The sequence below is a fragment of the Mchenga conophoros genome, linkage group LG14, assembly GCF_057382185.1.
Source record: "Mchenga conophoros isolate Kocher_MC1m ecotype Shallow Benthic linkage group LG14, M_conophoros_male_GT1.1, whole genome shotgun sequence".
Taxonomy (NCBI): Eukaryota; Metazoa; Chordata; class Actinopteri; order Cichliformes; family Cichlidae; genus Mchenga; species Mchenga conophoros.
In genome coordinates, this window is record NC_140539.1 from 23,960,974 (window position 1) to 24,033,062 (window position 72,089).

At 39.5% G+C, this 72,089-nt stretch overlaps 2 protein-coding genes across 2 annotated transcripts; both read right to left on the bottom strand.

Annotated features, from left to right (window-relative positions):
• Window positions 1–3,968: 3,968 nt before the first annotated feature.
• Window positions 3,969–50,166, bottom strand: ppp1r37 (protein phosphatase 1, regulatory subunit 37). Its single transcript, XM_085243487.1, has 13 exons — window positions 48,376–50,166; window positions 29,433–29,530; window positions 23,798–23,843; window positions 23,517–23,617; window positions 18,185–18,304; window positions 14,596–14,746; window positions 14,257–14,412; window positions 12,647–12,759; window positions 9,798–9,939; window positions 9,527–9,693; window positions 7,230–8,868; window positions 7,030–7,107; window positions 3,969–5,908 (listed from the first exon to the last, which is right to left on the bottom strand). The coding sequence occupies exons 1-12, from the start codon at window positions 49,109–49,111 to the stop codon at window positions 7,031–7,033; spliced, it is 3,546 nt and encodes a 1,181-aa protein (XP_085099613.1). The 5' UTR covers window positions 49,112–50,166; the 3' UTR covers window positions 3,969–5,908; window position 7,030.
• Window positions 50,167–51,303: 1,137 nt separating this feature from the next.
• LOC146559765 (histone H2A-like) lies at window positions 51,304–52,041 on the bottom strand. The gene is made up of 2 exons (XM_085243498.1): window positions 52,028–52,041; window positions 51,304–51,811 (listed from the first exon to the last, which is right to left on the bottom strand). Exon 2 carries the CDS (start codon window positions 51,779–51,781, stop codon window positions 51,365–51,367), a length of 417 nt encoding a protein of 138 aa, XP_085099624.1. The 5' UTR covers window positions 51,782–51,811; window positions 52,028–52,041; the 3' UTR covers window positions 51,304–51,364.
• Window positions 52,042–72,089: the final 20,048 nt, after the last annotated feature.

A 72,089-nucleotide genomic window follows, 5' to 3' on the forward strand; every position in this document is an offset into this window, starting at 1 on the left:
TATATAATTGCTTAAACATCAAAGAGTCATCAAGCAACCCCAAAGGACATGCCGTTCTTTAAAACACCTGTGCCTGTCTGGGTCTAAATGATTAATTATTCATTTCTGGTTGAGTTCATGTTAGTGGTGGGGAAACATGGTTAGGTTGTATTTTTTCTTCTTCACAGAGGGTTGGCATCCTACTTAAGAAAGGATAAGGCACCCTTGTTAACTATCTCACATTAACAGTTAATCGAGATCACATTAGTCATTTTAAATATGCTCAATAGCATTTCTGCACTCTGTGACTTTCTTTTGGCCCTCCTTCTCGGGCCTGTTGCCTGAGAAAATCCAAGGCTGTCCCATAAGTCTTTTGATTTTTCGAGATAGTTGTACATGACTAAATGTGATGGCTAAAAAGACAACAACAAAAAAAGCCACCTTTAGCCTATGTGCAGCAATTACATGCTCACTAAATAAAATAGTCTGGATGGCAACTAAAATGCTTCAGTTGGGAATGTTAAAGGAAATGTTTTAGTATTAGATCCAGTTCAGCTAGTTTTGGTTTAGCTTTAGCTCAAAGCTCACAACAAACTCCATAGATGCCAGCTAAAACAATAAGCTTGTTCAAACATACAGATTCAAGAATTAATACATTTCAGTGGTGAACTTGGTATAATTATCAGATCAAACTGCATCTTATTTATTGATGAAAAATAAATATTTAGGTATCATTGGTATCATAGCCAGTACAATATGTTGTTTTTAGAGGTGTTTAGGTGATATCTGAGAGTTCATTGGATATAATACAAATACTGTGCTAGTATAAACATATATCCATGAAAACTACATCCAGCTTTTTCTGAGGTGGTCTTGACCAAAGAAATTCCTCTCATCTGCCAACTTAGACTAAATAAACAAATCAAATCCTGGATGGATGCCAACAGGAGGAAACCAAAAACGGAGATGCACTCTTGAAATCACACTTCATTTTAATATTGATTAAGAGAACACTGAAAGAAAGGGGAAGCTCACTGATCTGGCCCACTTAATATTAAAGTGAGCCATATGAGGCCCTCGATGTAAACAGAATTTGACAACAAGACTAAGCACAGTAAGAATCCAAATAACACAGATGAGCTCTGTGTGATAGACAAATTTTGATCAAAGAATTACATAAAGAATTTTAACATCACGACCCTACGATATATAGCTGACACTCAGAAAATTATTCATGCTTTTATTTCCTCTTAGTTCGATTTCGGTAAAGGCCTTGTATGTCAGAAAAAAAGTCATAGCTTCCAAGTGAGCAGCTGCTGTCTCAAGAATTTAGCTCTGTTTAATCCAGCGTCCCTGTGTGCACATGAAAAGCAATTTCCTTTGAATCGTTCTTCACTAGAAGAAAATCTGTGTCCAGTTAATATTTATTAAACCACATACCTGGTCCTGCTCCTTGCTGTGGGCAGTTATCAGCTTTTTCTACTTGAGGAAATTAAACGTCGGTGGAGAGATTCAAGAAAACTTCACACTGATGAACTTTTCAGCCATCTGCCCCGAGGTCCACAATCACATGCCTCGTACCAGCGTGGAGATAAACAAGCCTCAGGTGCTTTTCGAGCCATATGATAAGTCACAAAAGAAGAAAGCGCAGGAGGCCAACAGAACATTAGGAATGTTTTATTTCAACGAGAATTTCCCCACGGATGCAACAAAACCAAAACTCTGTGCAGCAACAGTGTCATATAGTTTGTGTCCCGAGATGTAAGAGTCCAGACTGAGAAGAAAATCCTCCAAATCTACACCGAACGTGATTACACTACACTGACTGCAGGGCAGGTTTGGGTGGGTGATTACAGGCACTGATGACAGGAAGGACGTTTTGTGGCATCACAGATAACTGTTGCAATCGGTGAACACAGAAGAAAACTGAAGATTGAATGAATGTAGGCCTGTGGTTCCAAACTTGAGGGCTAACATTAAAATATATTTCTTTTCTTCTTAAATAATCGAGTAGTTTGGTGTCTGGCCTCTGGAAAATGACATAATTAAAAATGAATTAATAATAACAAACCAGCTGAGTGGTCAGAGCATCGCCCCTTACAGCAGTTGAAGTAAAGGAAAGATCACAGTTTCTGTTTACAACTGTAAAAGTTTACAAACATGAAAAACAAAAAAATAGTGATTCAAAATGCAAAGATGAGCCATTTCTGGTACTTTCTTCAGCATTTCAGGATTCATAATGTAACTTTGAAAACAAAAAACAAAGAAACTCTGTGACATTTACTTGAAACTTGCACCACTTTGGGGCCTCTTCTCAATTTTCTCTCATTCTTATATAATTGGGCGGGGTGGATTTGTGTGGTCAAGAATTTGTATAGTAAAACATACAGAGCAGAGCTCCCATCGTTCTCCACACCTTCACTCCAGGACAGCCTACTACACCCTAGAGGGATGAGTCGGTTCACACTGGGGAATAGTTTCAGGAGAGGGAAGTGTTTCTCCTGGAATCTCTGTGGTGTTCTAATAATAACGCCATGACTTCTTTTTGTTTTATACTTAATTTCAAAGGCATGAAATAGAAATGACCATAGGACAGGAGGGAGAGAGAAACAAGGATCTTAAGGAACAAAAGGAGGTAGCTAAAACATGCTTTTCTCCTTTTTCTGAAGCCAACTTTAAATTTAAAGGCTGTGAAACCCTGGTGCAGAGAAATGGGACACTTGTTTATTTTCCATCAGCCTGCTATGAAATTTGACTGACGATAAATCCAAACGAGTCCCCTGGTGCCAGTTGGTAAATGCTAGGAAACAGCCTCATTATTCACAAAATGAAACATGCAAATATTTAGCAAAGAATAAAAATAAATGAATAAATGTTGAACAGGTGGACAGAGTATAAAGATTTTCACACTTATTGATGTCTTCATGGAGTTTTTGTAATGCTACTTTTAGCAACTTCCTTATTGACAATCGTTCACCACAGCAGGCAGCACGTTTGATTTGATAGATTTATTTATGTAGGTGCCAGGTGCACTTCTTGACATCACCACAGAGGGATTTGTATCTCCTCCCCAGGATCCTTCTCCATTGTGAAGCGAATGAATAAACCACTGCAGTATTGAGCCACCAGAAATACAACGATAAAGTCAGCTTTCAAAAAACACCTTAATTTCAAATCTTTTCTTACGATTGAGATAATATGTGAAGACCTGAAACTAACAGTATACTCTCATTACATCAGCCAAACATGTCCTATAAAGAGTAAAATGCATGGATGTGTCAGTGCGTTTGGTCACACAGTATTTTAGTCCTGGTCAAGTTCTTAACATGGGGATCTTTGCTCAATAAGTTGCTATGGTCTACTGTAAAATTGTCTTATCTGAAAACAAATAAATTAAGCATCCAAAGCAAAAAGCAGAGGACTGTCTTAAGATCTTTCATTTTTGGAGCGTCTTCAGGTTGGGTATCACTGGTCTAAAGTGACTCAAATGTAGAGATGTCTCATGTATAAGTCCGATTTCTGTTAGTTGGAGCAAAAGATGTGTGTGTGTGTGTGTTGGTGGTTGTTAATCAGAATTTGAGAACAGCCTGACAAGCTTGAAAAGTGTGCATGCAACTTGAAACTATGTGTAAAAAACAAAAACCACATTAATGACACAGCATCCGACGTTCAAGTAACATCGTTATCAGTGACAGGCTTTGGTTTAACGTGCCTGCGAGGAGCCGCTCAGCAGTGCAGAAAACAAGCCAAAAAGAACAAAAGAGCAACAGCACATTTCTTTCCTTTCAGAGGAGCCGTAATCATGTCAGTGCTGCTTGCTGCACTTCTTAACACCATTTTAAATTGCCGTTACTGCAACATATTGAGCCTGGTCTGTTATTACATTATTTGTAACCCAAAACTTCATCCAAATCATTCTTGCTGTCATTCATGCATTCGTGTGCAGCTCCAAGTGGAGTATTTTCCATTGAAACATACATTCAGTCATATTATTAGTTATTACATGCATTTATTTGAGGAACAAATTTTGCCATACATAACTTTGTGATTACCAGCACAGTTTAATTAAGTTAACAAATTATTCTTTAAAAAAAAGAAAAATCTAAAATTAAAGCATTACAAACAGTGGGAGCAAACTATCGTTTGGGTGTAGAAGAGCAGGAAGGTTGAATGCTGCTCCGTCGGCAGGAAAAGAAATCCAACCTGCCGGTATCTGCTTCAGGGAGGAATTATCAAAGTAGAGATACCGTCTAACTGCCCTGCTCTGAAAAACTATGGTCAGGAGTTGGATTTTTACAGACATCAGCACGTGATTCTGCTCAGACTGTGATCTCCTTTGGGCCTGTGGGGAAACAGCCATCACTGCCCCCTTGTGGCCACAGATTCACACAGCAGCGCAGCTTTAAAATATGTTGCCTCTTATGCCCACCGCTTCTTTGTTTTGCTGTTACCGTTTCTAATCATTCAATCTTATTTACCCTTCCTCTCATTTTTATTAGAGCCCCTCCCCCCTCAAAAAACAAAAGAAAAACTAAATATTTCCCCTAGTGTGATATGATATATACATCAAAAACTTTAAAGCAAACCCCTAATCAGAAGAAAGGAAAGGAAAATGGGGGGGTGGGGGTCAAATAAATCAGAGGGCTCATAAAATAAATATAAAGTAATTGATTTCTCAAAACAGCCAAACAAAAAACCTGGACACCTGCCCCCTTAGGAAAAAAATCAAAACAACACTGAATCTGAAGTGGTGAGACTGAAGGCAACATGATGAGGAGCGAGAACATAGGGGAGAGATGGCACGAAGTGCCAGTGGAAGACTGAGGGATCGGAGGAAAAGAGCGGGGAGATGACGACTGAGACCGGGCTGTTTTTCCTTACACTTTCACACAACAAAGATCAATCGAATAAAGCAATCACTGAGCTGCAGAGAATCAAAGGAAAAACTGATTTTTGCCCCGTATCGCCCAGAAATAAATCAACCAAAATCAGACGTATACATTTCTGATATTCACTAAAGTTTTCTTTTCTTTTCAGCGGGGAACAAATCACCGACTCGGTGAACTCTAAAAAGCATTTTTATTGTAGCAGAAGCGAGCGGGAGACGGTTGCAGCTCCTCCGCGTCAGATCTGAAAGGTCTGAGCGGTGGTGGGAACGCCGATTCCTGAGGGGCCAAAGTGAGTACAGGAGGAGAAAACAAACAGGAGAGGTCACTTTGGCAGAAGTCCCTTAGAGTTTAAAGGAGGGAGTGGGAGACGCGCACACAGAAAATGTTGACACTTAAACAGACACGTTAACAACTTCAGCTTCTGTGGATATAAAAGCCTTAAAGAGCGACCTACTCCAACCTCAAGTGTTTAAGCCAGCAGGTCTGATGGGCAGGGTCTACCACTGTTCTTTTGTCTTCTGTCACTTCACATCATCTGTTATTGTCTTTGTGTATGTATGTTACAAAAAATCCTTTTAATTACTATTTTTTTTTTTTAAATCATTGTGGAGACCTACAGAAGAGCGCAAGGAGCTGTGAGGAAGGTCCGTCTTTGGTTAGTGTTTCATCCTCTCTCTTTTGTCCCCACACTTCTCTTCATGTAAAGATTGCGGCTGACAAAATGTAGTGACAACAGGTTGAACTTTATTTCTCTCCCCCTCATTTCGCATATTCAATGTGCATGTGTGTTTCAGTGGTTGGGTGTAGTGTGGATGTGGAGGGTCTCCTTATGTCACAACTGAGCTCCACAGGCAAATCTTGCCCTTCAAGTCTTTTCCATTATTTGTTTGTATCTTCCTGTACAGAGCTGCGAGTTTAACACTGGGTCTTCTGTCCTTTATGAGAATGCTGTGTTGGAGGTTATGACAAAAACTTGAAGGGCAACCAGTCACGTAGCAAAGCCAGACAACTTATGCTGTTTTCACCTGTCCCGACAGTCCCTGTGGAAGCAGGAGAGAGGAGATAAACGTTTTAGAAACTGAACTTTGATCCGAACCACGTTTAAATATTTCATTAACCACACCATGAAGCTGTATTCATGTACACACCAGAAAATGGTCCATTTCACAATCATTTGCACTACAGAATATACTCTTTGTGGTTCAGTGGAGGAAATGTGAGCAAGATATACTTGTATATAAATCCACTTGGCCTTCACATATCAGCACAATCCAGCACCCCACACACACACACACACACACACACACACTCTTACTACCAGTGAGCTGGCAGGCTAATGTCCGACTACAGAGCTGCCCCTCTGTTACACAAGTGTTTGAAAAGCTGCAGAGCATGTATGAAAACATCTTAACACTTCTCTTTGATACAAGCATTGCAACTAGTATGTATCATTTGTTTCTAGGCTACATGGATGATGACATTTAACACCTATTGTTTGCCCTATATAAGATCTGATTTATGACTGGATGTTATTGGTCATATGAGATTTAAGATTGTGCTGTTTCATTGTCTGATGAAGAGCAGACACTTGTGTTTTGCATCATTAATGTCATTATCTGCACATTTGATCATTTTATTGGGTTTTAAGTTGTGAGAAATAAACTGTAAACTGAAATATTAAAAGAGCAGAAGCAGAAAACACAAAGTGCCTTTTCTGTCATTTTCGTGCTGTTTTTCTACCAGAAGGAGAATGTGCATAGAACGTGCTACATATTAGCACCAGCTTAACACTTTCCAGAAGCAGGTTCTGTAGCATTTTCTGCAAAGGGTTCTCACGTTATGGTTGGTCTTCATCAGTTGCATACTTTAGAGAATAAGGCTCGAACAAGTACACAAATATTTGTTTTCTAGCCACTAGAGCCGGATGAAGTCTCATGAAGGGCAGCTTTGAAATCCGGCCAATCAGAACTGACTGGGCTCTTTAGGTTTAAAGTAACTGAGGCTGACATGAGGGGCTGTTAGAGGGCAGGCAGAGACTCGTGTTTATTTGCTGATTAGCACAAACAGGAATTATGTTTTTTTTATAAGTTATAATGCAACAAAGTAGTATTGCTTCAAGCACACTCTGCAGCAGATTAATAGTGTGATAAATGCTCTATACCTCACGGTGCATCTCTCCCAGTCTCCAAACTGGCTTCCAGCAGCAGTTCCTCCAGGTCCTGTCCACAGCTGACACTCACTACACGAGTGACACACAAGAGACTTTAAAACAACCTTTCCACAACAACAACAACAAAAAAAAAAATCTACTGAATGCGACCTGATTTAAAAAACATGACATCAGTGTTCACACATTCTCACCGTGCTCCATCACACAGCTGCCAGGCTTGGGGCTTTCAGTGTCGAGAAGATGGAGGGAGAACTCAGGTTTCAGGCCATTGGGCAGAGCAGCACCGAGCACCTCCCCTTCTAGAGCCTCAGCAAAACTCTCTCCCTCGTCTGCAGAGCTCTCGTCAGCCGATTCCTCCCTTTCAACCGGTGGATTTATTTGAGTGATGGCTTCAGGCCAAGATGAGGTGGGGTTAGGACTTTGTGTTGCATCTCCTGTTTGAGGATTTGACTCCTGTGCTCCACCCTGAGTGACAGCTGGTGCCTGCAGATCAGTGTGGACAGAGGGGAAAGACTCTGCTTCCTGTTCATGTGCCTCTGGTTGTTGCTTTGGCCTTGGCTCCTCTTGGTTTGGCTGTTCTGTCTCTGCTAAACTGAGTTTTTCATTTTCTGGTAAGCTGACTAATATTTCCTGCTTCTCTTTCTGTAGAAGCGTCTCCTGTGTTTGGTGTGGTAAGCAGGCCTCCTCTGCCGCAGTTACTACATCATTTGGTAGCTGTTGCAGTCCAGATGTTAACAGTTCCTGCTGTGTAGGTAAACTAGTCTGGGGTGGATTCAGTTCCTCTGACTGTTCACGCTCTCGGGGTATCACCTGCCAATCATTTCCTACAGGACCTTTCGCCTCCTCTTCCTTTTTGTTTCCTTCTACACAAAGAGGCTCAGGTTGGGGGCTTTTAGGGCTCTCTGTTACCTGGTCTGATGAGGAATTTAAAGGCGGAGCTGGTGACTGTAGACTTGGATCTGTGTTTTCAGTTGTAGACTGTGGCTCTAGTTTGCAGGTCTGTGGAGTATTTAGTGCTAAAGGACTCTGCTCTGTCATTTTAGAGTCTGTCAAAAGAGCAGGTGAGTTCTCCTTCATTTCCTCCTGTGTCAGTTGGGTTTGTGTAGGTGTCTGAATTGTACACAGGGGTTGTGTCTGCTGTGTTGTGTCTGCAGGAGTCTTTGAGGGCTCTTTAGACTGGCTGGGAACAGCAGGCACACTTAACTGGAGCTGATGCTGTTCAGGGGGGCTCTCCACCCGGGTCACCATGAAAATCTTATGACCCCTCCCAGGGCTTGAGACGGATATGCAACGTCCAGGAGATGGAGGTGTGCCCGGAGGAGCTGTAGATTCTGTGACGGTGACAGAAATTACGCTTGACCCTTTGGACGGTGAGGCTGAGGATGTATGTGAGGCACTGAGTTGAGACTGTGCAACCCCTGGATGGGTATGAGTAGCAGTCTGGTTTGAGAGAGTGGAGGAGTTTGAAGTGGAAGATTTTGTTACCACCTCGCTTTCCTCCTCGTCCTCAGTGTCAGAGTCAGACTCCAGATGAGTCTGGGGAACATCTGAGTCAGAGCTCGCTCCTGACTGCCTGCTTGTCTGCGTTTCATTTCCTGCCATTTCATCGTCTTTATCCTCTACGTCACCTCTCTCCTCTGATGCTGATTCATGCTCCTCCTCTTCCTCCTCCTCTTCTTGCTCTTGCTCTGTGGCAATTTCAGCCATAGAGGCAGACTGCTTCATCTTCTGCTCATTATCCTCTTTTTCTTTAGCAAGGATGAAATTCCTCTTACAACCATTCTGGATCTCAGCCAGCAGGGCACGCTGTGTCTCAATAAAGCTCTTTACCTAAGAGACAAAAAAATCAAAAAATACAAAAAACACATTTCTAATATGCAAAACAGTCACTGTAACAGGGCCTTACTTCTTTCATTTGTTTTAGCAAGAAGTATGTTCTTTCACAACACAATCTTTTTTTTTTTTTAAAGGATGGCATCGTGCTGGCATAACAGATGGAGAAGATCATAAGTACCTCTCCCCAGAAAAAAGACGATTGTACTTTTGTTGGGGATTAACTAACAACTGAGATCTGTTGCCTATTGGGTATTTATCAGAGCAGTGCACATATCATATCATAATATCAGCATGGCTCATCAATTTCTTTTACAGTTTTTGGACAGGAGAAGTATTTGGCACCGTCCAACAAGCCACACTAAGCTATACCTAAACTGTAAATACCTGTATTAGGTTTTGGTCTTCTCACTGGAATTGCTGAAAATGAGTCATTTTATATACACTGAAAACATCACCTCCTCTCCTTATGAAGTTAAGGGGGCTTCGAAATCCAGGGAAAATATTGGCAAAGTACAAAGGCACCTAATTTCAACCCAACAAACACATTTGTACACAGCTGAAATGGGATAATGCTGCAGAAATATTTGGACTATGTTCAACCATCTCCTTCCTGTCCTCTCTACCCTTTACCATTTCTTATTCACATACTCACAGTTTCTTTCTTGGGCTCCCGGTCAAGGTCGAGACGCAGCAGAGAGGTGTTAACCTTCAGGGCAAGAGACAGGGCCATGAGGCCACCTGTTTTAATCTCATTCTCTCGAAGGTCCAGGCGCAGCAGTCTGGGGCTCTCAGCAATGAATTCGGCCACAGCCACAGCTCCTAGAGCACACAACAACAGGAGGCCAGTCAAAAATGCCAAAATCCAACACACACGCACACACCAGAAAAAACTACAGCTGAGGAACAAATACATCATTTCCTACCTTCACAGGACAGCTTGGTGGAAGCAAGGCCCAGCCTGAGCACAGAGCGGTTGGCGATCAGCCCGTCTTTCAGCTTGTGGACTCCTTCGTTACCCACCGAATTATGGCCGAGGTTCAGAGTCTCCAGACTCTGTGTGCATGGCTGAGAGGAACAATATTTAAATTACAAGTGGAAATAATAATGAATAACATAATCACAGTGTTTTGCTGTGTTTTTTAACAGTACAGGAATAAGTACAGAAGTACAGTACAGAATGTCTATTCTTATTTAATACACTTAATGTACAGAATTCACCTGCTTGCTGCATACATGCTACATACATGCACATTAACATAATGTACATAATATATAATGTTCTTCCTCTCTCCCCCCTTTTGCACAAGTTTAGGAGCGTGTCAGGTTACATTTCACAGTGTGTTATACTTGTATAACTACGCATGTGATGAATAAAGAACCTTGAACTTGAATAAGCTTTGTACATCTAGTGTAATTTTAGAAATGTCAAAAAATAAGCAACGTTGTACTTTATGCAGGATTCAATGCCTACATGAAGTGTTTACAGAAAGTCATTCTCTTTAAGTATCATTGAGATTTGTTTTAAAGGTCTCATCCCCAAGTAGGCAGTTTTGATATTACTTACTATTTACTCATCCATTAAGAGTATTTATTAAGATCATTCCTGTTAGCTAGTGCTAAAACGTCAAATGCCCATTTAAATGAGTGAGCACCAAGCCGTGCTGCTTTTACATTTTTGGGCAACATTATCATTTCATAACATTTTAGCAGCCAAGTAAACTGTGGTCAAATCCAGGGCTGTGAATGATTAGCCAAAACAATCAAAGGTTCTTTTTTATCTGTGAGAATTGAAATTTTAGGACATTTTGTTTGAACAAAACAAACAAACAAAAACAAAAACCAACAGACACATTTATTGGAAAAATCTCAGAAATACTGGTTTAAGTAATCGAAAGGCAAAGACCACCACAGGTTATAAAAATAAGTGAATCCCTCTTATAATTATTAACATGTGTGGTTTAAGCATAGTTATCTGCCACATTAGGTTTGATGATAAATTTTTAACCCATTTTACATTATTGCATTTCCTTTTCATGTAGCTTAAAGTAAATCCTGTTTTTATCTAAAAAAGTTTGCTTACAATAACAATTTGTTGAAAAGTTGTCTCACAATGCAATCACACTGAACCTAAGAATCAAATAAAACCGATGGCTTTATGTACAAGATACAGGTATGGGTCTATGTAACAAATACAGTAACTGTGATATATACAAATCAGGGCCATTGCACCTCCTGTGGGCCCAAGTTCCAAAATTCCAGGCTTCAGAAAATGTAGCCAGTTGGCCAATGACACCACTGGTGCAAGAAGCTTTAAACAGAGCTGCACACTCTACTGTATGCAATGGAAAACAGCACTTGTCTCCAATAAGATATCCTTATTTTGGACTTATCAAACAGTGTCATGTAATGCAAGTTGCCTTTTTGTCCACATAACAAACACGTCCACTTTAAAGACCATTAACATTGAACCTCAGTTTGATAAAGCATGAAACCTGGATGTTGTCATTCTGATGCTGCCAGTTACGTGGGTCCAGAAGGAAGCGTCTCTATGGCTACGGTAGCTTTTATGTATCACATGATGGGAGCTGGCTATTAAAATGAAATTCAAAAACTACATCATAGGTTAAAAATGACAAACAGTGAAGCGTAACTGCAGCCCTGCCCATAATGAACATAACTACACCAAGTCAACAAAATTAACCAAATCTCATTAATCACCATCAATAAACTGGAAGTAATGAGATCAACAAATGTACTGCAGTGGATTCATGCAGTCATTTATGTTATGTTAGTTTTTTCTTTTTTAATATACCCAATGGTTTGCAACAAGACCTCTGACCACTACATACAAACAGAAAAAAGGCAGTTATCTGTCCTTGACAAGGCTGAAGATGGAATGACTCATCAGAGTCTGTAGTACTAACACAATAAAAAGATGGAAGGAAAGGACACTGAGAGGAACAGATAATGACATTCAATCCCTCAATGACAGATGTGCGACTTCAGCAATGGATTATCTGTAACTAACCACTATGAATTTATTCCAGGTTGAACTGGAAATGGCACGACCAGGACATGAGATCACATTATTCACTTAGTGAAATACGTCAACACAAAATGTCAGGTGTATTAATGACAAGTTTATGCGGAAATGTCCAGTCAAATCAGACGTCATAGCACCTGTTTGCACAGCACACTAACACACCAGCTACACACCTGTCTAAAGTAATTGAACAGCAGTTTCCAAAAGGATATGCAAGTATGAATGCCCATGAGGAAAATAAACAGAGTTCTAAGTCTTATTTGTCCAGACATTAAGGAGTGTGAAACATAGCCTGTGCAACCTGAGGAGAAACTGGAAACCCCCAACCTTGCTACGTCTGCTTCAAGCAGGGTCCTGGATGTGACTCACCATTATTCCAGTAAAGATGACATGCTTTATGGGTAAAATGTATTACAATAATTAAATTACAGTCATAAACATTGACTGAGGTAGAATTAAAATGTGCACATGTGCAGGAAAGTGAGCCCTAGCTGGGGGTGGAATATCCTAGCAGGATATTAAGAAACGAAGAAATAAATAGCAGACTTCTATTCGGATCACTTATCTGACAGAGTTTAAAAAAAAAAAAAAAAAAAAAAAATTGCCTTCCAGGTGCTTTTTTCTTTTCTTCTTTTTCTAAGTTTACACACATAGGCTGTTAAAACCTTCAATCAATGTGCCTGACTTCACTGTGACCAAGTGTGTGTATCTGTTTGTGTGTGTGTATACCAGTGCAGCAGCAAGGTAGCCCATGCCATTATGCGTGAGCTGGTTGTTCCATAGCACCAACGTGACGAGGCCTTTCCTCTGTTCTTTTAGTCCCTCACACACATAGGCCAGACCTGCACAGAAACACACACAGACCGAGTTCTGATGAGCATCTAGAAGATTACTGTAATGTTGATGAAGTGCAGTGGAAAAAACTTTAGCAACTGTAAACTGTAAAGCCCATATTAATATCCCTATGCATTGTCACAACTTCTATTGATATAAAGAAGACACATTTGAGGATTTTTAGGACCCCTTTAATGTCACTTTAAATGAAATCTAAAAGTGAACATGCAACAGAAATACAAAATATATTTCTTCTGCATAAATACATTTGCTTTAGCTTAAAACGAACAGTAAGGAAAATGGTTAAGTAAAAAACAAGCCAAAAAAAAAAACCCCACACCATTTAGCCAGAAAATGAAATCGGCAGCATCAACATGGTATGATTTTTAATTTGAGAAGTAGATAAAAATGAAATGGTTGTGAAAAATAATATTCCAGTGTTTCCTCAATCTGTGGGCCAGTGCCAGGACAAAGTAACAGGAATTATTATTAACAGTAAACAGTAATAACAACATATTATTATTATTATCACTACTACTACTATTGTTGTTCCTATTGTTAATATTATAATTCCTTTTTTTTCTAAAGACAGAAGTGACAACATATCTAATTAGCCTATTGTTACCATTAACCACTAAGATACATGTAATTATTGCCTTGAAGGCCTGAAGTGTTAGTCAGACTACAAGGGAAAAATAGAGTTCATTATGTTATGACTAACAAGTGGTTCAGCTAATATCTGCCCCCTTAAGTTATTATTATAGTAGACTTAATCATCAATCGCTGTATGTACACCAACTGCAACAACAGTGATTCAGTGCTCCCCAAAATACTGCAGTCTTAAAGTATGCAGTAGCATTATGGTGCCTAAATGTGTAGCAGGAGTAAAAATAACATTTTTGCACAGTGCTGTAACTAAAACATTTCAAGTAACTGAAGATCCTTAGGCCACCCTGTGTGTGAGACCATGTACTTCTTATAGCTTTCATGGCAAGGTTTTTCCTTAATAAAATCAATCTCGCCAGCCACTAAAGCCATTTTGTCTTATCCGAAAGGACACTCACCAGGATTGTTTCTTTAAGTGGAGTTTCATTTAATTTTCATTTAATCAGGCTAAAATCAGTATATGTATGTTAAAGCTCGCAGCTGCCTTAATATGAAGATACTTCTGTTCAATACCTAATGTTATTTTACTGGTTTGTGTATTAGCTTTCACTTGTTTGCACTGCTTTAATTTTGTATTATTTAGCATTTTGTGTTTGCCTGCTTTTGGTTTTACTGCTCGTTATACAAATTTTTAATATCTGAATATGATCTACTTCTTTTATGTTGCCCCTTTGCTGAGACTGAAGGATTTTTAAAAAAGTTTCAGTGAAACAATATTATGGTACATAGAGCAAACAAATCTAACAACAAATACCACCCCGATGAAACAAAACTGTAAATAAATAAATAAATAATGATGGTACTTGTTACTGTGTCAGAGCACTATTACTGCTTCTTACCAGAGTCCAGGATGTGATTATTACGTAGGTCCAGGATCTGAATGTTGTAGTTAAACTTGAGCAAATTGCCAAGTTGGGCTGAGTCCTGCAGGCCATTGAGCTTGTTGTCAGCAAGGTACAACTCCCGGAGGTTCATATTCATCTTCAGAGCTGTAGCTGTATCAGTGAGATGAAAAACAAAAGAAAAGTGAGGGAAGAAAAGGTGAAGAGGTTAAAGAAAACGGTAAAAGGAATAATAATTTTATGTTTAATCAGATAAAAAGCTTCTCTGAAGGTGAAATAAAGCTCCACTTGCTATTGTACATCCTCTGTCACGCCCTAGTACTTTGGCTGACTTACCCAATAACATGAGTGGTCTGCCAGAGAGGCCAGCGTTCTCCAGATGGAGGACTGCCAGGCTGCCACTGATCCTGAGCGCTCGTGCTACAAAGGGAGCCGAGTGGTCCAGTAGGGGAGTGTTACGGGCATCAAGATACTGCAGAGAGCTCGTCTGAGGGGGAAACACCAACAGAGGTGCAAATTATTGGCTATACAACATAAACATCCCCAAGCCCAAAACAATCCACATTACTGTGATGAAAACAATCACAGCATGCCTCTTGGAATGAAATAAAATCCTAGTGCAAAGGCCAAGCAGGATAAATATGTAAGTGACTGAGTAAAATAGCCAAAACACACAGAAACATGCAAACTTTTAGTGGAACTGCTTTGATTTTAATTGAAGCCAACATAAAGGCAATGAGAAGTAGTGTTGTTATTTATGTAACCCGAGGCAGATCTCAGGGATTAAAGGACATGCACTTGCCGAAGCATTTGTTAATTCGATTCCATTTACTTCATTGAAATGAGTTATGAGTTTTCATTGATAATGTTCAAGCTGTGCAGCATTGCTTCATAAATCAGACGGTCATTGCTCGGAGACAGGGAATGCCTTTTGGTCCAAGCACTGATCAAATGCCAAAGAAGTTTCCCACACATAGTTTTGATTACAGTAAGACCGTTGTACACAGTTACCACATAATCACTGACTGTGATTAAGAATGTGGTGTTTTTCCCTCTAGGATTAAATTAATGACCCAAATGGAAAATAAAAACAAATGAGTAGGCCACAATAATAATAAAGAGTGCAAAGTAATTTGTTACTCTGCAGACAGTTTGCATACAGAACAGATCCACAGAAGATAGCCCTCCACTCTGTGATGAGCCACCTGGAGCAGCAGCAACGCTACATCCGAATGCTCTTAGTGGATTACAGCTCAGCTTTTAATACAATCATTCTGGATATTCTCATCACAAAACTGGTCACTCTTGGCCTCCTCCCTCTCACGTGTGCCTGGATAAAGGACTTTCTCACTAACTGGCCCCAGACTGTAAGACTCGGCCCTCATCTCTCCTCCACTCGCATGCTGGGCACTGGCTCCCACAGGGCTGTGTGCTGGGCCCCTCCTGTATTGCCTCTGGACCCAGGACTGCAGTTCGACCCACAACAGAAACCTCATCATCAAGTTTGTTGATGACACCACGGCAGTTGGACTCATCTCAAAGGGAGACGAGGCAGCCTACAGAGAGGAAGTCCTGAAGTTGGCAGCATGGTGTTCAGAGAACAACCTGGCAGTGATCACCAAGAAAACCAAAGAGGTCACTGTCGACTTCAGGAGGCACAGCACTGACTTAGCTCCCCTATACATCAAAGGTGAGTGTGGGGGGGGGTCCACACCTTACGGTTTTCAGAGTCCTCATCTCCACTGACATCTCCTGAACAGACAACATCACAGCGGCTGTCAAGAAGGCATCAGCTGCACTTCCTGATGGTCCTCGGGAAGTACAAACTGGACTCCAACCTGCTGCTGACCTACCGCTCGTCCATTGAGAGTCTGCTGACATACTGCATCACAGTATGATACGGTAGCTGCACTAAGGTGAATAGAGTGAGGTTTCAGAGTGTAGTCAAGGCAGCACAGAAGATCACAGGATGCCCTCTCCCCTCCCTGATGGACATTTATTTCTCACGCTTCCTCAGCAGAGCAACAAACATCATCAAGGGCAGTTCCCACCCTGGTTTTGACCTGTTCAACCTGGTTCCCTCAGGGAAGCGCTACAGGTGCATAAGCACAAAGACTATCAGACTCAAGAATACTTTCTTCCCAAAACTCCTTCAACTCACACATGCACTGACAACACAGTTCCACCACCCAATCCAAGGACTTCCCTCTATACACAGACTACATAACTACCATTACCAATACTTAATTTTTGTGCAATACCCCAGACTGTAAATATATCACACTATTTTTCCCCCCGATTCGTATATTTTATATTTTTGAATACTGCTCATATGTATACAGTGCTGCAGAACCCCCCTTTCTTTTCCCACATGTCTGCACTGAGTGGGAGATGCTCAGTATCTTATTGTACATGTGCACAGTGACAATAAATTGCATTCTATTCTATCCTATTAGTGCTGTTCACCGCAGTACACCGAGCCAACCTAACATGCAAAAATCTCTGCTTTTTCATAAAAGTTTGAATAGTTTGGGAGGTTTTTTTGGGTTATGAGTCACACTTACGACAAAAAACAAACCAACAAACAAACGAAAGAACAGTAACCAGTAACTCCACATAGTTTGCTTTGATTAAACAACAGCTGTTCACATCAATGTGTTTTCTCTCATGTGCTGCTGTCGTCCTTATATATCAGTGTGTTTAGCCGTTAGTGATTTGAATTCTTAATAGTAATAAGTGATGACTGACGTCAAAGGGTGACTTATGTTTGCAGCAGCACTGACGATGAAAGGTCAGAGATAAGAAACAATACAGAATCTTGGTCTTTTCCCCCTAGACACAAAGCAATGACTAACACAACACAAGTAAGCAACAGTTTGAGCTTCAGCCTGAAGAGCTTTCTCACTAAAAACAAAGCCTTTTTACATTTTTCAATCACTTGTGTAAATTGTCTTCAGTGACTTTTCTGAGGACAGATCTTATTTCTTTCAGTCATTCCATCATCTTCTGTCACAGTTCAACTATTGTTTTACTACTTGTTTTTTTCATGTGCAAAACAAAAGCACATCCTCTTGATTTTAAGGTTTTCTAAATCAGCACATAACAGAAAACTGGTCCTAGTGGGACTATTAGAAGGAAAAAAAAACGCTAAGGAGTTGCTCACATCATTGTAAAGAAATTCTGGCACACTCTGTTCTATTCAGTTCATTGAGATTTGCAAGGATTTATTCATGTACAGCTCTTTTAAGGACCAGTGACAGCGTTTCATTCAGGGTTGACATTCACCTTGATTCTTTTCTTTTTCAGCATTTCTGTTTTAGACCTGCTGCTGTGCTTGAGATCCTGTTGCATGACACAATATCAGACACGCTTCAGCTGTCAGACAGATGGCCTCACATTTGACTCCTTGGTACTTTGGTATAAAGACGAGTTGACAAACAACTCAATAACTGCAAGATTCCCAGGTCATGTGGCCGCAAAACAAGCCTCGCTTTGCAGACCCTAACTGATACTTACCCCAATTTCTTTTACTAAATACCAAGAATGTCCTTCATTTTTCACACACTGCTTTGACACTATGTCCCAATGCACTTCATTTAGTGTGCTTACTTTTATAATCTCTCTTTTTTAAATCATGTGTTATTTTAGAATGATGAATGTTTAACTGACTTTCTTTTTTTAAATTTAGTGACAGTCGTTTTCATTTATTTAACTTTAAATTTGTTTACTAGTTGTTATTGTGCCAGGTTAGCTCCTACTATTGCAGTTTGCATTACTAAGAGCCTGATGACCACTTTTTCCTGAAGGGTAGCTGTATGGGCAGAAACAACCCTCCTGGTCTTTCAAGGGTTAAGAGTTCAACTCTGCTCAACACCATGACCTTTGCACACTGTAGTTGTTGGTGTATGGGAGGATGATCTCTCACCTTTCGCATCATGTGAGCTGCGGCCTGCCATCCTCGTGTGCCAATGTGCTTGTTGAAGGAGATGTTGAGATGTGTGGCCGACTCATAGTACTCTATCATGTCAAAGAGAGCTGAGGCACCCTGAGGGGGAGGAAGAGGGAGAGAATAGGAGAAACATTAACCAACAGATTAAAATCTAACAACTTAAAGAACTCTCACAGTTGGTCCATAGTGTTACAACGCTGGAAGAGATGTTGTAATGCAGCTTGGAGCAGTTGTAGTTGCCAGGGTAACAATCCCTCAAGGCAGGTGAGAAGTGCTGAGGTTCAGACAAGGTTCAGTCCACAAATTCTGACAACTTGCAATTCACCTATGCATGGTACAATCAATGTTCCCTCTAATGTTTCATGTGTCTGAGCGAACACGCAAACTCCCTGAGCGGACCCTTGGAGCACTGTGAGCAACAGTAGACGTGTGCACTGTGGTCACGCCAGCACTGAATCCATCCAAGTTACATGGTTTATTGAAATAATCAAATTACAGCATTTACATTTATGTTAGACTACTTACAATGAAAATTTAAAAAAAGAAATCTTGTTCATGACCTGTGTAGTATGTTAACACTACTGGAAGTAAAAATAACTTAAACTCCAATTTTGAAAACACAAGAATATATATATAAAGCTCTGACTTGCATTATGAGTATGAGCCTGTGGTCTGGGAGAGAGTCCTGTAACTCTGTCTGCAAAATACAGTATATAATGATTGTTGGGCAATTAAATATATAGTTACTTCTTCAAAAAAGTAACTGAGTTATGCAAACAACAAAGTTTTTTGCAGCTGTTTACCTAAAAATGCAGCCAAGGCGTTTTTTTTTAAATAAACAGTTAAAACTATTTTAAGAATAATCAGCTGTTCTGCATCAAATCTGATGCCACACAAATCATTTGTGCCACTCCAAAAAATAATTTCTGTCCACTATGAGATAAAGGAGAACAACAGCCTGATACCTGCAGGCCTGACGACAGGAGATGTATCACTCCTGTAACACCTGTAACATTCAGTAGTCGCATCATTGTTCTGGCAGACGCAACAAAACTATTGACAACACTACACACTAACTACGCAAGATTTGCGCTAAATGTGGCAAATCTCTCACATCTCAAAACACCGCCACAACTCCTAAAACTTCCCCCCTTCCTAAACAACTAAATGCCATGTTACCATATAATTTTTTGATTGGTCGACATGGTACATTTTTCCACCAATAGGAAAGGGCAGGCTTTTTTGGTCTTGTCTTTGCTCACAGGCAGAGAGTGTTTTCGAGCGCTTTCCTTATAAAACGCCGTTTTTACTGTTTCTTCCCGCAGTAAATATAAACAACGATAGCATTCAGGAAGAAAACCAAACATTGCATATATTTTATCATAACTCCGGTTTTACGTGGCCTATCAACACAATTTAAAAACAGGTATAAAGTCCACACTTTTCCCGTCAATTGTTCAGTCTGTCCTGCTCACATCTCCAATGGTTGTACACGTTGTCCTTAACGTGGCTTCACTCCACATCAGCCACGCCGCTTTGCTAGCTAAAACAATTTAATTTCAATTCAGGTTAGATTTTTTTTTTGTGCGCAACGCAGATTTTCTGTGCACAGAGACCGTGCCAGCAGTGCGCAATTGCGCACGCGAGCAGCTTAGAGAGAACATTGGGTACAATCATCACCTTCACAGGCTTCCTAAATAAAACCAGCCTCACCAACAGCTGTCATCACTGGTGACATGGTCATGCACTGTGAAATCATCCCTAACAGTGAGACTGTGAATAATGAGCTCGATTTTAACTCCCTGAGCTGTCAGAGTTTGTGTTTGGGGTGAGTACCTGAACTGTGGTTAAACTACTGTTCTTCTACACCCAGCACACTTAAACACTGAGGATTTTGGCACTGACCTCTCATTCTACTTAGCGGATTTGGCTTCCTGCAACTTTATCCTTTTAAACAACACGAAGTTCATGTAGAAGAGTCACTGTTTTGACACATTGGAGGAGGTCTGGTGCACTTTGTGATCACACATGAAACTGTGAAAAAGAAGCTGAAAAGGTTCACGCTTTGAATGGAACTGTGTAAAGGCTCTTTTGGTTGAAAAGTAAAGTACAAAATGCTTGATTAACTTGACGTCCATCAAGCAACATCATCATGTTGTTTCTGAAATATTCCAGAGTACTGCAAAAACCAAAGTGCTGTGTGATTGTAAGACTCCAAATGTGCGTGGTAAGAATCAGAGGCAGGACTAAAATTAAATATCAGGTGATCAAGGATGACATAAGTGCACTCATGATCAGTGTTTTAATCTGGCTTTAATAATGATGTCAGAGGGGCAACTCAGTATATCAGTAATTCCTGAAAAACTACATAAAGATGATGGCACCGTAGTGAGGATGGATGTCTGGTTCTTTTGCTTTTCCTATTTTCCAAATATAACTCATAGCTGAGCATATCAGCTTGCTGCTGCAACACTAGATCTCATGACTGGATTCTGTGTTTCTCATCTGTTTCAATGGAAAAAATAAATAAATAAACATACAATAATATCGAAATAAATAAATAAACTGACCCCACAACTGATCAACCAACTGCAGGAGGTGATCCAGATTAAATGTGAGATTATCCTTTTCTGATGCTGATAAAAACTAACAAAGTCAGACAGGCTATGCTACTGCATAGTATCTCCTAACCTTTCCACTTTGCATTCGTTTATACTGGAAGACATTACCGAGTATACAGCAATGTGTGTTTATCTACAGGGTGGAGGAAGATGAGTCATTCAGTCCAATAAAAGCCATCCTGTAACTCTGCTTCCCGTGCTTGCGCCTTCACAGGCTTCTTAAAACATCTCTTTCTAACCATTTTTCTCCTTTCATCTTCCCATTTCATTCCCAACAAGACGCCACTGCTGCACAGTCGAGTCAAGTACGAGCCAAATCAAGCCATCTACTGTATACCTCTCACACCCACTCAAAAATGAACCCATCCTCTTGCCGAGTCGATTTATTTTCTATGCCAGCTTCCTCTAATCCCAGCTCATCCGGCAACACTACTTCAGTATTTTCTCCTTTCAGAGCTTCATTTCATCTCAGCCCAAGGCGAGACACTTGCCTGAGACTGAAAAACTGCTCCCTGGTGACTCAGTCGATGACTCATTCTGCCACTTTATTCACATTTCTGGGGTAATGTTGCATGTTGGGTGAAATTAAAAAAAAGAAACAAAAAACAACAACAACAAAAACCATCACTCTACACTGTTACTTAATTATATATATTTTTTAGATTGTATGGTTTTTTGGACTGAAATAAAATGACACATAATGTCTCTCCAATTTAATTAGTAGAAGAACTTGTGAGATGGAATGCGGTGATACAATTTTTGCGGTATCGATGCTCCGGAGCTGATAATGCACTCTTTAAGCCCTACACAAAACATCTGCCAATATTTGCGCAGAAGCCCTTCAGCACTGGTAGAAAAATGTTATCCATTTGGTTGTCTGGATATGTTTATCTAGTGCATGAAAACTGATCCATGGCTCACTGCATTTACACCTGGTATTAAAATGTATTTTTTCCATCTGGACTGTGCGAACATTGTGACTGGATCACAATAGGCAAATTAGTTAGAGCCGGCAGACTTGTTACTGGTTAACTGAAGCAGGTCCGTAAATGGATGTATAAACTTTTGTTAGGTTTGAAACTGTGACACAAGACCCACTGGTGGGGTCAGTGCCATTACAGGTAGGGCATGGATGACCAGGGGAAACTATGAAGTGAAACTACTTTGAATGAATGGGATTTTTGTTGGAGACTTCCCCAACAAAAATCCCATTCATTCAAACAAGAATTTGCTGGTGCTTTTATGGTGACCTCTATTTATCTAAAAATAACTTTTGTTATCTGTGGTCTATAAATATTCTGGCATGTATGTTTTTTAACTCTGAAGAGGTACTTTTACAAACACCAGGAAAGAACCACTGTTTACATCTGCTGAGATCACTACTCATCTGTCCTTCACATGCATAGTCTCTAAATCAGGGGTCAACGGCAACGAAATGCAGTTTTTATCCATCCAGAAGTGCTTTAGCAATTATATTAATATTATGTTAATTGTATACTGATTGAAGAAATCTAATGCAATTTGGTCCTCGAAATTACTTTTTTTTCTTAGAGAGATTTTGTTTGTTGTTGAGTGCAATGTTAAAATAAGTTCTTTAAAACCAAAAAATTATTTAATATGAAGGTAATATGAGCAGAGAGTACAAATATGTTGAGCTATTGGCTGTGTTAGTTCAGTGAGAGAGTTCTTCATAAAGAAAACATTTTTCACTAGAAGTCAAAAACTAATGGGTACACTTATGTCTGCATTTTTATTTTGAGCACAAAATTATAGCAGAAGTCCTGCCACGTGTCTGGCCAGAAATAAAGTTTGTTTGTTTATTTGGTAGTTCAATGAAAGGCTTCAGTTAGTTAAGAGTGAGAAAAAAATGCATTCACATTTGCAGTTTGGTTTTCACATACAATATTTGAAATAAAAACAAACAAACAAACAAACAAAACACTACATTTTAGGAAATACTGGTAGGTTTTTTTCTTGTTTGTTTGTACTACTTGAACACTGAAGTCGCCTTCCAATCAGATAACAGTGCCTGCAGGGGCTCACAGCTCACTTAGGTTTGAGACCCTTGCTCTAAATAATAACATAAAACACTGATGCATATTTTAATATTTAAAGACATCGAGTTACTTTGTCTTTAAGGTCACTGAAGAAAATATTTCGGCATTATTGACTAACCATGATTAAATAAAGTGAAAGCTGCCCAGAACCATCAGGTTTCCAAGACCTCAAGGACTGCAAGTTAACAGACTCTGCAAACGTGCCGTTAACAGCAGGTGACAGGGAGCTAAATTAATTCTGCAGTTAAAGAGTGAAAGTACTGACACAGTTTTGACAGACAGGAATTACGTAATGAGCAGTAATTAAACTTTCTGGTCCAAAGCAAACTTCTTCCTGTATGACTCTGGCAACAGAGTATGTGTGTTCTGGAGGGTGTGTGACAGGAAGTGGTCAGTGTCCATGTGTTCCACACTACGACACTGTCTATCTGTGCATGTCTGCAGCCCAAACATTTTAATGGTGTTTACACAAGTAGACATCTGGGGTAATCAGAAAACTCGTGACCACATACTTCATGTCCTGCTAGTCCTGTAATCGTGGAAAAGTTAATGAGAGTGTAACTGAAAGCATGAATCAAACATGAAAGAAGATGAGAAAAGGGGGAGAAGCAGATATTTAAAGCATCTTACATCTTCATCCAGGTTGGTTTGCTCCAGGTCCACCAATTTAAACTGGACCCTCTTCAAAATCTCTTCCAGAGACTCGCATGCCTTGTAGTCCAGCTTTTCACCTAAAATATATCCACATACACTTGATCAATTAACCATTCAGCCATGCAGTATTAGATGCTGTTTATAAATTAAAGTTAGAAAAACTGCAATTACTATTTTCCACATGTTACACTGTTAATTGTACTGTATCGTTTGTGACTGTTGTAGTGGGGGTTTTGTTTTTTTGGTCTGGTACTTACCTTTTAAATCTAAGCACTCATTTCGTTGTGTCAGGTCTTTCAGTTCCTACAGAAACAAAAACAAGTAGTGTCAGGAAGGGTTTCCCCATTGAAGCAATCTTTTCTTTTCACATGTTCAAGCCTTCACGTGATTCAGCAGGCAGTTCACGAAATGGTAGATATCACATAAATCAAGACAAACAATTGCTGCTAAAAAAAAAAAAAAAAAAAAAAAAAAAGCATCTGCAGCATACATTAGCTCCAGGCTCCCTTAGAGTATTTATCTTCTGGTTTTGTTTTAGGATGCACTGAAAGGGAATGCTCAGTCACCCCCAATGATGACAATTTTGGCTGTATGGGATAGTGTGTTACAGAAAGTGTTACAGTTAATACAAAGTCTTGCAACATGGATGGGAACTGAGTCCCAAAGTAAAAACCTAAAGGCATGTAAAAGTGAAACTAAACTCTAAACCCAAATGCTTCATTTGGAAACTACAAATCACTGAGAAACTGACACATACACCCACAAAATGTAGAAACAAGCAATATTTCCTGTATCAGTGCCAGTTAGCGGCCTGTTTGAGGGCACAAGACGATCATGAGTTTGTCTGTGTGAGTTGGTAGAAACGTTTGTATTCACAGTTAACCGGCCCCAGCATCAAATGATCTTTTAAAACCAAACATGCTAGTGACTTAACGATGAAAACTTTTACCTCTTGTGCCAGTAGAAGACCTAACCACCCACAGAAACATTAAAAACATACAGGGTGCTGCCCTCAACACTATGTACAGGTAAATCCCCCCTCTCCGGTTGACTGCCCAACCAATTCAGCATGAACTTCATAACCCCGGCCCTCCTGTCTCACTGTCATTACTAATGTGTATTGCTGAAGGTGATCACACTGGTTTATTTGTATACGGAATTCATTGCCTAACATATAAATTATGAGTTCCCTAACACACACACACACAAATATCACATGACAATTGCTCAAAATATTGCACTATTAATACAAGCAGCAGGAAATGCAGTGAAATTAAATAATGCTGGAGAGCTGAGAGTCACTGAGCTGTGACATAAAAGTAAATGTACTGATAAACGTCACATTATCATTAGTTTTAATATCTTTTAGCACCCATAAGATGTTGACTATATAAACACAGACAGGCAAACATTTCTGGCAGTTTAACAGCAAGCACATTTTCACTAACAATTAACATGAGAACCTGTCAGAGAGTGTGATTTCAGCAGTGCAAATTCCTTTCAGGCAGAATTGCCAGAACCAAAAATAGTGCATGACGCAGAGTGTGCCTCTGCGCGAGTGGTTGCATGGGTGTGCATCTTTGTGTCGTGGGAAGACTATATCACGCCATGTTTCAGTTTAACATCTTGTTCGTTAAATGCTTTTACTCTTGCTTTACAGTCCCCACAAGTAATCTATTCCGTAGTTCACACAGTCATCTAGTATAAGGATTTTCTGCCCAATATCAAGACAGATATATAGCATCCAAGTACTCATAGCCAAAAGACCGAGGTGATGTATGACAAAATCCTCCACTTTTTTCTATTAAATGTGACTGTTACAAGGTCCTTTTTTGTGTAGTACACACTGGCAACATCATTCCACAAAAACAATCAAATAAACAGTAATACGTGTCAGTCAAGTTTTGCCAATTAAAGTAAGGACAAACAATTAAACTGAACATTTAGCATGTAGTCTAACAGTGAAGAATTGATTTTAATGACTAATCTTAACACAATTTCTCTTCACTGAGGTTAAATGTATGTTTAAAGATATACTAACATTTTATTAGTTTATGTAAGGTGTCCATTATTTGCACCTTGCAACTATTTTAATTAACCACAGAGAGTAGTCTATAAACTTATTAAATTATAAAAGAAATTACCCATATATGCCCCATCATGTGATATTTTCAGAGTTTATATCACTCCAGTTTACAGTTATATGGTCAGAAAGATGATGTGATACCAAAGTGGCCGGATCCATTCCCTGATTTGGGATAAAGCTGCTTCCACAGCGCATGCAGATGTACAAGCGGTGCAGAACATTTTGCAAAGAATTTCCTGGAGTTCTTGTGGATTGTGAGATCCTCATTTCAGACACCTATGCATACATAAGAAGCAAGCGTGCATGCTGGCTACATGTAAGACACTGTGCTCTTCAAGGAACTGCAGCAGCAGAAATGTGACACAAGGCTACCAAGTATCCAGGTTTCAACACTGTGGTCAGAGTTAATGCAGTAGCAGGCATTCAGCATATAGCTGCTTAATGGTAAACCCCCCCCCCCAAAAAAAAAAGAAACCCCTCAAATCTACACAAACAACTAGCCAGAAAAGTGCCACGTGTACTTAAACTTAATAAAGAAAGCCTTAAGAGTGAATGAGGAAAAACAGTAAACGGTTATTCATCTCTTGCTAACTCCCTCCTCTTACTGGCCAAACATCTGGTATGTTTATGGGCGGCTAAGGGTGACTAAGCAGAAATGAGAAGGGTAGAAGTGGACTAACAGCAGTGGAGAAGTACAGTGGGAGGGCAGACATGAGCAATCAAAATACGAGTGAGGGAAGGAGGGAGATGAGGCACTTCTGTGATGACGAGACATCCCCGTACTGTCAACCAGTCAGCCAGTGGAAATGTACCCAGACTAAAAGACTAAGTGGAGCTCACAGAGGCAGCTTAGCACATTGACGTGCAGTTCCACAAGTAACTGTAATGTTAGCCTGGCCTCTTTCAGCTGACCAGACATGTGATGAGCCCCTTGAATCACAAATGTGTTTCCATCTTGAGACCAACTTTCCTTCAACTTCATCACTCTCACAAACCAGCAGGTACAAATGTGCAAATAGTTGAGAGGCCCACTGAAGGGTTTACAGTTTATGTTCTACAGTAACTGAACAAACAGAAGTAAGTGCTAATTCACTGCTGCTGCCAACTCCCATCTCCTGTTAGCCTGATAATAAAGGAGTTGGCTTGGTGATGAGATGCTCCTACAGAAATAAAAACCGGGAGACAGCTACTCACATGTTAATAATATAAACACAGTTCTAAAGTATTACAATTATCAGACCAACTATTAAACTATTCCACTGATGACTGGGGCATTTATCTAAACAGAAGAAAGTCAATATAAGAGACAGGCCATTACTTGTACAAACAATTATCCCTTCTGACGCATTTGCATGAGAAATACTGAACTGTCACTTATTGGTAGAAAACATTTTAGAACAGTAGTATAAGTTTTCCTCCTGTAATACAATAGAAACAATTAAATGCACGGCTTTCTCTCTTGATGCAGGACAATTCAACCTCACCTCATTACTCATTAAATTACATCAAAATAATATATACTTAAAGTGTAAAGATCCTTAAGTATAACAAATATGTGTCCTTTTTTCAATATCAGGTTTCCAGCATAATCATCATTAATACTGATTTACCAACGTAAAGCTATGAGTTTCTTCTTAACAAAGAGGTTTGTAAAAAATGTATTTTCTTTTTGATTTTCTCTGCATGCGTGTGTACTAACTCACATACAAAGGCACAAGGTTGGCAAACTATAAAAACTAACAGCCTCGAGGCTTCCCCACTGGATCTGAAGAACTGCTTATATTAGAGGGATTATGAGACACATGACTGAGCAGGCTAACCCACAGGAGAAGGCCAAAAAACACCCGCGTGCCTGACGGGAGTAACAACCACTCTTACGGAAAAACCCTGTATCTACAGGATACCATCACAGCGCTTGTCCAAAGTCATGCAATGAAGGATCACACCATGCCCTCAAACCACATTAACAGGCCTTTGAAGTGTTTTCATGACAAAAACAAAAACCTTCAGGATGTAATTTTTGGAAAAAAAATTTGTTTGACCTCACAAAAGGATTTTTGGGTGCCGTCCAAATGTTTAACTGTTGGATGTTTGTCCACCTCTTGGTTGTTGAGTGGAGCCCAGAGCTGCCATAATTTGAACAGTTTCAGTTGTTGTATAGTATACATGTCCTGTATCCTTCGTATTGAACAATCATTTGGCTAATGGTTTCACAGTGTTTCTCAAAGAATTAGTTCCAAGGGAAACCTGAGCTGGGTCAGCAACTGACCTTTCAAAATAAGAGTACTGGGATTGTTCATTATATCTGGATGGTTTGGTTCTCTTTCATAAACAATGAAAAGAAAAATCAACACTGCAGCTTGACAAGGCAAAATGCATAAAAAAAATTAATATTGTATACCAAGGCAATAGCTAAAAATAATAGTGATTAAAAGTTTCATAAATCTGTGAATAAAAATATCATACATTAAACTAAAGTTCTCGACATCTAAGCTTTAAATAAGACAAAATACCTGAGCAGCTTGAATTAAAGATGATATGAAAAACAAGGATAACAGAAGTAAGGAAAAAATGTATACAAACCCCCCAAAATTCACATTATCAGTATTAAAAATAAACAAACAATAAAAACAACAATTCTGATTGAATCTATGCTTTGTTGTACATGACACCAACAGGATTTTGTATTTTTGGGTGGGTTTCTTTTAGGTGGCAACAACTTTTTTTTCTCCACATATTTATGCAGAGACCTTTCATGGTTAGCACTAACATTGAACCATTGGTCATAAAGCAATTACCATCTAAAAGCAGCAATATCTACAGTAACAGTGAGAGGGAGGATTGGCCACATTAAACTGAGCTTAAAAAGGACGGAGAAAGCAGCGGGTCTGTGGTTGCAATGGTTTTGTTGCGTGCCAAGACATTTAGGACCAAGGTCCACAGGAGGCCAATATGGTTGTTATTAACAATAAATAAATAAATAAATGAATGAATATAACAAAATAAAACATTCATTATGTTATTATGTGCAGTTGAAAACCGGAAGAATTATTAAGTGTTTTTCCTCCTCTAGGTAAATTAACATTTGTGGGAAGCTCATCCTGTTTTTTGCCCACAACACATTATATGGATCAAAATAATGAGCCAAGACAATTTGTTGCTGCTTAAAATGAGACACCAGTTCATACCCACAGTGTTTGTATTTAACGTTTCAGTTAAAAATATTGCTCTTGTTTCTTCATACTAAACTGGATTGTTAGCTAGTAATATTAAGTATTAAAACCACCTCTATGAAAAATGAATAGATACACAGCTAAATAAGCAGAGAGCTTGAAAGTTCCTAATGTTGCATAGACAGTAGACCGCATCTGGTTAGCTGATACACTGCAACTATATCTTTATGTAGAGACACCATAGTAAACAAAGGACCTGCGTCACACACAGGTTAGTCACATTGCCGTTATCCCTAAGGGCATAGGCTCAGTCGGTTACAACACTCTCAGTCTATCTACTGAAATCGACTGAGACTGAAATGGGGATGTTCAACCTCTAAGCCCTAAAAGTCTCAAGGTGGACAGGGCTTTGTAATTTATCACCCTTCCTGTGGCATTATTTTTATAACTTTGTCACTAAAAAATAACTTTTTTTCCCCCAACAACAGACAAAAATCCAAAGCTTGTGCAATACAGTCTTTAAAACAAACAAACAAACAAAAAAAAGACTTTATCACTAGTGGGCTGGCAACATCACTGACTTAATCTGTCAGTTGTGTGTCAACTGTGTGTTTGTATTATGTTGAGCCTTACCTGTATCTGTTTCAGCACTTTGGGTATAGGTTTACAGTTGAGTTTTTGACAGGCTTGTTTATAGGATGAGAGGATCTCCTCCACCGTCACATTCTGAGCTGCAAAACAGAATACAGTCAAAAAGGTTAGGGTCGCTTTTATTGGTATGTTTCTTCATACATAGTTCTTGAAAATGAAAACTCACTGCACTGAATGTGGCTCATGTTTGTGGGGCGAAAAAAAAAAAAAAAAAAAAAAAAAAAAAAGATTCTCCAGACATAGTGTCAGCATTTATATTAGAAGGCTTAAAAAAAAGTCCAACATTGAATTTCATGCACACAGCTTTCTGGGCAAAAATGCCATTTTGATGTCATAGGAGATTGGCCAGACTGCTTTGTTGAGTTGAGAGGAATGTCACAGTGACTCAAATAACAACTTGTTACAAGCACGGTATGCAGAAAAGTATCTCTGAATGCACAACATATCAAAGAAAAACTGCGCTACAGCTGCAGAAGACCTCACTGGCGACCTAGTTAAGATTCTGCTTTGTATTAATTAACAATTCAGGCTGCTGCTGGTGGCAGTAGCAAAGGAACATTGTTTAAATTCAACAGTCTGAGTTAGAGCAGGGCGATATGGCCAAAAATATTTATCACGATATATATTTGAAAATTTGCGATAACGATATAACTGACAATATAATTGATGCGAGACAAAATACAACTCCACAACATTACTAGCGCAAAAAGACAACCTTCCATTTATTTTCACTTAAACAAGAAGCTGGTTTTTATGTACATTAAAGCTTTATAAAAATTTAACAGTGCAAATGCAAATTCCTTGCTGAAAGTTTAACCAAAAGGCATTTCCAGTAGAAATGGGCTGACATATCCTGAGCATAACCATGTATAATATCCACTGAAGTTAAAAAGAGGTGCTTTGCAACATTAAACTGCAGTGTGCAGTACGTATTTTTCAGACCATAAGGTGCACAGGATTATAAGGCACATTAAGCGAAACAAAGCAGTCAGATAAATCAAACTTTATTAAACTCATTCTTCTTGCTTCCTCCACTTCTGTACCATTGATTCATTAATGTTGAATTCTCTGGCAGCTGCTCTATTCCCATGTTGTTGCAGTATATTAATAACCAACCTCGTATTGTGGATGGATTATCTCAGTTGTTCTCCTGACTGAAGTTTGGTCCGTTTACAGCATCCTGCCATGCAATTGCATTTGTCTCTAACCATGAGGAACCTTCACGTTAACTTTTATAAGTGGAAAAGTGTTAGTGTTCGTCCTCCAGCTTCACTGTTTATGTTATGCTAACATAGCTGTGTAGCTAGCGATCACGTAGCACATAATTATATACCAGCTAGCCCAACTTCAGTAACCCTACAAACGTCACTGCTGTTTAGTTTCCTGTCTTCATTTATGTTGGAAGTGATAGCAGAGCTGTACGTTTGAATTTTTTCAGAAATCTCTCAGTCAGAACATGCAATATCATGCTTAGGTAACTAGTGAAACTAGCGAGCTAACTTCCGCTAGCTTCTTGCTAACTTCTAACTCCGTTAAATGTAATATATTTTGTTTTCATGGATGCCTGGAAGTTAAACTTCATAGTTACACCTGGTAAGGCAGCAATGCTGATCGTTTTATTAAAGATGAAAGAATTTAGACAGTTTTTAACTCTCAGTGATGCTGCAGTGTTCGTTTGACCTGAAGTATACGGAGTTTAGGACCCAGATTACTCCCAGATTTAAGAGCATCTTAGTCCGACAAATACGACAATAACGACGGCCGCTTGCATGTTCTGCAAAAAAAATGTGCTTTGTCGTGTATCTGACGGACAAACACCAAACCAGTTCCACATCACGGAAGTTGCACCATTTTTACAAACCAATTCTGGTTCATTTGTTTCACTCAACAATCGGCCATGTGCGTATGAAAACAAAGGCACTGCGCATGCGCGTTTTACTCATATTCTATCGCGATATTTCATTTTCCTATCGTTGCCTAACATTATGGCCCAGCCCTAGTCTTTTTTCTTTTTTTTTCTTCTTTTTTTTTTTTCTCTCACCTTGAGCCAAAAAGGGTGTAGTTTGTGGGTGTGATCACCCGTGTGTACACCTGTGAGCATGGACGCGTCTGTTTTTTGTTTTTTAAAAGGTTCCTTCATGTAATGATCTGCTAGAGGGTGTGGGGGGGCCACAGCCCCGTCCTCCAGGGCATGAAGCAGGTATGGAGGGCCCAGCCCTAGTCTGAGTTTTGTTGCTGACCATGTCATTCATTTCTAATCATAGTGTACCCATCTTCTAACATTTGCTTTCACCAGGATAATGCACCATGTTACAAAGTTCAAACCATCTCAAACTCTTGTCTTGAAAATGGCAACGTTGTGCTCAAATGACCTCTGCAGACCCCATTTCTCAGTCCAATAGAGCACCTTTGAAATGTGGTTGAATGGGAGATTCACATCATGGATTTGCAGATGACAAATTTGCAGCAAGTGTAATGCTTTCATGTCAATCTGGAACAAAATCTTTGTGGAATGTTTTTAGCCTCCTTTTGATCTATGCCACAAGAATTAACCCAGTACTAGCAAGCTGTAACTACTGGTCAGTAAGTGCAAAACACTAACAAATGGCTGAATCTGCTTTGATCCATCAGAACAACTCAAGACTTTCCATGACTCAAAAAAAATGAACATAATAAAGTCTAAGACACGGAGACTTAGAAAATATTCTTTTTTCATGTGAGCTGTTAGTGTTTCTGCCTTAGGGAGCACTCTCTTGAAAGAGAGAATCAGAGATTGCAACCCCTTTAAGTACTCCCCTACTTAAGTCAGCAAAAAGGAGGTATTGTTCTTGGTCTGCGTGTGGGTCAGCCACCGTTGCCATCCTAGACGGTTGTGGGGGCTAACTCCAGTCAGATGACTGGGCAGCATTCAAACCCGCTGTTCCGCCTGAGAGACTCAGCAGAGAAATGAAGTGAAGCACTTATGCGCAAAAAAAAAAAAAAAAAAAAAAAAAAAAAAAGACAGAAGAATACAGAAAATTACTAATAGAACGTGAGATGAAAAACAGAGTGTATAGAAGGAGGTTTGAAAGATCACAACAGTAAATTACATTGGCAGAAAAACAATGACATCCATTCTCTTTCCAACCAGTGTATCTACCCTGCAGAAAGCAAAGCTGTAACACACTGGCTGTTCTGTCTGTCTCTGTGTGTGTTATTGACTTTTGCTGCCGTCAGCATTTTGATTTGTCTTGCCAAGGTGAGAACTTGTCCACTTCACTGTTGGCTCCATTTCTAATCTCCTTCATCTCACACAATGTCCCCCATCACTTTAACTTACACCCTCTCAAATGTATTAATCACACCTGACGGAAAGGCTTCAAGCACCAGGAGTATTTAACAATAGAAACCTATTAGCTACAGTCCCACACGCCAACACAAATCCCTAGCCTAATGAGGACACACACATGATCTTTCTCTTCATATTTAGCTAAAACACAAAGCCAAAAACACAAAGCAAAGATGAAATCCAGCACAAAGAGTCTTCAGCCATCGCCACAGTGATTTGACTTTAGAAACATGAAGCAGTAGAAACGAACTGCTCATCACTCTCTTTGTTACCTGTTAAAGATCAGAGTCCGGATGCTGCGCTGAGGTTGGCATTCATTCAGCTTTAACATCACTCTGGGTTCTTGGCTAGCTTAGTGTTAACATGCTGTCTATGTAGGTGTAAGTATAAACTGGTTGTTTCTGTCCTCAATATAGTTTGCACTTTATCACTGTGCCCTTTTGTGTAAAAAAAATAAAACTAATGTCCATATGGACGATGTGGGCTGTGCCACTATTTACCTTCTCCAACACATACAGAAATCAGCTGATTGTCATGTAAGTGGAACCGATAAACAGGATTGATAGGCAAGCAGACTAACAATTCCAAGGAATTGAACTACTGGGAACTGTGAAAGGCCAGTGACAGGTGTCGTGAGATTTGTGTAATTTTAATGCAGAATTACTTGCACAACATTTCCAATAGGACACATTAATCAGTTTGTTTGTCATCCAAGAGCTATTATAATTTTCAGACTACTTAGTATTTATATTTTTAGATATTATTTTACACATCTCATAATTATATTTACTGGGTATATGAACTGTCTTTTCAGCAGTATTTCAGCATCCATTCTATATACTTTTAGCACCTGCAACTTGAATGCAAAAGCAGACATACAATCCAATCCAAATGACAGAAGTTGAATTGTCAGTGCGTTATTATTTTTAGTAATTCCTAAGTAAATCAAATGGCGTAATTATAAATAATTTGCGTCAAAGATGCAATGAAAGTAGTGTAAGTAGTTAAATGATTCTTGGTCCACTAAAGCACAAATCTGCTCAAGTACTCTGTGTCAGACGATAAAAAAAAAAAAAAAAAAAAAAAAAAAAAAACCAAACAAAAAAAACATAAATCACGTAAATTGTTAACATTATTTTGTTTTATAATCATCGGCCACTGGCAAACGGTTGAACGATTAACCATAAAGGTCAAAAACTAGCAATTTCTTTGACTATGTAGTCTCTTCAGTCACGTTAAAAGAAAAAAAAAAAAAAAAAAAAAAGAAGTAAACAACAAAAAGCTGAACTGCCAGTGTTCACCAGCATTATCACAAGTCATGTAGCTATGGATGCACATGATTCGCCGACTAAACAATTGAAGCTTATTAAGTTATCCTGGTTATCCTAGCTGGTTACAATAAACATTATTTTACTCCGATTTACAACAGCTGTTAACTCTGGAGTTATGTGGGAACCTTCATTAGCTTTGGTTCCAGCCTGGACAGCTCATGAAGAACTGCAGCCCCAACAGACAATAGCCCCTTCTTTGTTGGACTCTCAGGGGTCCAACAAATATGAATCACTGTTGAAGCAGCAAGGAAAAGAGCCCTCATCTGGCTTCAGAAGTGCAAGTTTGTTGACAAGTTGGCCGTCTTAAATGTTGGCCTTTAAGATGGGAGTGGGAGCTTCAGTCCTGCTGAAGTCATGTGCCCTCAAAAAAAGAATTAATTCTAATTACTGCTGTAAAATATAGCCACCAACCACACTCTCCACTAGACTGCTGTTAAAAACTGACTAGAGCCCATGACTGGATGAGGATGCCCTTTCATTACAGTCCTGTCTTCACTTCAGTCATAATAGTACTCCATCTAAATTTTGATACTTCTGTAAAGCTGTATCTGGATATTCGACGAATCTATTTTTCATCTCATTCAACATTTTTTACTTAAATTTAGCAATTATTTTATTTCAGCTCAAAACATTCAGTTATCAGCATTCACACTGCAGTTTCTTCAGAAAATGCATTTTCTAGTTTACATTTGTGCTTCACCTACGGAAAGTATCTGGATCTGAATTTGTTAAGTCCTCCTGGATGTCACTTCCACCACTGTGTAAGAAAGCAGTCTTGTAAAGTTCTACAGTACATTATGTGCACTCCAATGAACACTGTGTCCTTGGAAAAGAGTTATTGTGCAGAGTCGCAGTGGAGCAAGTGTGTGTAAACATTTCCTGAGGGAAGGTGGGGTCTGAGGGTAGAGAGGGTCTCATGCTCACTACATAGTATTTTTACACATTCATTAGAGACAGAGAAGGGATGAGAGAGATTGAGATATTTTAGCACTAGTGTACAAAATAAAAAAGAAAGTTGTGCAAGGAGATTTACATCAAACACCTCAAAAACAAGCAAACAGACAAGAAAAGTACACAAAAACTTAAAAGGAAATACATAAGCAATAACACAAAGAGACAAATGCAGAAGAGACATCAGTATCAGAGCTACAGCTGTTGCCTGTGTTTCTGCATGCCTTGGTCTTTTCTTCTATTTTATAGCACTCCCTCCAGTGCTGCTGGTACTTGTATGGAGGGAGTGGTGATGAGGAGGTGCACAGGAATAAGAAGTAGGGAGGGGAAGGACTGCTCCAAACAACATAGTCAGAAACCAAATTAAAAGTTACTGGTATGCAGAAGTTAATGGTGGGCAAAGAACAAAACACACACACGAGAGGAAAAGCACACAAACAATAAGAGAAATGCTCTCCGTGTCTAGAAACACAGCAAAAACAAAAATGCAGACAAATAAGGAAAAACATGTGAAAACAAGTGCTCCCCGATACTGTGTGGGAGCAATGGACTTCATTAGATAAGCAAGAACATTACAGATAGACAAGCACAAACTTGTTTTGACCCTTAAAAAAAACATTTTGTTAAATGTGCATACTGTATCAAGTATGCGCAGTCGTGTGTTGATTTCCCAGTTCAACGCCCGACTGGCTGGACCTTTGCTGCATGTCATTGCTCCGTTTCCTAATATTTCCAATCCATTTCCACCTTGAATACAAATTAAAAAATTACTATGCAGCATTTATCTAGATCCTGGGAATTCTAATATTCTGTTTAAACCCTTGCTGAAATGGTGGTTATCTCAGCAGCTAACAGCTCCAAAGATGATAGATGAGGGGCAAAGACATTTAGCTACCTTGATATTTCAGGTTTCAAGACAAGACAGAGAAATGATCTCTGCTCTGACTTAGCAAATCTGCTCAACCAAGCAATCAAGCAGCACGTCCCTCACACTTAATCACTGATTGCTGCCATAGATAAGGTTGTGAGCAAAATCAAAGGGAAAAAAAGCACCCAGGTTACTAACTAATATCAACAGAGGTGAATTAAAAGCTGCAGGATTTATGATTAAAAAGATGTTGTGCTATAAAAGACAAGACTGTGGGTAGAGATTTACTCCTTATTAAACATGGTGAACACCATCATCAACATCAAGTGGGAGCAAAGAAAAGCCAAATATATCCTCTACAGAATTTGGTCACTTATGTTTACAAGATGACATGTAAGCCATCACTCTCAAATTATTTTCTTTATTTCTAATCGTCACACGGATGCTTATCCCAAGACCTTTTTTGTTAAATAAGTTCATGATAATGTGGCTTCTTAAGGCATACCACTGTTAAAGTCAAGTGCAACACCAGTATGCCAAAAATATACAGGGAATTCAGCTTTATCTTTACCAAGTCTTTCAATAAACTGTCTGTTTTGACAAAGCAATACAGCTGAATGCTTAAGCTAGTGTGGAAGAGCAGAGTACAACATCCCTATCCCCCCACTCGCCTAACCAATAAGTCATTATAGTCTCAATCACTAAATTCAGGCCCTCTGTTAAGTGTCATGGTTGGCATTTTGGAGATTAGGACACTGTCAACAAGACCTGAAGGCTTAAAAAAAAGCTTTTTGCTGCTAATTGACAGCTGAGGTTGACAGTTTAGTCTGCTCCTGCTTTCTCTTGGTGCTAGACTTGCCCTGTCTCAGGCTTCCAACACATTTGTTTGAGTAAACAGGGATTTCTGTGATCCAGACAAGCCGTTCTACTGTGCTTGTCAGTAATTAAAAAAAAAAAAAAAACTGACAGGAAAATGTCACAGTATTTAGGTAAGGTTAATGTTTGCATTTGATTACAACAACTGCCTTTTTTTAGTACAAAGTAACCAGAATAAGTTCTGCTCTGTTACTTCTATTCTACAGTGCACAGCCAGCAGGGTATCTTGGAATAAGAAAAACTGCAGGAAATTATAAATCAATTGCTTAACCTGAACAACTGGAAGAATTGCAACAGGTACAGGCACAGAACTCTCTAGAGGGAGAGTTCACCACTTAGAAGAATTCAAAGCCTTCTTCACTCAGGCACTGAATGTGAGGACTATTCAATAACAAAAACCTGCTACTTCACTTCCACACCTCAACTGTCTTGGAGCTACAAAGAACAAAGGAAGAGCAGACAATTTCCAGAGCCGGCACTTCAAATAACATACTTGAGGCACAAGGAATTATTTTGCCCTCAGTATACTGCAATTTAATGCAACTACAAAAACATCCATTACTTTTAAACTCAGTTTAAAAAAAATCTAGCAACTTTCGATTCAAGCTTCAGGCAACTGAAACCTCAACCAGCATGTGATTGGAAGGGTTTCCTTGGTACAGGTTATCAGTCAATATGCTAGTACATTCAAAGCACAAAGTTTAGCTGCCTTTGAACTGATGAGAGAGACTCACAAGCCCTTTTCACAAGTCTTGGCAATATCTTTTTTGTATTTTTTTTTTAAACTACATGTGCAACACCATGAAAGTCTCCCAGAAATAAAGAGAATTTTATTGATACTACCCCAGTACTCTTTTTGTGATTGCTTATAAAGGTTTTTAGCATGAAGTCAAACATTTTCCTAATTTCTAAGTCTGAAAACATTTCTTTACAATCTAGACTTGCACAACTCCAAAACTTGCAAAACTTATTAATTACTTTAACTGATTTCCATGAGAGTTATGAAGTGGAAAATATGAGTGTCTCGACAAAATGTTTACATAATCTGCCTTTTTCTCTGCTGGCTTCAATCTAAACTATAATTTATTCTTTTGTATATTTACCCAAGTTTCAAAGTAGCAAAGCATTAAACTACTTTGATATTGTCTGGGTAGGTATTCAGCTTTTAATTTTAGCTTTCTGATATGTCTGCTTTTCTTCTTTATTTTTAATGTGGAAATGTGTAGTAACTGTTAATGTCACTCACTATACTAATCAGCTCATTTCAGCTCATGTTATTGTTGCTAACTTAGTGTATTTTTGTGGCCCTTAAGCAACTTTTTTTCTGAAAACAAAGAACCTACTGACTACTGTTTTTGAGACGTGTGTACAAGATGGCCTTCGGTGTCTGAAAAGTTAAGTCAAGGCAAAAGTGCCTTAAGCTTGAATTTTTGTCTAATGGCCAGCAAGGCATGACTGAACTGGTTGCAAAAGGAAGTCCAGTTGTATGTAGGCCTACCGGAAAATGACCTCCCTTCTTCTGGAAACTTAAAACTCAGGAATCAAGGACAACCCAGGTTAATCTTTAAGGCAGGCCTACATATGAATGGTTTTACTATATTTAAACTCAAATGAGGGCCTGAAGAACAGGTACACATAACAGACCCTGTATAAAAGAGCACGACCAAAAAAAAAAAAAAAAAAGAGCTGTTTGCACAAGCGCAGTTTGGTGGTTTGTTACCGACCACACTGTGCAACATGTGAAACAAAAAATAAAGGCATCCTGCTGCTTCGGTTTCCCGCCAGTCTCCTTAACTTGTACAACTCAAACCAGACACATTTTTCTTCACCAAGTCACATCTAGTGCACATCCAATTTCTGTTACTTGTCAGTTTCCTGCAACTTAAGTATGAAAACAGAAATTACATCATTATTAATAAATGCAGCATCTAAAAATACAGGAGATCTATTCTCATTTGTAGCTGCACAACATAACATTGCTGCAGTCAAAGCCTCTACCACCACCCACAAAAGGTCAGAACGGATCGACCCACAGAGAGCCCACAATATGAGCGTGGGCTTTAGTACCAGACTTAGTTTGAGCTACTCTTACTGGGACAAATGAACAACCTGAATAACTATCATGAACATGGCATGCTATTATATAAGACGTAAAGCAAGAATTTTTAATTTAGCTGTGTTTCTAAGGCAAGGTGAGAAGCTATTTGTTACACCAGATAAAGGAATAGTTCACTTATTTAAGGAACATCCAATACAATAAATGATGTTATCAATTACAGCTACCTCTGGTCGAGAGAGAAATCAGCCAGATTTAAGAGCTCTCATTTTTTTGCAGTTTATTTTCTGTCTGATCAACAAATCTCTGATAAATTGTTCATGTTTCTTACTGGCCATCTCGCAATTACAAGAAGAGTCTACTTCACTCTTACAGCTGTATGCATCTCGTCTGCTGCATAGGACTGTGATGAGTGTGAGACTTAGAGCTCTGATAATTTCTTTCCCATGTATTCACACCTGGACAGCCACTGTACAAGCCCTACAGACATTTGGTGTTGTAAAATGAGCTGGGTAATTAATGGCCGTCCCATTCTTCAAGCTTTTGGACAGACCTTACTAATTTCATGCGAAGCTGTGTAAAATCACTTGATGTTGAAGCCAAGCCTCGAGTGCCTGCACACACATGTAATTATCATCTTTTAATACAATTAAAAGGCTTTCTCACCTACTTAGAAGCAGCTGTCGTATGAAAGTCCTGACTAACATAATGCAACAATCATACAAAGTAATCCAATTATTGACTTTACTGCACATTCTTTAACAAAATGTTGGTTCAGAGCCAATGCAACATGCACATAATCTGTAACTTTTGAGTAGGCCTGCAAATTTTTTAGAAGATACTTAAGTCCAGCCCAATATCATACACATCAAAATCCATCAATTCTCAGCCTTCCCAACAATCTGACGTAAAACAAAGTACAAACAAATTGGCTACAGACACTGTGCTTTCTCGCCTAACTCCAGCAGCAAAGAGGAAACAGGAAAAGACAATTGTTTGCGTGTGTGCAGAAGAAGAAACAACACTGTTTGCAGAGACAGAGACACAGCAGATTTGGCACACAGAGAGGATTCCACTGAAACTCCTTTGACCCACATAGTGTGTTGAATTTCACCTGTCTAACTTGTTTACACATACTGGCTTTGCTTGCAAAGACTGACACAGCAACTTCAGCACAACAGCAACATAAAGAAATGCTTTAGGTTTGATATGGAAAAAAGCAAAAACTGTATAAGACAAGCTACTGAAGATAAACCTACCACCTATATGCATATCTGGTTTCTACAGAGAATGTTTGTAACAAAGAAAATATGACTAATCAAAAAACAAAGGTTATTCTGTTTTTTGCTGACTTGTTGTTATATTGTGGACATTGCTACCCTACAACAACCTAGAACTACCTCTCTTGGTGGAAGGCTAAATAAAAAATCTTTGGAAAAGATCTAGAGTTGATTACTTAGCCAGCATTTATTAAGCTAAATTCGAAAGGTAAAAACCGGGAAACCAGTGTTGACAGGTTACATGCGTTAGAGGAAATTATTCCCAGCTAGCAGCTAAAAATAAAGCTGTGCCAGTAAAGAAGATTGGACAGAGAGTGGAACACATGGAAGCCAGATGTCCAACAGGCGGTGCAGAGAATTAAATCCATATTATTTCAGGTGTAAGCCCAACACCTTCACTAGTCTTTGGATAATTTATTTTCTGATTGGCCAAATCAATTCAAGCCTGAGAGTTCTTTATAGTTAGTCAGTTATGTTGCTGTTTGCATATTTCTGCACCACATAAAAATGGATAGGTGCAAATGTTAAGGAACACAGACATACTGCCAGTTCCTACTTAACGTCCAAGTGCCAATGTTCAAAATAGCACCCCCAAATTCTCCAGGTCCATTGGTTGCAATTTCACAGTGCTGTGTTGTAGACAGTGGTAGTAGCGTCATTCACACAAGACAACTGGCTGCCTTGTACGTCAGAGGTGCGGCAAAAAGGCACGGCCTGAGGCACTCCTCCAGTTTGCTTGCACAAGTCTGCATGACGAGACCGTGATCATGCATGCACAAAAGAGATACAAGTCTGACACTCACACCTGAGCCTGTGTCTTAAAGTACAAAAAAAACCACAAAAAACAAACAAACAGACAAGCCCAAAGGTTTAAAATTCCACCCAAACCCTTTTTAGGCAAACTAAAGGTCCAGTACAAGATCAGATAGAAAAAGTGAGTGAGTTATAATCTGTGTACTCACTTTGGAACTGAGATTAGTATGCAATACAAGCATACCTGGTCTTAGCCCACAACTGATGTGCCATCATATACATACGGTGCAATGAAAGTGGACATAGTTGAAAGTGGCCACTGCAACAAGGCCTGAGCAAGTAATCCAAGATAACCAAAACCAATCAGGACCTATAATCTGTCGATTATTCTTTTTTTGTCGTTGTTGGTTTGCTTTTTCTGTTAATACTTCCTTTAGTCTGTGTTCATGTACTATCCCCATTAAAAAAAAAAACATAGTAAGTGTGTAATGCGACTGCCCTGTCCAGCCTGCAACATAGAAGCATTACAGAAGACAACCCAGACACCAAGAAGACTGCACAAATGCTGTACCAAAGAAAAATACTGTGCTGTTTGTCACAATCATCACAATCTGATACCCTACAACTTCTTCTTCTTGCCCAAATAAATGTTTATTTCATAGGCTGCTGTTTTGACATAGTCAAGGAGACTCACCATGCATTGCAAATGTGCATCAGCAGGAATGGTCAGAACAGCCCTTTAGGGAGTGACCTAAAAACTGCAGGAATGTTGTGCACGGTTTGTTTTTTAAGTAAGTATGTGTTCTTACTTTTTGATTGTGCCACATACTTGAATCTCTAGAGGCCTGATATACATGTTCACCTATTCTGGAAATTATCACATTATATAACCGTTTCTTTACCAGCTCTCTCTGTGAACTTGTCATTTGGAGTTCTGCTCTGTCCCAGGTTCTAACTTCACCTGGCCAAAGACTTTTCTGTGGAAAATCTGCAATGGATTCCTAAAAAGAAAAACACAAATAACCCACACAATACCTGAGCTCACATTTCACATCACTGCAGAACAAAGACATTGAGTGTGTTAGGATTTCTTGAACATTACTACAGACTATGCAACTCTGTAACTGCTGCTAGAATACAGCAGAATATAAAAAAATCTTATAGAATTATATTGTTCAACACTGAGATCCAAATGGAAAAATTAAAAAATTAAAAAAACGTATATTAAACTAAATCTGCCAGACTTTTTTGGAGAGAGCAGCATGTGCTGAAAGGCAAAACAAAGGGATTAGAATGAAACACAATGATCATTTTATGTTTGTTATCCTCTTTTAATACTAGACAACAAATTTGGAATTCATTTTTGACCTTTCACTACATGCAGATTCCATGCCTTTAGCAATACATACCCATCAACAGCCCTTCTCTTAATCTTTTCGGTATGACACCAGAAAAACAAAACAACAACAAAACAGTGAAGCCATTCTAAACTCACACCCAGATGACAAAGGATTGAGCCTGCCAGAGAGAAAGCTGCTGAACCAGATGGACAGTTATGAGGGAATGACAGTTGTATGATCCAGTTTTCTATGAGGCAGCATTTTGTGCATTTGCGTACAGACAGAGAAAGCAATACTTCAATTCCAGCCTCCTCGTGTGTTAAGAGAAACGACATTAGGGAGGGAAGGGCAAGGAATTCCTGTTTGATGAGGACGGAAAGTGAGGATCAGAAAACAACAGCATTCGAACCAGTATGCCATTTCTGCCATTTATAAGCATTCATCTGTTGTTTTTTTCTTTAAGACACAGTGCAGATTGGCAGAGTGTCAAAGGCCAGGATTTAGCACAAAACAAACACAGACAAGCACACTTACATAGCATAGACAGAGTAAATGCATAATAGATGAATGTACAAACTAAAGACAGCCTAAAGGGCTGACTTTATCAGGTGTTGTCTTATCACATCACACATAAAGATCTGTGTAATGGGAGCTGAAAAAAAAAACCACTGCAGAAAAAAAGCATTAATTTTGAACCAATGTGGTTGTTACATAGATTTATTAAGGTGTCCGTTCTGCTGATATGTAAACGTACCAAATTCTTCTGTGAATAGCAAATTCTGCATCCATGTTGTCATTCTAACATCGCAAATGTCCAAGATGTGCATTCACATGCACAAGCTTCAAGGATAGAATTGGTAGAATTTGATAGAATTTAAATGGTTTCAAACAATTTATGCAATGATGCTGTTCATTTTTCATTTATTGAATTTGCATCTTAAAATAACTGCAATGACTTTTCATGCATGCTAAAAAGCTAAACCAGTATTTTCAGCTTTAAATCTGTTCCTTGTTGTTTTTTTAATTAATATTTATTCTTTCTCCAAATAATAGTCCTGAATTCACTATGTATCTTACGATTTTATGAGAAACTGGATGTTAATGACACCTAATAAACCAGATTTAATGATGTCAACTCGACTGATTTAACACCTAAATTTTCACAGCTATTTGCTTCCAACAGAATGAAAAAGTACATCTGCACACCTAACTAAACAAATTTGGCACATCACAAGATATAAAAACACTGTTATCACACAGTCCAATTATTACAAAGTGTTACATTTGGATCAGAAAAAGAATTTAGTTGTTAAAACTTCAGCTCTGCTGCTCATGTAAACTGAACTAACTTGCAGGTTTCCAGAGCCTTTGTTCATGCTCTACACTGAAAGCTCTGCTTATTAGTTTGCAACTTGGTCTAGAGCCACAACAAATAACATTTCATGGGTCACAGAGCCTCTAATAATATGGTGCCAAGTGGGCCTTAGGTCTGACACCGAACAACACGTAGGCTAAAGAGTTTAATTGCTTCCAGGATAATCAATTGTATATTACCTGCATTGTTTATTGACTGTATTGCAATTAGCAAACTTTAACTTAATTTCACAGCTGAATTATAATAAGGCTGTTACAAATTTCCCTTGTGGTAGCCAGTCTAGAACTGTACCTCTACAGTTGTGCTGTAATAGTAAGAGTTAAAATTTAGAACTTGTTTAGTAATATCGCAAGTCACAGCGACTGAACCATCTTAGACCATATGCTTCCAATGTGACCTAGTGCTTTGTGTTCACAATGCATTGCTGAAAAGGCCGCCTGCACTTAAGCTAATCTAGCTAGTCAAAAAAGAGAATAGAGAATAGACAGGCAGAAATGGAGGAAGGTGGGGAAGCTATGCATCATGCTGGGAAGTTCAGAAATCTCAAGATATGATGTAGTATTTGCTCAGGCCTTAATGGAGAGTACAAACATCCCTCGGGTCTTAACTGAGCAAGACAAAAAGGGGGGGGAAAAAAAAACAGTTCTAGGAATATTACTCAACTCAGAACAAAATGATAATTATATATTTTACAACTTCCTTTATTTTGTTTCAGACACTGTCAACAAAATGAAGTTTCTGAGTAGACATGTTTACATTAAAACTCATAATGACTATATTTTACTTTTAAAACATCACGGCTTTGCTGTCCCTCAGCAAACTCCTTGAAATCAAAGTGTTTCCAAGAAGCTCATTTAGTTTTATTCTCCTGTCTTGGCTTGAAATAGACCAGTCACAGCCTGGCGGGAAGTGACTTTGGGCTTTGAGGGAAGGATGGAGGTGTGTCGCCATAATGGAAAGAGGTGGCAAAATAAGAGAATCATCACACACACAAAAATAAAAAATAAAATAAAAAAATACTGAAGACATGGAAGCCTTCATTGAAAATATGAGTCACACACAGCCCTATTTTAGCACTCTATCACAGCATTAGCTCTAAATGGTGAATGTCAATACTTTTGGGTTAATTCTTTTTTTTTTTTTTTCCTTATTTTTCTCCTTTTGGGTTAATTCTAAAAGCTGAAGTGCCACAAGAAAGTGAAAAGTGACATCAGCCCCTGAGAACCCCAAGAGCACATTTCACATTGACTGCATGATGTTCACTCCTTTCACAAGTTTACTTTCTGGCAGTAGTAAACCAGATATCAGTTCCTTTTGTAATATTCAACACCAACCTCAAATGTCCTTCCCTCTGCTTTTACAGCTGTAACTCTCACTGCTTACAGATGAAGCTCCAGGCTCTGTGAGCTCATTTCACTTTTATCTTTATGACAGATGAAATAAGACAGGAACCCAGTGAACCTGACACTAGATCTGTAGAAGGGTCCGGGCGGACAGTGGCTCTATTGTGACACTGTGCACGCTACTAACAGTGCCTGAGGAGCCTTTGTTGACATTCAGATAAGATACCTCAGGAAGATATGAGAAGCAGGACTAACGCTTAAAAAAATATTAATTAAACTGAATACTGGCAGGCTTTTTGGCAATAACGAAGAAAAATAGTGTGAAAATATTTAAAGAGGGTGCCTTTCTGGTAATTTACTTGTATTTGCTCCCAGCTTCAGTTCAATGAGTAAAAGGAGATCATTTAGTCTGGCTGGGCATATTTCACTACCTGCCTTTTCTGAAACAACGATACATTTCAAAGTCTATCTTTTAGTTTTTATGTCCTTCATGCACTTTATGTTATTACATTCTGCAAATTTTTTCCTTTAGAATTTGCTTTCCTAACTCTTGTTATTTCCTGCTGTCACACAGTAAGAGCTCCATACGTATACACTGTTGTGTAAATAAAATTAGGGGGGTTGTCAGGTTACTTGTAGTGTGGGAACACCACAAGTATGTAGACCATTCAGCAGTAAACCACAAGTCGCTCCTGCTGCTGCCTCATACACATAATCTCAGCCTTTACATGTGGGGAGTAGCTAGGAGGTTATTACATGGTCAATTCTCATTAGTTTTGGAAGAATGAACAGAAATCTCCTCCATGAAATCAGAGTGTGTTACAGCACCCTCTTCATAACACTAAAATACAGAAGGCCAACGGTTACACAAATTATTGCCAAAAGGCAATAATTTGATGAATATATTTCTGGGGTGCACTAACACCATATGGCAGATAAATGAAAAAGCACATAAGTGCAACCAATGTAAAAGTTAGTCCAGCACCCTTCTGAGTGCTCATCACGGTAACTCTTCAAAATCACCAGGTGTTCACTATCACTACCAGCATCAACATTACTATGCAGTAGTGTCTGTCACGTCAACCAAAGAAAATGGGCAGATCTAAAAGCTTGTCATCTTGTGAGTTGACTTACAACCACAATCCTCAAAGTGTGCCCTGTGGGTCTTGAGCAGGATAATGCATCCACAGTTCATATCACACTGGGACAGCAGAACGTGTCTAAGGGAGCATTTTCATAAATTTAAACTGCTCTTTATATTAACTAAACTACTGCAACATTGACAAATTTATGTGCTGGCATGAAATAATACCCCCTATGGCTAAAACAACAGGACAAAATTAACAAAAACAAACCATTTCTGTACAGAAACTTCACAAAAACTAAAAGCACAAAAATGTGGTTTATATCTACGAAAGCCACTGAGAATTGATTCATTTTTAATTATTTTTTTGCTGAGTGCTTTCTCAATCCTGCTCAAATGTCCTTCAAATGTCATAAAACGTGACACTAAAATTTAAACTTCCCAAAAGTGCGGGTTGATGCGTGCTGTTGTATATGGCATGTATGAAAAATGAAAATAATAAAATCCACATGTGACAGTCTTAAACAATTTTTCAGTCTTTTTCAACAGCAATTATATACAAGATAATTATCATTATCTGATTATCACATTTTGTTTAAGAGTCCACTGCTCCAACTCTTCAGTCCAATCACTTCCAACAGGTCTTCACTAACCTCGAGTGCTTGTCCATGTCTAAATCAAAAGCACAATCAGCTGGACCTTTGGAACCTACCTAAAGTACATGATAACTGTCTTTGATAAAAAGTCAACCCCACACTAGAGTGATCTAGATACTTTACTGTGCATTGTATCTTTCATCAAGGTACAAAAAACTTGGCTAACTGGGTGAGACCTTGCCCTGATGGAGTCCAGCATAAGATATCCATGACCAGTTAACAATCAGCACGATTGCCTGGCAAAAAGGAGGAAAAAGAAAGAAATTATCTTAAAAAAAATATCAACACATCTAAATTAAACCTGTCATGGAAATGGGTGCAAGAAATCTGCAAATTGTTTTAAACTGATCAAATCAATGGTAACACTGGGACATGAATGTTGTGATAGAAAACTGACTTTCTGGGTGGCTTCCTGATAAATTGCAACCGGGGTGTTAATAAAACAATTAAAATACAGCTGAATACGAGACAGTAATGTTTGTGCTCAGTAAGCTTCCTGTTTTTCTGCTTTTGTTACCCCCCCCTCCCTTCTCGGATCACCAACCGTTGCTTGGTCTGGCCTACATTTTTGCAGGGAAAAATAAATAGGATAGTCACCAGCTTAGCCTTTAAGTGTATGTGAATATGGCACAAACAAACTGAGATCGTAAGGCTAGTAGTAAGCTTAACACAACTTGTCATCTTCTCAGGAGGCAGTCACCTGTGTAACTATGCCAAATGCCATCAGTGCTGGGAGCAAACACCAGCTTGTAGGTCTGTTTATTAAACGACATCCTTTGTCCACAGCAGATGAAAAAGTGTGTGAGTCATGGTTAGTTCATGATAGAATTTTTTTTAAATGAAAAGAGGAAAAAAAAAAACCTGCACTGTACAAATATGTATAAAAAGAACTAGACTGCAAATTAGACCTGGTAATACTGGAATAGTTAACAGCAATAAATTGAAACGAGTACTTCAGTTAAAATAAATGAGCATAACATTACATTTATTGTATATCCATATCACATATGGACAATAAAAAGCGAAAACATATTTCCTTGTAACTTTCAACACTAAAATATTTAAAGGTGGTGCAATAGGTGGCGTCGTGTCCTTCATTAGCTTCCCTAAACATGTTTTCACTGGGTAAACAGGAACCTGCTGTGGTAAAAATGGCACACCTCAAGGTGTGGTGGGACTCCGTCACAATAGTGCATACAGTACATACCCTTGTCTATACTGTATATGGTACGCCTCTGTGGGGGTAAAGCCAGATAAAGCCGTTTAGTTATACAAGTAATTAAAGTACTGATCTTCTAGTTTGAAAATGGGGCGGGATTGCAGGTGTTGCCTAAGCATTAAACAGACAGCAGTGTGAACCTGCAAGAGTTGTCAGGCTTTGAAGAAAGGAACAAAACAAACATTCCTCTCTAAGACCGGTGCTCTGGCACGCCTTCCATACATCAGTGTCAACATCTACTCGATAATGTTGAAGAATATGTGGGAAATTTAGCAGCATGACAGGACATGTGGACAGAGTCAACTGCTCCATATGGAGCTGAGGGACAAATTCTGTTAAAAAGCCTTCTAAGAATAAATTCCAGCAAACCACAGTATGCTGACATGTTCATGCAGGCGCAACAGACACGCAGAACTAACTCAATCACACATTCAAACATGTAGAAAAAAAATAAACAAAAATTACCATGTCTCCAGGGGTCCTTTGGCTCCACTGCTCCAGAGATGATATCCTCATCAGAGGGAAATGTCACCCTTTTGCCACTTTTGTGTTTAGTGTCCCCCTCTTGCACTGAGGGATACAATCCAGCTGGATCTGTGGCAGAAGCTTCTATGCTGCATGTCTGGCTTGCATCAGCCTGGCTTTCTGTCGTGCTGCCAGCTGGGACATCCTGAGGAGTGGACACTGAGTCTAAATTACTGTCTGACAGTGATCTAACATTTACAGATTCAGCCTCCAGCACCCCACTCTCATCGAGACTCAGATCCACACCTATGTCCATGTCCCCACCATAATCCCCTTCTTCAAGAACAAGCTTTGCAGGATTATTGTCCTTATCTTCCTTCATTTTCTCCTCGTGCTGCTCACTAGTAGAAAAGATAAAATCAGTCGGGTTCACGACCGCTGGTGGGTCCTGGGCACTATTCTTTCCATTTCCATTGACCTCATCAATTTCCACTGTGTTTTGTGCCTGCTGGTTGTTCTCCTCTGCTGTCTGAAGGTTGTCAGTGAGCTGAGGCATCAGGTAAGTTTCAGAGGCCTCCGTAGGAACAATGCTTTGTTTTTCTGTGTTGCTGTCAGTCATCAATTCGGAGATCCGAGGGATAACCCCTTCTGTATTGTTAGTAGTGTTGTGATCATCGTCCACGTTGTTTTTCATCTTGACATTGCACAAATCTAGACACTGCTCTTCGATATTCATGCTTTCATTTCCAGTAAAACTCAGCCTTTAACTGTGCCGAACAGCTGGGATCTCGGGTTAAACAGTGACTAGGAACCAAATGACATGGATAAGGCTGCCTTTGCCCTGGCTCATAACAATACACGCAGATAAATACCTATCTTGACGTTTTATTTACCAACTTCTATACAAGTGCTGATTTTTTTTACATCAGGGGGTGATTGAATAGATGTCGATAAACCCCAATTCAAAGGTGGCTGCAGTGCATACTTAAAAATCGGCCAAATAAAGTGCAATTTCACACAACTATCAATAATAGAAATATGCTATACCTGCGTGAAATAGATACTGTTACAGTAATAATTCATAGTCGTAGAGAACTTCGCTCAACTATGACTCGGGCAGGTATACAATTCAATAATTCTTACCAACCGTGTCCTATTATTCGACGAAAGGCTCCCCGGTCTTCAACACATTGCCAGTAGTATTTAAGAAGAGCAGGACAATCAATTGAAACAAACAAGTCACTCAGGGTGCCTCCATTACGCTAGCAAAGTGAGATTACTGCCCGACAACAAACCCAATTCATCTGCATGAATTAAAGCAAGCTAACGTTCGCTAGCGGGCTAAAGTTGTTGACCAACAATGACATCCAGGCCCGTGTGCGGTCGCATGCCCGCTTTTTTGCGTGACCCCGTCTGTTTCTCCCCGAGAAAGTCCATTTTCCGTGTCAAGACGAATATAATCCGACTGTAGCTCCGTCTCACCCTCTGCCGTGCAGCAACTCTGCTCGCATCACAGCCCTCGACCAGCGGCAGCCAGGAAAAAAACAGGCGTCACACTCCGAGCAGCAATGAGCGTGTTTGTGTTGCTAACATTAGCACGAGGGAACTGTGCCGGGTTACACGTGCCGGTACCTACGCTGTTAGTTATTAGGAGTTAATGTATAAAATATTCCGACCGCCCGGATTTCGTAAGCGCCTCTCTCTCCGTGAAAAGGCAGGCTCAACCTGTTCTCCTCTAGCGTTATCCTTCGCTAGCTTGTTGAAGTCCAACAACTGTTTGTTGTTCACACGTCTTACGTCAGCACGTCGTTAGGGTACGTCCAACAGACGCAACGTTACAAGAGCAGCACGTGTATAACGTCTGTGTCTATAGAGGGCTGCAAAACGACAATATTTTAAAGTTTGAGTGGAAAATCCTCACGTCTTGTTAACGAGTGTTTTGCTTAAAAATTCCCATCCAAATAGAATGTTTGATTTTTTTTAATAGTGCATATATTGTTTTCCCTTCCATTTCAAACTATACAAATGCAAGGATTCCTTGAAGTTAGTAGACAGGAAAAACTCAAGGATACTGAGAATCTTGATTCAAGGGAACGTGGGAGTACTTTGTTTTATGTCAGCCAGCCCAACATACTATCTGCAATCAACAGGGATGTCGACAGGCAGTCAGTTTTTTGTATTTTTTAAGGAGAGTTTAGTTTCTGGGGCAAGAATTTAGCCCACAACATGTACAGCACAAACACACCAAACTACACCAGGAAACAGTCATTTAGGAATACCATCGTCCAGCAGATGCACTAATGACTTAGTCTAATCACCATTCTGGTTATTTCTAGGTTAACTATAATGAACTGTGAAGTGAACGGTGAGTGAGCCTTGAACCCCAGATCTTAGCAGGAAGCAATTATGAAATAATTCATCCACACTCACTTCATGTGTAGTCATCAAGGCTAATTTTACACACCAGGTTTCTAATTTAGATGATTTATTCCAACCTTCACCTGGACTTGTAAACTAGGTAGGTGTCCCTTTTGACATACCCCACCATGAAAAGATGCTGGGTAAAACTGTCACGGTTGTCTGAGTATTTCACAAAACCTGAGTAGTGTTAAGCTAAAAGACATCCAAGAATGTAGTGTTGAAACTTATTTTGCAAGACTTCCAGAGGTCCTGTGGAGGAGCTAAATCAGTACGCTGTACACGGCAGAGTACGAGTAAGGTCCCTTTTGTTCAGAGGATGAACCCTTCTTGGCTACGGGAAGTAGGAAATGAAGCACACTTCCTTAGCATTCAGAGAAATTTGCACTACTCTATCCAGCTGCCATCAAGACATCTGGTTCCCTGGCTGTCAAGGTTTTAACAAACAAAAACACCCCACACAATCAGTACTACTTCCAGTTGGATAGCTCAAAAAGTTTGAAGACAAGCACAATTTAGAAACTCACTTTATTATCATTAAAACCCTTTCTGAAAGTGGTACCATTTATAATTAAAACTCTTGTGACTGGACATCTTTAGCAGATTTGTCATCCTTTGGTGTTTTTGTCTTCTTCGGCAGGAGGCTTGCCTGGATATTTGGGATCACACCACCATCTGAGATTGTGACCCCTGCCAGCAGCTTGTTGATTTCGTCATCATTTTTCACTGCCAGCAAGATGTGCCGGGGAGCAATGCGTGACTTCTTGTTGTCACGGCTGGCGTTTCCCGCCAGCTCCAGGAGTTCAGCACAGAGATACTCCAGGACAGAACACATGTACACAGAGGCGCCAACTCCAATCCGCTGAGCGTAGTTGCCTTTCCTGAGCAACCTGTGAATGCGGCCCACTGGGAAACTAGTTCCAGCTCTGGAAGACCGGGAAACTGCAGATTTTGGTTTGGGTGCAGCCTTCTTTCCCCGGCCAGACATCTTGAACCCAAGTTTGAAGAAGACCAGTAACTAAAATGACCAAGAAGAGAATTCAGTGAGTTTTAAGTCAAATTAATATTCAGCAGTGGTGCATGAGATGCTGTTTGAAACAAAGGTAGCAACATGTGTGGACACTAGAGTTACTATAATCTTCAAATGCACAGTTTATCAAATTAGATTATGCCACTTGAGAGGGGGCGAGGAGGAGCCCAAACACCAACATTTAATTCACAGCTAAACACTCACCAGTACTTGTAAAACAGCAGCTGTCCACTGAATAGACAGGATACTCCTTTTATAGGAGCAGGGAAGGGCTTGTTGATTAATGGCACCTGGGTACTCTTTTTCACCTGTGTGAGCTGATTGTTAGGGTCAAATGATGGCAACATAAAAATACTGCTTAATCTACAGTTAAGGCATAGGACTGGTGGTGAAGTTAGCAGAACATGTTGATATATAACATTTAAATTGGTAGTAGTGAGTGAGTGGGGGAAAGAGGCCTTGCAAAAAAAAAAAAAAAAAAAATTAAGTTAAGCTTCAGGTGCAATGAATGAGCATACCTCCAACCAAAAGTTGTATAAAACAGGCAGTGCTGGTGTGCTGGTAAAACAACAACAACAAAACATTATGCAGTTTCACCAAACAGACCATGAGCTTGAAGTATTTAGATATTTACGAAACTTGTGTGATTGCTACATTATAATTCATCCAGTATTTCAGTACTGAGGACTATTAATCATGAACAGAAGTATTCAATATGCCTAACATTTTCTGACTTACTAATGCACAAAACTATTCCCTGAACAAAATGCTCATGAACCACTCTCACTCTTGCTGATTTTATTTATTCATTTTTGTAGAGCACTTACATTTTGCACAGTAGGGTGCTTGTGCTTGATGCACAATGGAAGTCACATGTGCCAGAAGTTAAAAACAGTTACAGTATACTGTATACACACCCACTGGTCACTTTGTTAGGTACAGTTGGCTAATACTGGTTTAGACTCCCTTTTTCCTTTAGATATGCCTTAATTCTTCATGGCATAGTTTATCAGTGTGCTGCAAACATGATAGCATTGCACAGTTGCTCAAGAATGTTTAGCTGTGAATATTCCATTCCTTCACATCCCAAAGGTGCTAAACTGGACTGGGATCTGATGACTGTGGAGGTTATTTGAGTGCAGTAAACTCATTATCATGTTCACAAAACCAGTTTAAGATGATGTGACACGGTGGACAAAGCCAGCAAAAGATACACCTTCATCACAAAACCATGGACCTGGTACTAAGGGGCCCCAAGTGTAACAAGAAAATATCCCCAACACCATTAACATACAGTGGGGCAAAAAAGTATTTAGTCAGCCACCGATTGTGCAAGTTCCCCCACCTAAAATGATGACAGAGGTCAGTAATTTGCACCAGAGGTACACTTCAACTGTGAGAGACAGAATGTGAAAAAAAAATCCATGAATCCACATGGTAGGATTTGTAAAGAATTTATTCGTAAATCAGGGTGGAAAATAAGTATTTGGTCAATAACAAAAATACAACTCAATACTTTGTAACATAACCTTTGTTGGCAATAACAGAGGTCAAACGTTTACTATAGGTCTTTACCAGGTTTGCACACACAGTAGCTGGTATTTTGGCCCATTCCTCCATGCAGATCTTCTCGAGAGCAGTGATGTTTTGGGGCTGTCGCCGAGCAACACGGACTTTCAACTCCCGCCACAGATTTTCTATGGGGTTGAGGTCTGGAGACTGGCTAGGCCACTCCAGGACTTTCAAATGCTTCTTACGGAGCCACTCCTTTGTTGCCCGGGCGGTGTGTTTTGGATCATTGTCATGTTGGAAGACCCAGCCTCGTTTCATCTTCAAAGTTCTCACTGATGGAAGGAGGTTTTGGCTCAAAATCTCACGATACATGGCCCCATTCATTCTGTCCTTAACACGGATCAGTCGTCCTGTCCCCTTGGCAGAAAAACAGCCCCATAGCATGATGTTTCCACCCCCATGCTTCACAGTAGGTATGGTGTTCTTGGGATGCAACTCAGTATTCTTCTTCCTCCAAACACGACGAGTTGAGTTTATACCAAAAAGTTCTACTTTGGTTTCATCTGACCACATGACATTCTCCCAATCCTCTGCTGTATCATCCATGTGCTCTCTGGCAAACTTCAGACGGGCCTGGACATTGGACATGCACTGGCTTCAGCAGCGGAACACGTCTGGCACTGCGGGATTTGATTCCCTGCCGTTGTAGTGTGTTACTGATGGTGACCTTTGTTACTTTGGTCCCAGCTCTCTGCAGGTCATTCACCAGGTCCCCCCGTGTGGTTCTGGGATCTTTTCTCACCGTTCTCATGATCATTTTGACCCCACGGGATGAGATCTTGCGTGGAGCCCCAGATCGAGGGAGATTATCAGTGGTCTTGTATGTCTTCCATTTTCTGATGATTGCTCCCACAGTTGATTTTTTCACACCAGGCTGCTTGCCTATTGTAGATTCACTCTTCCCAGTCTGGTGCAGGTCTACAATACTTTTCCTGGTGTCCTTCGAAAGCTCTTTGGTCTTGGCCATGGCGGAGTTTGGAGTCTGACTGTTTGAGGCTGTGGACAGGTGTCTTTTATACAGATGATGAGTTCAAACAGGTGCCATTCATACAGGTAACGAGTGGGGGACAGAAAAGCTTCTTACAGAAGACGTTACAGGTCTGTGAGAGCCAGAGATTTTCCTTGTTTGAGGTGACCAAATACTTATTTTCCACCCTGATTTACGAATAAATTCTTTACAAATCCTACCATGTGGATTCATGGATTTTTTTTTTCACATTCTGTCTCTCACATTTGAAGTGTACCTCTGGTGCAAATTACTGACCTATGTCATCATTTTAAGTGGGGGAACTTGCACAATCGGTGGCTGACTAAATACTTTTTTGCCCCACTGTATACCTACCACTTTAAACTATTAATACAGGTTATGATGAATCCATGCTTTCACATTTTTTATGCCATATTCTGACCCTACCATACAAAGTTTGCAGCAGAAAAGATTGAGACCAGGCAATGTTTTTCCAACTTCCTATTTTCCAATCTTGGTGAGCCTTTGTGAACTGCAACCTCAGTTTCCTGTTTTAAGGAGTGACATCCAGTGTGGTCCTCAAGGTTCAACGTGCTGTGTGTTCAGAGACGATCTTCTCCATACCTTGGTTGTAGCAAATAATTATTTGAGCTACTGGCATTCTGGCCATTCTCATCTGACCTCTGACATCAGCAAGGCATGTTCCCAGAGAACTTCTGTTCACTGGATATTTTCTCTTTTTTGGACCAGTCTCTGTAAACCCTAGAGATGGCTGTATGGGAAAATCCCAGCAGAATGTGAGTTTCTGAAGTACTCAGACCTATCTGGCATCAGCAAACATATCAAAGTGACTTAAATCATCTTTAGTCCCTATTATGATGCTCAGTTGGAATTTCATCAGGTTGAGTTGCTGACAAGTGACTAGTTGACTAGATATTTGTGCTAACAAGCAGTTAAACAGGTGTACCTTCCAAAGTGGTCAGTAAACGCAGGTCATATTCATTTTGTAACCCCTGCGTTTTTGTAGACTTGCCAGAAATGGTGACATGAGGGTGGCAGGACTGATTTTGTTTGCTTTGAATTTCTGGAGTTAAATGTCCTGAACGTTGTTTTATGTTGCTCAATATGCTGTTAAATTCATTGGCTGTGTGTTTGAACAGGAAAGGTTTGATTCTAATCGTTTGGTGCTTCAGGAGAATCCGTTTTTTTAGAATGTGGTGTGAAAATTAAGTTTTGCGGTTCCATTTTTCAGCTGTAATTAATAAACTGACTGACTTGAGAAAAAGATTATTCTGCATGTGTCATCAATAGGACTCAAGAGCTTAGGAAGAAATCAACAGCAGATGGCAGCACAGACTTCATTTAACTTGGAGCCTCTGATAGAACACCGTGAGGCTTTGTCAGTGAGGGAACACTTATAAATTCACACTTATTGGTGTCATGAGCCTCCACTTTATGATTAGGTGCTTGGTGTATCTGATTCCCAGAGTGCCTGATGTACTTATTAACTGCTTGTGAAGCAGCGATGACTCATCTTGTATCTAAAATACAAGGATTTCATTACAGCGTTCTCGGAAACCAAGATAAAGTTTAAGGTTTGAAGAAGTCAACTCATTGCTGGTCACTCAGCTTTAAAGGCCAATGTTTTATATCAGTATTTATGATGACATCTCGTTTTGTAGTTGGAAGAAACATATGATTCATTCCTTTTATAAGATTTTCCAACAATATTCCACGGTCCTGTAGCTTCTTACATTACATTATAGTTTTTTTTTTTAGCATATCAATTCTTTATAGCTATTCAGATGCATTTAAGGCGATCACTTTTTATGTTTTAGTTTTTATGGCTGCAAAGTTTCGTTTGTAAAAGAGAGTTTGAGCTCAGTTTTACTTCAGAGAAAAATAAAGTGCAAACTGAAAAACATATATACATAAACTGTTTCATCAGAATGGAAGAGTTCTTCATCTGTGATATGGCCAAAAGCTCAAGAAAATTCATACACACTTTGTTAATGTGACTGTGATGCTAATTTATTGTTTTCTTTTTTCTTATCTGATAAAGAACTACAGATCAGTTGTTAAAATGATTGTTTACCTCACCAAATAAGCTTTTTATTTGCCTGCTGCACACATTTAGCAAAATGGAAAAAGCAAACTTTGTCATGTTAATTAAAAGTATTTAAATGCATGAGAAATTTCCTTTGATTGAATAATGGGCTGCTTTGTCATTGTCAGCATTTTCACTGCCAAATTGGAAGGCAACACGCTTCATCCTTTCTACTGTTTACCTTCTACTCAGTGTAGAAGGAGTGAGGGTGAAAGAGAGAGAGACATTTTGACTGTTAGAATTAACTTTAAAGTATGGCAAAGGGCCAATCAGCAGAGCAGTGGAAAGACAAATTAAGCAGGGACCTTCCCAGCAGGTCGTCCTTGGACAGATTGGATGCGATTCTGTTTAACCTCTCAACATCCTCCCGACACGAGGAGGACAGAACACAACTCACAGGCCGTCACAGAGCAGTTCACAATACATACCTCTGCAGCCCGACTTTCAAGTGAAGTATGTTGACAGCACACACATTGAGCTGTTTCTTACCACAATTCATTTGCGTTCAGTCGAGACCTAAGCACTGTATAAGACTGTAAACTTTGGTGTTTTATCATGCGAGTTGTCATCATTGAGAGTAGCCATTTGTTTTTGTGAGGTTCTCCTGAGGATCTTTGTCTGGATGAAGGCTACAGGCCCTCTGTATTTATTAGCAACAGTAGCTACTAACACTGAAGTTTGCAGTCTGCTGCCGGGAGAAGAGGAGAGATGAAAAAAAGAGCAGAGGGAGTCGAGAAATGATCCAAACATACCATTAAACTCAGAGATTGACGGCAAAACCAGACACCAAAGCTCCTAACAAGATTCCTTTTGTGTTTGCTAACTGCCAGTAATTTAAATAACACAGCTTATCATTCCCTTGTATGCCATTTTTCAAAAACCTTATTTTACCGTTATGTCTTAGCCTCTCCCTTTGCACAAGGGGCAGGTGGATAGGTAAATAGTTAAGACAGCCTAACTCTTTTTAGCTGACACACAGAAGCCTGTTTCTCTTTTCCTGGAGCTGCAATAACTCTGTAGATGTGGCTTTTAGGAGGATTGTGCTGTTACCCCTACTTTTTCCTCAGCTTTATGGAGATGTCAGTGGAGCCTGTGCCTCATCTTTGTACAGCAATCAATCTTCTACAACAAACTCAAAGGGTCAGTGACTTCTTTTGTACGTGCAGACACGCTCATATGATTATACCCACGAATGAGTGGTGTGATGTCTGAATCACTGCCGATTTTGAAAGGGCAATAACCCACAGAAAATGACCAAATGCTGGAAATTTTTCATTGTGACTGCTCACCTCTTTCAGCAGATAATAGCCTATTTATCATTAACTACTTTTCTCTGATTTATATAGTCCCACATGACAGCGACATTAGCAACATACTCTGTCTTGACAGCAGAAAAAAAGGTGGTGGATCCATCTGGCCCTTCCAGTAATTTGAAGTTAATAATGGGACAATTAATGTGAGGTTTCCACAGTAACCGGACAGTGAGTCACCCTCTGGATCCACGTTAATTATGAAACCTTTTGAACACACACAGTGCAGCCGGGTGCTCAGAGGTCCCAGGATCCTCGGGCTCTTAAAGTCTGTCGCTTCTTGAAAAAAAAACTTGCCTACAAGGCTTTGATCGTTTTTCCATAACTGTTTCAGCAACAGTCTGGGCTCACTCCTGTTAAATAAAAGAGAAACCGCTGCAGGAGACAGTTATTTCCTGAGTTAAATCCTGGCATTCTGTGTTCATGTGTTTTATGTGTATTATTTATGTGATGATTATTACCCATACTGTTTCGAAGTGCAAGTGGGGGGGCGTAGTTTATTGTACAAGAATGACGAGAAACTGGGGGCAAGAGGCTTATCTGAACATGCATAAATGAGCAGGTATGAGTGGGGGACCACAGGCTTGCTGTTTCCTGCTATTTTCAGTTTTTATATACAGCTAAGATCTTAATATTTACATCACAATTGAGAGCAGTTTTGATCTTCTCATGTAAATCTCACAAGAAAATCATTATTTGTCGTTTACTTATTTTAAATATAATAGAAGTAGAGTGATGCAGCAGTAAATGCTGTTTAAGAAACAGGAGAAGACATGCTGGAGCTGACCTTTATATACATGATGTAATATAAACAGCTGTGAACAAGAAAAGACCACAAAGTTATGTTCACACTGTCCACTGAAACAACAGCCTGGTTTAAAGCTTTTAAGAATTCTTACATTATTAAGGCACACTATGAATCTGTAGGGTTTCGTAGATGAAGCATTACAGTAATGCTAAATGTGTTTAATTGTGTTTAATTTGCAAGATTCTGCATTTTCCTATTAATGTCTAATCAATACATCAGTGTTTATTCATTTGTTTATTTGTTTGCGATCAGGTTAATCTGTAGTCTGTGTGTGTTCTTAATATAAAGCATGATAAAGCAAGTGTGTGTGTGTGTGTGTGTGTGCGCGCGGGCATATATGTCTTACTGAATTTTCTGTATAACCTTTTAACAAATATATTTGCTATGATAATAACCACTAATAGTCACTAATTGAACAACGTCTTTGTTTCATTTGGCAGGTAGAAAAAACAAGATCTGTAAAAAGGTTAAAATAAACAAAAATCTTCCTGTATTTTTGCTCTTAATGAGCAAATTTGATGTTTAATGACGAGGTCTGATATCCTTTAGTAAATGCATACACATGCTGACTAACCTTGACTTTCTTGTAGTGGGATAAGCTGTTCTAGCTTTTTTTTTCACATGCAAAACTGCATACAGTTTTTTGGGGGGTGATTTCAGACAAAAATAATAAACAAAAAAGTTGACTGTAGAACATTAATTTGTTCATCTCCATACATGAGCAACAGCAGTTGTGTGTGAAATCAAAGCCATCAGCTTTGGAATAAAAAAGACTTCATGTGTTACTGGCCCTGCAGTAGTAGCAGAGCCAACAAGAAGCCCTCCTGTACCATCCTCTCCTCTGCCCTCCACCTTCTCATTGCTTGCATAATTTTACATCCTCCTCATGCTGTGATGGCTACCATATGTCCACACTGGTTTCCCAATAAAAAAAAAAACATTTCCCTTTTTAAACATTATAAAAACACAGGATGGACCTCGGGAGATATAAAATCGGGGTAGGATTTGGCACTGAACACCCATGTGTGGGGACTGACCAGCAGAAGACAGGCAGCGCAAATCCACTGCCACGTCATTAGAAGATGGGGGAAGAACGAAGGACAAAGAGATTTTTCATCATCTACCCAACCACCCATCCATCCATCCCACCTGTGCAAAACTCCCATTCCTCCCCACTTTAATTCCTCCATCTGTTTTCTCTCTTTCCTTTCTGCCTTTTTTTCTTTTCAGCCATAACTTGTTTTGGCTCTCTGTCGCAATATTCTCCACAGTATTGCTATTTTTTTAATGCAGTTCTCTTCCTGTTCTCTCTCTCTCTCCTCCATACACCCTTGGTACCTCATCATCCAACACACACACACACACACACACACACACACACACACACACACACACACACACACACACACACACACACACACAGGCATTCACACACTTCATTTCTTTAAATATTCATTTCCGTCTGTCTGTGATGTGTTTAATGGAGTTTCCTGTTCCCAGCCCTCCCACTTCCCTGAGAACCGCCATGTAGGAAGTGGCAGTCCTGGCAATGGTTCCTCCTGCCCCCTCTGACTGGTCACATTCCCACCTTATAGAAACAGACATCGATGGGGAAGAGAGATGGACCTATGCCATAAAGGTTACTGTCCATTTAATATTAGTGCTTTCTGGATTCCATCACAAAAAATAATGTTTGCAATAGCATTTTCCCACACAATATACAATCTTTTCTGGACAACCTGCATAACTCTGGTCTCTAATAAACTTAGCATATTACTCTGTTTCACAGCTGGTGGTTTCCCAGAATTTCTCTAATTCTTTTGACAGAAACAATTCCCAGGTTGTCACTGAGGAAGTTATGGCATGTTTTTCCTGAACATAAACACATGAACTTGAATCTGTAAAGTTTGTTTCACACTGTAAAGTATGATCCTTCATCTGGCAAGGAAAAGAATAATTACCTGTGACAGATGAGTAACATTTCCAGAGTCCCTTCGGGTGGTCTGGAGTAATGTGCTACTGAGAGGTGAAAGGGAAAAATGATTAGTGTTATAAGGTTTGGTTACACTGAAAAGTCACAAGCTAAATTAATTTTTATCTTTGGGAAAAATCTGGGGAAATGTTCTGGGAAATGGGCACTAGTTAGGGACTGGTTTTGTCTGTCACAGTTGCTGTGAGCCAATGGCTGTGATGGGGTTGGATTAATTGGCAGGTGTATTTGATTGCAATGAGACTCAGGTCTATTTAAAGCCCACGCTACAAACAGGCCTGGGCTTACTATATGCCGCAGCACAAAGGCAGAGTTGGTTTGCTGAGATCGGGGTGACTGCCGGCCTTCTATTTACAGCGTGATGCTTCTTGGAGGACAATTGCTGTTCCCTGTTGAAGCTGTCAGCATGTAAAGTGTAACAGACTCACAGTATAGCTGGCTCTGGCCTTGGACTGTGTGTTTTATCCACTTTTACAAGTGGGACACTAGACTGTTTTAACCCTTCATTTTTATGGTCATTGCACTAATTACCTTTTAGAATTTTATTGGTTGTCATCTTTTGCCCATGGCTGAGACAGCTGCTCAGACCTAGAATCTGTGTGTTGCATTGCTTCCATACAGTATAAAAGACATGAATGTAAGAGTGGAGTGCTCATTTATCATTTAAAACTTGGAGTGGAACCCATGGACTTGTATAAGAGCTACATAGTCTTAAGTAATGGAGTCACAAAGTGGACACTTGAGGCTTCAAGTGACAGCTGTGGTCGCTGGCATAACATAGCTTCTTGTTCAGAACAATAAAGGGATGTGGAAGTCCCTTAAACTTGCATTTTATCTGAAGGCTTTCCTGATGAGTTTATGGGCTCAGTCGCTCATTTTGGGTCATACTAAATCTTGGTCATAATAGGTTTCACAATGGATGATTGTCTTCGTTCATGTATGTGACCCCATGCTCACTGTCCCTAGCCAATCAGCATGGGTTTTACAGTCAGATCTGGCCAACCTCATCAGATCTGGCGACAGAAGAAGTGCTCATGTCAGGTTTCAAAGCGGGGCTTCAGAAACCAGTGAAAGATGCATCCATTATTATTGTTATACTACCTGTGCTCTGGAGCTTGTCATTGGGCTGTTCTCTGTTGCTACCACAGCATTGTGCAGTGCCATGCAGTTCCCACTGGTATACGTCTAGTTGGTCAGGGGTTCATCCTACAGCGAGATAATGACCCAAAACATAAGTCCAAGCTATGCTAGAACTACCTCAGGAAAAAAACACACGAGATGGTAAGCTTGAAAACATGGAGTAGCCAGCACAGGCTCCAGACTTAAAGCTCGTGTAGCTATTTTGGGATGACCTGGACCGAAGAGTGAAAGAAAAGCAACCTACAAGTGCCACAAATTTATGGGTTATATCTGTTATATCTGCTAAAGGTGGCTACTTTGATGAGTCAAAAGTTTAGTTTAGTCTATAAATTGATTCCATGATTTCTTTTTTTCACTCCAATGGCTTATTTGTAATATGCTTTCATTTCATAGTGCAATGAGACATCAAACTGCATAACTTTCAGTAAAAAATTGAAAATTGGTTTGTTCTAAAACTTTTGACTGGTATTGTATATGGGAGCTATCACCAAGGTTAAAAGAAACAAGAAAAATCTTGTATTTTTGATCTAAATAAGCAAATTCTGTAGATTCTGACATTTTATATGGTGTATGTCTGTGATATGGTTAACTCTGCTACACGATTATGCAAGAAGCTGTATTTTGGAATGTTTTTTATTAATTTTTTTTGTGTGTGTGTTTTTCTATCTTTCCTGTTCTTGGTCAGATTTGGTTCTGTCTTTTACTGCTTTACCACAATCTCATTCTTTCCTCCCATCTGAACCACGCAACGCCTCAGGGTCCCTCCCTGTCTGATACAAAAATAATCTGCTGTATGTTTCAAGTCTCTGTGATGACAGCTCAAGGACGTTCTCACATTTGTGTTTATTTGTGTACATGTCTGTGTATGTTTGTGTGTTTTTGAGGGAAGACGCAATGCTCTTGTACAGCTCCAGGCTTGGTTTTCTCATTCTGGCTCCAAACAGACCTGTTATTCAGGATATGGTGTAAGACTGGAAGAGGGTTAGGGAGACGGATCCCAATATCAAGACCCCAGGACAGAAGAAAGCGATTGCTTAATTGTGGCTTGTCATGAACTTGATGTTGATCTTTGGTTTACACTTGATCATTGCTGATCAATAAGCCAATATAAATCTAGTATTAGAGTACAGTATATTTATGTTTATTAATAAATGCACAATGCTTTCAGTTCAGCCAGATTTAAGAGTTTTCAAGCATGAATCATGCTAACGAGTGTGGTCTAGGGCACTCCAAAAGCTTTATTTTGTCTTATTTAGGCATTCAGAGATGGACTTGCTGTTTTGTTTTGGATCATTATCATGCTGCATAATTCAAGTATGCTTCAGCATCAGACCAAAAACTGATGGCCGGACAGTTTGGTAGAGAGCAGAATTCATTGTTCCATCAATTATGGCAAGTCATCCATCACACTACTACTGCCATATTTGATTGATTGTATGATGTTCTTTTTTATGAAACGCTGTTAGTTTTACACCAGATCTAGCGACACTCAGACCTTCCAAAAAGTTCAGCTTTTGTCTAGTCAGTCCACAGAATATTTTCCCCAAATTCTCACATCTAGGGGTACATCTAGTTGTTTTTTGCTAAATGTTAGATGAGTCTTTTTGCTTGTTTTGGTCAGCAATAGTTTTCTCCTGGGAACTCTCTAATTTTTTCCCAGTCTCTTTCTTATTGTTGAATCATGAACTCTGACTTAACTCAGCCAAACGAGGCCCGCAGTTCTTTAGATGGGTTCCTCTGTGACCTGCTGGATGAGTCATCGACATGCACATTTTGGTAGGCTGGCCACTCCCGGGAAGCTTCACCACTGTTTTAAGTCTCCAGGGTCTCGGGTGTCTATCCCAGCTGTTTCAGGCAGGTGGGAGACAGTTCACACCTGGGACATATCACTAGTAGATGACACATATTTATGTTGGTGAAAGATAACTGCAGTGTATTAGTTATTTAAAACTAAATGCAAGCAAAGATATGCTCCAGTAAGAGCAAAAGATTTACGACTTACTCTGTAAGGCCCTCATTAATAAGGTACCAGTGGCACAGACATCCGAGGCATGTATATGCATGAGAACATCTACCAAGCAGCAAACAGAAAGGATTCAGGAATCACTGTGAATCAGATCTATACTGATTTAGAAAATGAAATAGCCACCAAGATGCTGCTGTTATGAAATATATAGTTATTTAAAATAATATGCCCAGGTTGGGCGGTAATGACTGAACGTATGGGTTTACTGACCTTGAAGTTATACTCATAGCAGTAAAACTCGGATTTCTCCTGAGGAATGAGGAGCATTAAATGATGATTTTAATTATTTATTGTACCCTACAGACTCTGGCTGTTTCAAACATTTTATTTGCTTTAAATTGTCTTATTTTCAAAATCGTAACATTGATCTTTTGCAGCTGAACAGCAGTTTTGTCAGGTTGTGAGTGATGCATGGTTTTCTTAACATTCTTGCTTTTTTGCCTATATGTTGATATAATGGATATACTCACACTTCCTCCAGCTTTTGTTACCATTGTGGGTGATGTTATAGAGTCAGCCCTCCCAGCCTTCAGTTCCTGAACAGCTTCCTAAATAAATGAATTCAAATGGAGTGTGAAGGATGTTTATAAGATGTGTTTTTAGCGTTTCCATTCCATGACCACACCACAATCAGGATGTCTCTTTCTCTTCCTCCAAATGAAACCTAATACCATTTCATATTAGCTAAAAATTTTGAAGTGATTTTCACTCAGTTCTATTGTCGGTGATCTTCAGAATAATATGGACACCTGTTATAGTGCTCACTGGTATTACAACAGGCTTTGTTGATGTCCCGTAAGCACTCAGATGGAGCTGCTCCATGGCCTCTTGGCTGGCTTCTCCTTTCTTCCTTCCTACTAGCTTTTGTTGCAATCTGCCAAGCACACACATGCACACATACACACACCTGATCTTGACTCAGACCAGGTTTTTCGGAATCTGCAGGACCATGTGGCGGCTTGTTTTTATTTAAAGAGGGTACATGTTTCCAGTAATCTCAGCTGGACATCTGGTCAATGGTGAAAAGCTGGATTTTAAATTAAAATAAAGTTTGTGTTTTACTAGAGCCAGAAAAAGATAAAAACAGAGAAGGGGACATACAACTGCTAAATAAATAAGAGGAGCTTATAGCAGGCCATGAAGAATATTGTGTTTCAGTGAAAACATTATTTTTAGAGTATCCAGCCACAAACAGCTGGTCATACCTGGCAAATGTAGATATAATAAGTAGGGCAGGATTCCACATGTAAATATGCTCACTTTGACACATAAGCCTAGCTTTGGAGAGCCTGTTCACATCCCCCCAAATTTAAATATATACAGAATTCTGTTAATGAACCTTGATTGGTCAGTCCAGGATTCACAACAGGACCGGTCCGTGGCGGAAAAAAGGTTGGGGACTGCTGATCTACTGTACCACTGTAGCACTGTGCTTCCTGATTTGTGTTACATGTTACATTCAGGTCCGTCAGAAACATTAACAAATGTTTTAACAATGTAACTACAGCTATTGCCTTGACCACTTTTACAAAAAACATATCTTCTTGCTGTGAAAATGATCAGGAAACCCATGGATGTTACTTTTTTGAAGCACACAGCCATCCAGCCATCCGTGTCAGTTTCTAACACAAACAACTGATTTGTGGTTTGTCAGTTACACAGATGTTCTTGTTTTCCACAGATGACAGGATAATAACAACTCAAATGTCCTATGTCTTTAAAAAATACTCCAAATTGACTATGGGATCTGGTCAGATCTGTAATGGATATATTCTTTTCGTAGATACTTATGTTCAAAGGGCTGGGCATTGCTTGTTATTTAGTGGCAGATTAGACTTTTCAAAGTCGTTGGGTGTGTCAGTGAGCTTTTCTAGAGATATCATGCAGTTTATTTAAGAGTACATGAAATCCAAATATGTGGTTTTGGATTAGCATTCCTGTGGTCCCTCAAGAGTCTCGGCTCATCTCTTCATTATCTGACAAAATAATTGAGTCTCCACCAGCCCACCAATGAAGATTAGAGGATATCAGTCTTTCCATCGCTTTGCCTTGATACTGTTCCCACCCTTCCTCCCTTTGGAGTTGCAGCTTATGCAGCTGGAAGCAAACTCTCAGCTACAGGGGAAAGGAATGGAGGAAACCCTTTTCCTCCATACCCGGCCAATGCTTTCTTCCCAAAGGGTACATAATGGCGATGTGAACAGTGGAGGCATGCTGTCCCTGGCCTTCACTTGCAGGGCTGGACGAGGGTGTTTAATGTAACACACATTATCAAGCCTTAAAACCTCAATCCTCTGGGTAGGTGGAAATGTTGACGCTAAATTGGTCATATAGCAAATTTCTATATTATGTATACTAAGTGTAACATAGTTAAATTGCAAAAACTGGAGCTTTAATGAAGCAGTCACATCACTCTGGATTTACTACCATAATTGGCTTTTGCACTTCCTACATTGTAACAAAGAGAAGAAAGAAAGAATACAGACGCTCCAGTGCTATAGGTGGGGAAGCCAGCCGCCCACTGATGAAGCACTGGGAGTAGTCTGTGAAAAGTATTATAAAATGTTAATAACACTACTAAAATAAAACACCGCTGTAGAAAATGTGGAAACAGAAACTATGTGACCATCCAAAGTGAGTGAACTCCCTGCACCAAACCTGCAAGTGTAGGCTGACACCAGCCACTGGGACAGGATTAAACCCTTAGACCAAAACAACTCCAGTTTGATACCAAAGTAAAATCTGACTAAAATAAAGTGCAGTCAGTGCTCTTCCTCAGTGTAGCAAACTGTTACAAGTCAGCTTCGAGGTAACATAATTTTTAGTGTCTATAACACCTTAAAATGAACACATCACAAACAGTTATTGAGTTCTTTGTTTTCCATTTAAAGAAAAAGTTATGAGGAACCCACAAATTATTTTAGTAGCACCGTATTCAAATATGAAGACACAATAAATGATGAAGAATTTAGGTTTTGCTACATATTCATTCTTTACGAAGCATTATTTCATGTCTCATTCCACACTCAAAAGAGAAATTCTAAATACGTCAGTAGGGTGCCAGGACATGATCTGTTAGAGATGCAGCAAACCGCATGATTACTAAACTTGCCACTCTATAACGTCAATTCAAGGAGGATTTACTTGCTTTTCCTTTTCATCATATCGCAAAACAGAATGTCAAATTTCCATGATTCTGAAGACCTTTAAGATTTTCTCTTCAGGTTTGGGTTAAAAGCTTAGCTTTACAGGTTCATTCTTGACTTATTATTTATTAATTGTTTATGCTCATAGATCATGGAAAGGTCAATCTAAAAACAACCAAAGAATAAAAAAGCACCCAGTATTGATGGAGTGAAGAGGAAGGGGACCAGGTATAGGACCAAAAAGTGTGTTAATGCAAAGCCCACAATATGTGGGCACAGACAGTTTTTTGTAGGTTAAGCATGACCATGCCATGACAACAAAAGACATTTAAATCTTAATTTTAAAAAAAGTACCATGGAAGTCTTTGATTTTAACCTTACACCTCTGGTAACCACTGGTCATGAGGGAAAAATGTAAATAAAGTTTAACACATGGGCCCTTGGTTGTACTGTTTTAAATGGTATTACCTCATTTATAAGCCATAAATTAAACTGCTGTTATCGTTATAATGGATTAGTGACAGACAAAAAGATTGTGTGAAGAGTAATGAGAAGTGGAGAGCAAGGGTGGGAAGGTGGAGGGAAAGAAAATGTGAAATCTGGCTCCTATATGTGGGGGAGCGGTAGCTAGAGCCGGACGAGTTAACAGATGTTTTAAAGTGCTAATCTAATCTTTATGCCAGGCCTCCCCCCTCCTCTCTCTCTCTTTTTTTTCTCTTTCCCCTCTCGCGTCTCATTTTTTTCTTCTTTACTCCTTCTACTTATTCTAGAGGGATGCTGGAAAGACTCCAGTCTGTGTTAATGCATCTCAGGAGCATCATGTACTGCCGCTGTGCTGAGCCATGGTTATTCATGCATCTGTTATCAACCCTGATTTCAGACTAAGACACATGTGCAATAGCAATGAGGGAGTCCGCAGTAGAGAAAAAGTACGCTGAAAAATAAACTTGCTTTGTGAAGATGCCTAAGAGTGAAAGGAAGGATTAAAGCAAGGTAAAGATGAGGGTATGTCTTTACAAGTCTCACTCTGGCACCTTTTTGTTTTGTTGACTTTGCCGTTTATTTACGCACCACCAAAAAGTGTATTGCGATGGTATTATATGGCTCTGATGCAGGATGAAGGGGGAATACACTGACCTTTTATGTTAGTGGACCTAATAAATTTAAGGCTTAGTCTGAGTTTTAACTCATTTCCTCCTCTTGTCACTCTGTTCCTTGAATTTCTCTGTTGCTTTTCCTGCCTTCCTCCCCCTTGCTGCCTGATAGGAGGGAGGCTTTGTGTCAGACAGTACCTGCATTGAAATATACTGACAGCTCCCTCAGATTTAGCGGATGTACTTGCACAGGAGTTAATGTGACTCCACACAATTTAGCAGCTAACCCAAATCCACGCTAGACAAGAAACAAAGAGGCATTGCCAGCAAAATCCACAGGTCACAAAACCTGGAAACCAAGCCAGAGATTAGAGGTACATGCTGAAGCCTGGGAAGAAATAAAGCCCTAATATTTATGGTGACATAAGCTGTTAATCACTTATAGGTCCACAGATCATTTCAACGGTTTGATTTTCACATTATTTATTTTGCCTTCATGGTTTTTGTCATTATATATTTTCTTGCATCTCAGGTAAATTTAAGGGAATCAGTGAATGTGGTTTAATGCTGGTTGTTTCTTTTCCTATGACATGTCCTAATGCCGATTCCTGTTTTGCTACCCATGCAGCACGTTGAATGTGCAAGTCATAAAATACACTATGATGAGTTCACCCTGGCAACAAGTACCGGAGCTCCGGCAACTCACATCCTTCTGCTGTGCTCGCTCCCTTTTCCTCTGTGTACTACTAACCATCTGGAGAAGAGTGATATCGTCAAGGTAAACACACCAACAGCTGTCAGCCAGGCTTCGCTCTCTCCTGTTGCCATCTCTCGCTTCCTTCATTGCTTGATTCCACCTTATATGTCCTGTTTCAGTCATTCTGCCCCTTCCTTTCTGTTTGTTTCTTGTCTGTTGGCTCATCAGTGGGTAAGCACAGTTGATGGATATATTCGTGCTGCTTTTCCCTTCTGGTGTGGGCCCTGTGAAGTGAGTGATGGAGGACACCAAGGACACAGACTGAGCGATGGGTTCGGTTAATGGCAGATACGTCTGACTTCATTAAAACAACAAAAGATGCAACTTGAGTCTTAATTTTGCATTTTTGGCTTTGCTTTAAATATGTACTAACATTGCACTCTAAACCTTAGAGCGCAAGCTTGGAATATGGCAATGTTGTGTAAGTCTGAAGGGTGTGAAAACATAATGAGTAAGGTTTTAAACGAGGATTTATGAGGTATAACCTCACAGAGTGGTTGAGCACTGTTACATGCAGTAGCGCAGAGTGCAGGGTCATGTTTTGCATCCATTGATAGCTTGTTCTGATTAGTGAAACATGCCAAAACAAGTTCAAGGAAATCATTTTATGACACAATTTAACTGGTTCTACGTAACCAAGTACAATTACAAGGAATACCCAAGGCATACTACATGACAATTTTCACGGAGACTTTCTGGTTCTACTTTAAATGGAAGTCCTGTATGAACTGTATACCAGGTTTTTATGTTTATAAAGCTATTATGGCCAGATTTTCAGGCTCACCTTTAGTTTTCCTTCAACTGTGAAGTGGTTTTAATATTAAGTCTGGACAGTTGGCTTATTTGCAGCCTTTTTCAAGGGGGAATTAAGAATAAGAAATAAGAACATCTCCTTCCTTCTCTCTACTTCAGTGGTGCAGTACATTTCCCTGAACACATGCCTTGAGTGTTAAAAACAAATCAGTGGTGGTGAGAGAAAGAAGGAATAGCAAAAAGGATGGAAAGAATGAATGCAATTTCCATTTGAGCAAGGTCAGCATCTGCATTGCAAGACACCTGTAAAAACATAATTTTTCATCCTTCAGCTGTAAGGGAATTGGAAGAGGTAAGGTGGAGGTGGAGTGGAGAAGGCCTGGAGAGATGGACACGGGGTCAAAGAAGAGGGAAAAAATGTTTGATTAACACATCATGCCTACAGATATTTTCACTCAGGAAGGACTGACAAAGAGGAATTTTTCAGGGGTCAGTGTTCTGGCTCGTGGCTCGCCTGCTTCCGGCCAGCCCACCTGGTGTTTTGACTTGCTGCACCTGCCTTACTCTGTGATCCAGAGGTCTAGTTCTTCTCATTCATTTTCAGCATGAGTCTTGCCTTTGAAGCTCAGAGGTGAAACCTAAAACCTTCGCTATCTGTTTTATGTGTTCCAGACTGAAACCACCAACAGCACCACCACCAGCAGCAGCAGCAGAAGCACACAACTGGTATATACATCCACATCTGCTATAGTAATTTCAGACACTATGATTTTCTTGTATGACACACTATATGTATCTAAATGCAATTTAGTGTACTTAAGGGGTTAGCATGATTGAAAACTGTTTCTGATGTCCAAAAGGGATTTTTTGTGGCCATTAAGGGTCGTTGACCCCAGCAGTATAAAGCAATGCCCTGAATCTCCTCTTGCTGGTATATCACTGTCATCTTGGCTTTTATTTATTACAGCTGTTCGAAAAACCTGCAGGCCCAGAATATATGTTGCTGGGTCTTCTTGGTCTTTCATAGGCTTTAACAAATACAGCTGATATTACTTTAGAAATATGTGAAATCAAAAGAGCACATTTATAGCCATCAGAGTTATTAAATTCCTAAGATTTATTGTCTCACTGTGGCTTATTATTTGTTTACACAGACTAATTTATTCAGGCATTATAATAAAGTTTAAAAATGTAAACTCTTACACCGTCATAGTCATTCAAACTATGCCTTAGACAGATATTCATACAGGTTTCATATGTACGGTGGGTGGGCTGTACAGTTGACTTAGCAGTGGTTTTTGTGGACCAGGTTAGGGAACAGGGGACACCAGGGATTAACCAGGTTTTCTCCATCTGTGTCTCCCCTTGGCTCTGTTGGTGTGAGTGGAAATAAGCCAGTCATCATGAACTCAGCCTGCACTGTAGTAAACCAGGAAGCAATCCCCACGCCTCAATGACATTGCTTATATTTGACGGCTGGTATATGATACAGAAGAACTCTGATGTGGTCCGAAGTTCAGCTGCAGCACTGATTACTGACACATTTCACATTTACATTTCTAATGACACTGACTAGGAGTAGATTTTTCAAAGGTGATGTTTTATATATAATGTATAATATTTTGTTTTTGTTCCCGTAAAAAATGGTAAATGGCCTGTATTTGTATAGCGCTTTACTAGTCCCTACATTGTAGCCACAGCAAAATAGAGGATCACATTAAACATTCTCTAAGTATGGATGGGAAGTAAAAAGTGAGTGGTTGATATGTATCCCATGTTAGACTTATAGCCTGTCTGCGCCAGGGTGCTCCTCGCCTCGATCTCATGGTCAGCTGGGATAGTCACCAGCCTCCTCCTGCAACCCTGAACTGGAAACAGAGATAAGAAAATGGATGGATGTTCCTGATAGGTCATAATTTAAAGTATCAAAAACTATCAGTGGCACTTTTATCTACATCTACAGCTACCTTTAACCTGATGTCTTTATACTTCTGTGCAAAATCTGAGTTGAATTGCATGGGGACTTGTGAACATGAAGGGTTGCCTGTCTCGCTGTATGACCTGGTGACCTGACTGGGGTGTACCCCACATCTCATGCTACGACAGCTAGGATAGCTTCGAGCACTCTCTGTGACTCTTGGATGAATGGATAAGGAAATGAATAGCTGGATTAGCTATATAACTAATAAGGATTTGAATATAAATAACGATTTTTTTGTGGTGATTTCAAAAACTATAGTCAGTATCTTGATTCATACTCAATCACCCAGGTAAGTAAACAGCAGGTACAGCCTCTTGTTCATTCAGGGGGCAGGTTTCAGTCATTGTGCAAATGTACTGTTTATAAGGTTGGGGAAATTTGCAGTCAGCTGACACTGAACAAGTCACTTGGATGAGTGACGAATCATTTCTCCCACTGAAAACTCTACGTCCATATGAACAGAATCAACCTTTTGGGACGAGGAAAAAATACATCAATCTTTTGAGAAAGATATTTTGACTATATAAGCTATACTATTAAATTATTACAACGTATTTCTCTGAGGCAGACTTTTATATGTGACTCATCGATGAGCGTTGAGGATGTCATCAAAAG

Bases quoted from the DNA above. Each gene is read 5' to 3' on its own strand.
- ppp1r37 (XM_085243487.1), bottom strand. From the start codon at position 49,111: ATGAATATCGAAGAGCAGTGTCTAGATTTGTGCAATGTCAAGATGAAA. The intron at 14,747-18,184 runs GTGAGAGATCAT...TTTCCCCCTCAG, and splicing joins CAGCTCACATGATGCGAAAG to ACGAGCTCTCTGCAGTATCT. The intron at 12,760-14,256 runs GTAAGAAGCAGT...GTTTCTGTGCAG, and splicing joins TAATCACATCCTGGACTCTG to GTCTGGCCTATGTGTGTGAG.
- LOC146559765 (XM_085243498.1), bottom strand. From the start codon at position 51,781: ATGTCTGGCCGGGGAAAGAAGGCTGCACCCAAACCAAAATCTGCAGTT.